The sequence below is a fragment of the Haliaeetus leucocephalus genome, unplaced genomic scaffold (assembly GCF_000737465.1).
Source record: "Haliaeetus leucocephalus isolate CR32 unplaced genomic scaffold, Haliaeetus_leucocephalus-4.0 Scaffold858, whole genome shotgun sequence".
Taxonomy (NCBI): Eukaryota; Metazoa; Chordata; class Aves; order Accipitriformes; family Accipitridae; genus Haliaeetus; species Haliaeetus leucocephalus.
In genome coordinates, this window is record NW_010973294.1 from 4,679,488 (window position 1) to 4,751,576 (window position 72,089).

A 72,089-nucleotide genomic window follows, 5' to 3' on the forward strand; every position below is an offset into this window, starting at 1 on the left:
TACAAGTGTTAGTTCTCAATAGCTCACAAAGGAAGAAACAGGCTTAATAGAAGGTCATAAGAAGGCTAATGGCAGAGCTAAGATTAAATTCAGTAGTTCCTGAAATTCAGCCATACACTACCACAGAAAATCAGGATGATGTATACTTTACTTACGGAGGGGATTGGAGGTAATTGAAAGAAAAATTCATTTAAATCTGCCCTGCATTAATCACAATATTGTACTATTATACATTAAAAGAAATACATAACTAACAGTCCTACTAAGATCTGGAATCATGGAATGATTTCTGTGCAATGCTTTGGAATCAGCTGTACTCATTAAAACTTGACAGAATATGTTTTGTATTCACAGACAGCTCTTCTCATCATCCTATGGGGGGTCTTCGTATCATTTTTCTCCCCCTTTTCCTACCTGTGTTTTTACTCATTCTAGTTATTCCTGGATTAGTGTAAAATTATTTTCCTTAGTTCTTAAAAATTATTTTTCCAAATCTCTGTGATCTTTTTATTAGGAACCTGTTAAAACCAGTAAAAGTTACTTAGTTAGATTTATACAGCTAAGCAAGTCATTTTTTAGACTTACCATTCCTCTCTGAAATGTCACTGGTATACCAGATTTATGCAGAAGTCTTAGACCAGAATCTCCTCTTTTTCCATAGATACACAGATAAACTTCAGAATCTGTATCAGCTTGCTCCAAGTCACCAGTGTAGACATAAACATGGTATAAAACAACTTCCAAAAATAACCAAAAGAAGAAAATACATATATAATCACAAATCATTCTACTCACCACTCTAGCTTAATGGAAACAATGCTAGAACATTTGATTTGCAATTAATTTGCTGGAATATATTCTCCAGAAATCAGTCTAACTATCTGTTTTTAAGATTGCTAAGACCACATGTATGAATATACAGCAGACGTAATAAAATGCAGATGACATTAATACTGAAAACCAGGTAACTGATATACATGTAACTGTGCAACTGAAGTACACACATACTTGGATAGATAGGCTTTCCAGCTTCCACTGCTGGAAGTTCACAGAGAAAATCTCTATCATCATGAGTCTTTGACAACCATGTGTTTGCTGGAAAATTCAGTGTTTTCTTGCTCTTTAGATGTTGCAGTGTCACCTAGAGAAGAAGCAATTCCAACTATGACTCAGTTCACTCTTTCCAGTGCTTTGCTTCTCAAAAGCAAAACCTATTTTTCTGCATCTTCTATCTCAGAAAACAATAACATGATGAGTAAATATGACATATAAAACTGCAGTATGAAAACATTTTTATTTTGGCCACTACTTTGCAACTTGACTCCTCGCTAGAAAGGATCTTTATTCACACCTGTGGTATTGCAGCTGAAACTGCCAGCCTCTATTCTTTGAATATGCCTTGGACTTTAAAATTATCTTATTCCTGGAACAAAAAAAGTCTGTAGTTGAAATTTCCTTTTTTTGCCGTAAGAAATGTCACCAATTCTGATTTCTGTTAGTGAACCACCTCTATGTAACATTATTTGGAGTACTGAAGACTGAAAACTTTCTGGTAAGTGAGGTTAGGTGAGACTGAGCTTTTGGAAGATGTGGAAAGATTGACACATTTTTATATTAAAATGAAAACAGGATGAAACTCATCATCTATATCCTTCTGAACTTTGGCAAGGAGAGGATGTGTTGAAATCTTAAATCAATTTGTATTATATTTGGCTTTTCTGCAGAACAAAAGACAGCCTGGATACCAGTGGCCTCTATTTATTCCTCTGAAGACAGAATTCAAATTCTCAAGCTATTTGCCACTGTACCTTATGATATCTGTCTTACTTGTGTCCTATAACTAAAGCAGTTTTTCCTCTCTTTTATGGGAGCTGTTTTTTTCTTGGTCTTTGTCCTGGTTTCAGCTGGGATAGAGTTAACTGTCTTCCTAGTAGCTGGTACAGTGCTATGTTTTGGGTTCAGTATGACAAGAATGTTGATAACACACTGATGTTTTCAGTTGTTGCTCAGTAGTGTTTAGACTAATTTCAAGGGTTTTTCAGCTTCTCATGCCCAGCCAGCGAGAAAGCTGGAGGGGCACCAGAAGTTGGCACGGGACAGAGCCAGGGCACCTGACCCAAACTGGCCAACAGTGTATTCCATACCATGGGACGTCACATCTAGTGTATATAAACTGGTGGGAGTGGGGCTGGAGAGAATCCCCATTTGGGAACTAACTGGGCATTGGTCAGCGAGTGGTGAGCAATCGCACTGTGCATCACTTGTATGTTCCAATCCTTTTATTATTATTGTTGTTGTTGTCATTTTAATATTGTTATTATTATCATTATTAGTTTCTTCCTTTCTGTTCTATTCAACTGTTCTTATCTCAACCCATGAGCTTTACCTTTTTCCCTCTGACTCTCTCCCCCATCACCCTGGGTGGGGGGGAGTGAGTGAGCGGCTGCCTGGTGCTTAGTTGCTGGCTGGGGTTAAACCACGACAGTCTTGAATTACAGCAATGCTTACAACAGCTTTTCCATAGGCCTTCACTAGCAAAAGGAAATCAGTGCCAAAAAATTGTCTTTCTGCAGTTGTGTTTCGAATGGGCGTATAGTATGCACAAGCCTTGCAAACAAAATTATGAAAACAAGTATTCACATTCAAATTCTAACACTTAGGAAATTAGGACAATATATGCTTTTATCTCACTTTTCCAATAAAATATTATTTTAAGTAAAACAAACACTTCTTTTAACACCAAAGTATGTATTTATTCTAACATTAAATTAACTTCTGCAGCAGTCATTCCTAATCTCTCATGTTTATTGGCAGAGCTCCCCCTGCTGATTCATAACAATCGCAAATATTAACTGCTTTGTCAGAAAAACACAGCTTTCAACCTCATTTATTTCTTTCTGTGAAAAGAAACATTTGAAATCCCAGGGTTAACCTATGAAATTTGGACCAAAATGTTAAAAAAATATTTTGTAACCACCAGAATGGAAAATAAGATTCTTGCAACCATTTGAGCAACTGAAATATTTATACTTCCATTCGGTTTTGGTACAGTCACAGTTAAGGGCTTTGGGTTAATGTCAAAATCTGTTATTACTGTGTAATTCTGGTTGTCTAAACCAGGTTTTTTAAGATGAATTAAAAGCTGAAGGATAACCTTGTGTCTTTTACAGATTCAAAATAATAAGAAACAGAAGACAAATACTTATGTGCAATTTTGAAATAAATCTTACATGGGGATCAGTGTTAGCAAGAATTTAGTATGAGTTTAATCTGGTGAACATCCCTAAATATCATGACAAAAATAGAGTCAAAACAGAAGCAGAAAAGAAAAATTCATTCACCAAAATGAAAAAAAAAAAAACAACAGTTTCTTCTCCCCTGAAAATGGTCTCAATTGTGAGCTATATTTGGGCCAATTAGGACTAGCCTACTCTTAAGCAAAATTTGTTCATTCTTCACATGTACTTGCTATGGGATAATTGTTTCTCCATCATTTTCAATTTCTCATAGCTGGAATTTATAGCTAGAATCTTCCTAACACACACTGAAGAGTACAGGCAAGCTTTCAGAAAGCAAAACTTGGTAGAACCCATCCATATACTAAAATTGTATCTATGAAATACATGAATTAGGAATAATTGCAAAATAATGCCACATATTTCCAGCTCTCAGGAGATTAACTGTATGAGTGCTTTTGTCATCTCTAAAGCAACCTAAGAAGACAAAATAATAAGAATCTATCACAATCAGCATTTTTTATTTATGAAGCTGTAGCTTCATGAAAAGATGGGCTTTTAGTTCATATAAAAATTATTAAAGCAGAAAAAAACACCATAAAAAATCTCACCCTTTGTAAGTTCCACTCTGATTGTTCATTCAGTAACTCATCGAGTTCAATTCTTATCTTGTAGATATTCCCAATGTTTTTTATTTTAACCTGAATAAAGCCAGAACAATAAAACATATAACTACAGACAAAAAATATATATAATGTATACTTTAAACTTGTGCGATAGAGGCTGCATGCTGATTAAGTAAGCCCATGCCTTGCAAACTAAAACTGTATCCAATTCATGATTAAAAGATATTTCAGTCTCAGGCTCCCATTCATATGGTAGAAGCAGTATCCTAATTGCAAGCACAGGGCTATGAATTTTATGCTTAAAACTGTTAGAGCCTTCAGGACATCTTGGGAAAAAAAAAAAATCAACCTAAACATTTCCCTTCCCATATTTTTAATCATCACATGTGAAATAACTCAAAATTCCAGTTCTCATTTATGCACATTTTGCCATTCATTCAATTTGGGCTGCATTTCTGGAAAAAATATAGCTACATCACATGGTGGCATGGGGTGGGGAGTGCATGGAGGTAAATAAAACTGCATCTTTATTTTTGCAATTGGCTCCAGACTTCTCTGAACCACTGTAGCATCTGAGTAATGGCACACAACATTTGATTGGCAGATTTTGGATTATAGGATCAGGATTTGACCAGATTATAGCCTAGTAAAACCACAATGCTTGCCGGGGAAATGATTTGGCACATACTTGAACTCTTCAAAGTTTGAAAAGTAAAAAACGTTGGTGAGGGCTATTCATGAGAGAAATGTGGAATACAAAATTAAATCCACTAAACAGGTCACAAATCTTTCATAATGCAGCACAGCAACATGACCATAAACCCTAGTATGTCAAAGTGAAGAACATAAAACTTTTGGATACCTTAAAGAATAAGCTCTCAAAAGCTGGCAGAACATCTGCAAAACTTTGAAAATGACTGATACTATCTTCATTTTCTGACTAAGATTTGCATTCATTTGCACTTTCAAGCATTATATGTGCTCTTACTTATGAAATCTACTCTATGCAACCTTATCCTATCCCACTTATCTGGGGTTTATTTGAAGTTTAACCATTATTTAAAGTGGGCATAAATCATTTTAGATAATTTGTAATGTACTGCTAAGAAAGGAAAATCATATTATTTCTCAAATAATAATTCTATTAATAAAATGTTGGTAACAGCCTATTCCACTCCATCATTTACATCCAAAAAAGCTATTTACACTGTACAAAAATTATTTTCTTTTCATTCTTGTAGAAACACGTACTAGTATACTATCCACTCGTTCTTTACTTTTTTTAATAAAAAGCCTTCTTCTCTTTTCAGAGGCCAGAATTGCCTCGGTTCCTACATAAGCTTTTACCTGTCTCTTTGTGCTTTTGTTTAACAAACTTCTATTACAGTCACAGTGTTACCATGCTTTAGTCAAAGTTTTCTAGAAGCAAACAACTTTTACCCTTGATTTTCCTAACATTGAAATGCACTCAGTAAATCACAATGGTTGTTTGAGAAAGAATCTGGGGAATTCACACCTGTATTTATATTGGTATAGTTGCTACATTGACCTGAATTTCATTAACAAAATAAATGTTAACTCCAGGCTTGCAACACTGGTGTGACAATATGGTTCCTGTCTTTTCCATCAACTTAAGAAAATAGCTTTGTTCTGTGGAGTCAAATTCTGATATCCTTGCTTATGCTGCATAATATTTCTCTCTATAAGTAGTCTTGTTAGAGTTAACTTGGAGACTTCGGGATTAAAGCAGTAGTAAAGTAAGGGCATGTATAGAGCTCGACTGAAAAAACAACTATTGTCATTTCCCACATTTCACAAGCAAACCAACCCATTTCTCGAGTAATATGAGATACTGTCTTCTCATTGACAGAGCTCGTGTTCACTGAATATACACTGCTGTTATGTTGTCTGTTCTAATGAATTCCTCTTTAGACTTTTGGTTAAAAAAAAAAAAGTTGTATGATCATTTCATGTACCAATACAAAACATAAATGTACTGAACTTTGTCAGAATGCAAAGAGTGACTTCTGCCTAAAACAAGCGGAGGTCTCCTAGAAGCCACCCTCTGGTATCCTTCTTGATTTTTCTCATTCACAGTCTTAGAAAGGATCAAACAGACAATGACTACTCACATGGGTGAGGTAAGAGAGGGAAAGCCACATATGAATGGTTTTCATTTCTCAAGATAATTCTACTCAAACTATAGTTTTTCATAGTTGTGCATACTGCTGATAAAGTGAAAGGTTAAAGAAAACTGACTCCAAATTGCCTGATTATTATAGGCTTTCAGAAGCTGTTTTCTTCCTAGAACTTCCAGCCCAACCTATGATTGATTACTTTTAAAAATAAAATTTATTATTTTCTGCTTTACAAAATATCAGTGAAACCATATTAAGCTCAAAGATGTAAATGATAAAAAGACGTAATTTTTTTTTTAAGTAAGTCTTGCATTCTTATCCTCATTTCAAGACTTATCCTGCTAAACAAGTACTGGATAAAGTTTAAAGGTAAAAGAAAAAGAGCGAGCTCTTACTCATAGGCTTTTTCTTTGTGTATTTATGTACCATAGACTAAAGAGTGAAAAGCACTTTGGTGACATTTGCTGTTTCATGCCTGAAAGCAATAGTGTCAATGTGATGTAAAGAATCATAGTAGTAGCCCCAGGTGCTGAAAGATTCTGCTCTTTCACAAGATCAATATCCACAGCGCACAGCCATAATGGACAATATCTATTTTAGAGAAGAAAAATTGGTCCATCTCTTAAGAATGTATGGATTAGCATTGCAAACATACCATTACCCAACGTTGCTTATAAATTATTCACTAATTAGGAAAACAGGATTCCCCATGGATCATAATATAATGAACGTTACGGTTGGTTATCTTCCTGCTTATGCCCTATTCATAGAGAGTATAATTATTAATATTATTGACAGTAACAATCTTGGTTTGTGCCGAGATTGTATTGGAAGACTTGATGAGTGCAGAAAAAAAATTTGCACAAAATGTGAAAAATATAACTTCTTTAGTTAGTTGAAAAGCAATGTGTTACATGCATCTCAGACAGAAAGATTTAAGTAAAACAGAAGTTTTAGCCCCTTTGGGAATTTCTTCTCAGCCTACCTAGACGTAATTTCCTTATTACAATAGAGGTGGGGTTATTCTTAAATAATAGCAGAACTCTGTGTTTTCATGACATAATAACATGTAGATTTTATTGGGCTTTTAGTCATTCCATAGGTAAAGATTCTGGCATTTCAGCAATTTATAATATGGCAGCTGAAAAAGGTTTTTCTTCTTTAACTGAACCAGTTCCACAGTATACATTTTATAGTATGCTTTGAAAACTGTATGCATGAAGATTTCATTACTAAAGATCCCTAAATGATATACAAGTCTTATATCAGACATGGTTTGTTTAGCAGTGGATAGTTTCTAAAGCTAGTTTCTAATCAATTACCTTAAAGAAATCAATTTACTCCTGCAGTTGTCCCATTTAGGCTACTATATGAGGGAGAGGGGGTTAAAAGAAAGAGCATTTCCTCTGTTGCTAACTATATGCACCAAGCTGATTTAATGCAGAATTCGTAGAGATTAAATAGAGATTTATTCTATGCAGGAAACATAGGAGAAAAACATTTTTTCTTTTTGCATGACAGAATAATCTTTGGAAAGGTACACATTAAAATAATGTTCTTAGCCTTCATTAGCTACCTGAAATTCATCCTCCTGCCTAGGAAGAAACAGCTGCTTTCTGTTGCCCTTGCCAAGACTTATTGGTCCAGATACTCCTCTGTCTCCATATATCCAGAGAATGACATTTGCTTCAGTTCCTGGATTTCCTGTCAGGATTGACACTTTCCATTCATCATCTGAAGGAAGGGGACACTCACCACCTTGGGGATTTCTCATTTCCTCTGTGAAATACAGAACATTAGTGGGAGATGAAAATCGACATGAAACTGCCAGTCGCTGTTGTAACTTCAGCACATAAGGAGACCATAACAGAGAGGGGATTGTATTTTTTCATGGCAAGTGAGATAGTCTGAAAAGATTGATTTATGTTTCTTGTCTAGACTAAAATGTACTGATTAGTTGAGCTACAAGAATCAACTGGAAAAGAATGAGTATCTCTCACATGCACTATCATCATATTATTCTTCATACATATTCTGGTGTAGAGTAAGGATGCCATGATGCAGAACTACGGCCATTAAATCGACATTTCTTGTTCCTTAGCCTGACATTTAGAAATGAGTAGAATTACTTGTAAATACTCCTCTAATGCCTGGTGTTGGGACATTATTAGCAGAATCACACAATTTTCATTTCAAATGAAAGAAAATATTAAGGAATTTAACTTTCTTCAAGTTAAATATTAATTACATACTGTAAAATACTCAAAAAAGAGCACAATATATCTTTGCCCAAGAATAGAGTGCCAGCATTTGGGCTAAGGCAGGTTCTGCATGAATGAGACAATAGCAGCACCGTACCACTTTATGAATAAATTTCACAGCTTTAACAGCTGAGCAAATATAATTTTGGAAAACATGTCTTTCACTTTAGAATAACACCTAGTGATCTTTCACCTACCCTTAAGAGAAAAATATATATATGTATGCAAAGATGTCAAATGGCACCTCTGCACGAGACATGAAAAAACAGACTCTCTTGGGATGAAGGAATTTAGTTCTGAGTATTCTAATCAAAGTGGAGTTTACAGACATCAGATGTCTGGAACACTACTTTTCAATAATGAGACCATTGACCATGAAGTCCTCTTCAAAAGAGGGAGTCCGTGCCCCCAAGAATTTATAATCTGCTCTGACACAAGAGGCAGATATAAACCCAAAATTTGAAAAGATGAACCAACACATTGTCAATATGCTGTTTCCTGCAGGGATTCCTGAACTGCTCTTCATGAGGCCTTCTCATACAACTGCAAAGAGACTTTTTAATATGCTAACAGTAATGAATACAATCTGTGCAGCAGATTTTCTTTTGTATCCCCCAGCTCATTCTTCATCCATTAAGTAGCTTTCTATGAACCAAGCTTTTGGAGTCCAGAGGCTCCAAACACGTAATGGAATTCACTTACAATTTTGCAGATTTCATAAATAGCTACTGATACGGATTTGTTGAAGAACTCCCAATGCATCACTATATACGTTCCTGCTGTACTACATACCTTGCTGTCAGAACCCTTTGCTTTTTTATTTGCTTGATAAAAATACCTTACTGGGTTTCTCTGGGAGGGAGTTTTTCTCTTCATTTATTAAACTGCCTTTACTTTAAAGGAAAAAAAAAAGAAAAGCAAAAAAAACCCCCCAACCTAAAAAAAAACCCCAAACCAACAGAAAAACAAGTGATGCAAAAGCAGTCACTCACCACCAACAGAATGATGCCCAGGTAGCCCCCGAGGAATGACTACTTTGGAAAAACTCCTCTCCAGTTTTATTGCTGAGCATGACAATATATGGTATGGAGTATCTCTTTGGTCCATTGGGGTCAGCTTTCCTGGCTGTGTCCCCTCCCAGCCTTTTGCCATTGTCCCCCCCACCTGCTCGCTGGGAGTGCAGAGTGAGAAACAGAGATGGACTCAGTGCTGTGCAAGCACTGCTCAGCAACAGCTAAAACATCGCTGTGTTATCAACGCTGCTTTGGTCACCGGGCTAAACCACAGCAACAGGCAGTGTGCTGTGAAGAAAATTAAGTCCATCCCAGTCAAGACCAGTACAAATAATAAACAAAATAAAGGAATATCTATGACAGAAATTTGCAAAATTTATCTGACTGCGCTTTGTTGCTAGCACTGAAATATAAGTTTGAAGGCGAAGTGGAAAACACTTTTGAATCCTTGAGTCTTGCTTCTTAATAAACTTTTACGAGCAACAAATTCCACATCCTGCTGAAACATCGCTGAAGCAAATTGGGTAAGTGAAGAACGATTGATTCAATACTGAGATATGGTCCTGATCTTCCCTTTAAATTTTCTCAAATGTCACTTTTATGATATTAAATAAATGCTTTTTTTTTCTTAAAAGTTGTACTCAAAAGGATATAGTTGCTTGGATCATCAGGTTGCCCTATAGGTTAAATCAACTTGGTAACTAAAGCACGGAACCTGAATTATGATCCACTAGCATTCAGCTCTGAACTGATGTGAAATAATTGCCTGAGGAATTGCAAAGCAATTAGGATCCAGTACAAAGTTCTTTAATAAATAAAGACTAACTTCTGGAATCAGAGGAAATTTCAGCCCTGGTAAAGAGTCTAAAGTTTGGTTAATTTATTTTTAGGAAATTCAAAACTGTAGTAGCATAACTTTTACAGCAGTGCTTCTAACAGGAGTAGTATGACTTTGAAATGGTTATAGTAATTTAGAAATAGTCAATAGTGTCATAATAATGACTGTTTTTATTGTATCCTTCATCACAACTGAAAGCAAGATATTCTGAAAGAAAAAAGGAAATCCACACACCAAAAATAAAGCAAAAGGCAAATATCTTATCTTTACCCAAATAAAAACTTAATTACACTTGTCTTTCAGTGACTGAAATAAGAGAACTATAGCAAAGTAGTTGCTTTTGTATAATAAATATTTTTGAGAACTTGACTATATAACTTTCTGTAACTGTAGTTACCTAGCTCCTCACTTGTAACTGAAAGCTACAGTTCTTTCCAACTATCTAAACCCACATCTTTCTTACACCAAAGAGAGGAAAATTTTCACAAAATGCACAGGTATTCAACAAACATAAGGAATCCCAGGCTGCTCCATATGCTTAGCACAAGAATTCCATACTCAGACTATTGCTACCCGAAGCAGCTACTGCAATCTCAAACTACTATCTCTTGAAAACAATTATAATGCCCAAACAATTCACAGGCTTGGAATGCTTTTTGCCTCATAATTTACTGGCTCTCCTTACAAATGGAAATCAGTGGCATTGATTTGCTACGGGCCAAAAATATTCCAGTCTGTAAAGAGGATTTGATGGTTCCCTGCATTAGTCATGGGAGTTTACACACTTCATGACACCATGCTGTAAATCTATTGCAACAAAAATTCATTCTGATAGGCCTGCATGAGAATGAGGAAGCCACAATCCTGCACACAGTTTCATAAAAATAACTTTATTTTTTTATTTTCTTATCCTAAATCTAAAGCAAAATGAAAATTATCTTGTCCCAGAAGAACATGATTGAGTGACACTTTTGAAATGAACCATCAGAAAAATTAATCTCTAGAGCAGAAGCTTGGACAATAAAGTTGATGCAATTTTATTACATCTTTTTGTATCATCATTTCCAATGTAAACCAAATGGAAATGAGATCAGATTTTACTTGTATCTTATTTTCTCTTGTAAGTAAAATATATTAAAAATTAATAGTAACTAGTATAGAAATCATTTATCAGCAATACAATTTGTTAATACCAAACCACAAAGATGTTCTCGACGTCACAGACTGCATTTGTGTCATGGAAGCCAATGACATCTCTCCCTTTGCTTTCACTGGCACACACAGACATGTTTTCACCATTGAAATTTAAACATGATTTGAGAAACACAAGGAACAAGCAAAGAGGAAATCCCCAGTACCATGTCATTTGGAAAATCCCATAAGATTTGTGCATGCTTGCTAGTTGATACATAATATGACACATCTATATTTTCAGCAGGGCTGTTGGTTTTGGCTTGCTTTTGCAACTGGTAACAGAAGAGTAAAAAGGAGTTTAAAAAAACCCCACGATTTTTGGTTTGAGTTTTTTAGTGTTTTCTGCTTCGTTTACTTTATCCCTAGACTTTGTGGTCCTCTAACCATATATATGTTATTTCCCTTCTGTTTTGGGCAGCACATTTGATTGGTCTTGAGTCTATAATGTAGTGTTTTGCATGTATTTTAGCTGACTTGTCTGTGACACTCACTATAGTATCTCCATCCTGTGAGGTCTTAGGTAGAAGCTGGGACCTGCCATCATCCTTGTACAGTAAAAGAAGTTTCTTGAGGAAGAGAACTCACTGCAACAGGAGAACCCCAACTGCCGTAACACAGTTTTCAGTTTAATTAATCCTAAATCAGTTATCATTTGTGAAAACAACAAAAACACAACTACTGGTTAGCAGACACAGACATAAAAAAGATGGCCTGGTCAGCCTAAGGGTTAATCTGCTCTGAGTTTGGATGCTAGGCGTACTGCTGGATTGTACACTCAATACAAACATCACCCTTTTTCGAATGTTAACTGGGAGTGAAAAAAGCAAATTAGTATTTAATGAATATCAGTTTAAAAATAAAGGCTCACCTCTGCATATCAAAAGTCAGTTACCTTTCAAGTATTCCATGTGAAAATATCTTACTAAAGAACATTTTCTTTGAAGGGCAGAGTAACTTTGATATTTCTATTCATTTTGCATAAGCAGAGTCTACATTTATAAATGTGAGAAATACTTCCTACTAAGTGCTATAGACTCTTTGTAACCAATTTCACGGCAGATATTGCTTCTATAAAAGGATCCTTTGTATCCAACCCTAAAAACATCCAGCTTCTTTGAAAACAGGTTTGATGGCTTGTGTATTGTTGCCATGGGTTTCAAGTACAGCATACCTCACCAGTTGCTGACAACCCACGACACTTTGGGAAGGCTTTGTGACATTTTGATACAACATGAAGTCTGATAGATTAGAAAGGGAAAGCAGGTGTTTTGAGCTAAGAATGGAATCAACATTGACAGAAACAATTAATGGTAATTAATAATAACCCACACCTATGCTTTGAATTTAACCAGCATACTTTGGTTCAACTGAATTTATTTAAAATCCTTCCCGATACTTCACATTATACCCTATGAACAAGTATGCCATATTTGATGTCTTGTTCCCATTGCCAGACTTTTCATGTACACTTTGAAATTGCAGTCTGAGGACCAAGCTCAAAACCAAAGCAGCAACCATCTGACTTATTTGCTACATGAATGCCTTTGGGACTACCTCTAGCCGATTAAGCATGTCTCCCATAGTGGAAGCACTAATATAATCTTGTCTTTAAAGCTCACTCAAGGTAAGAGATATTTTTCCACCGCTTGCATGTGCCTCAGTGTGCTGTGTGGAGCCCAGTAGTTCCCATTTATCCCATCTGCTTTTCATGGCGATGTGACACAATTCAGGCTGTGCGGACAGGGTCCTTGAGTACATTGAAGTAAAAGAGAGGCAGGAAGCAAACATGATCATCTCCACTCCTTAAGACATGTATCATTCCCTGTTTTGTTCAGTTCCTTAGTCACACCTGCTTTGATTACTAAGATGCTGAACATTCCTGTAAAATTTCTGAGTTGGGGAAATAATTGCCTTAGACCATTTATGCAATTTCTGTAGCTAAAGAAGAAAGTGGTTGATTATTCTAGTAAAACACATCTGGTAGACTATCACTCCAGAAGCATGACCAGAACATTGTTTATCTATTCCTACCTGCCTAAATAGAGGTATAAAGCTGGCATGCAATGCACCAAAACCTTACTCTTTCCCCCGGTGAATAAAAAAGCAGAAAACATAAGTGTGAGAGAGAGCGTAAATGAGAAATATTCCATTACTTTCAGTGAGCTTTGGATTGGGCTCTGTATCACATCGATCTCTTCATTTCCACAGAAATAGTTCTTATGATAGATGGCTAGTTACTTAAAAAAAAAAAAAAAAGTAATGTGAAATTATTCAACAGTTTCATGCTGATTGTTGCCTTATGAAGAAAACACATTCCAATGCCCTTTTAAAAAACAATAACTGGTAATGTGTTTTATGTTGCATGTATGCATGCATAAGTCAATAGTCTAGAAAAGCTATTCATTGTCCTTCCTGAGGTAAGTCACTGCAAACGTGCATGGAGGGCAGACACAACATAAGGCTATATCACAACTAGTTTGTAAACTGTTGCTTACTTGAGGGTGGAAAAGTTGAAAGGCTTTGAGATACTGGCTTCTGGGCTTTTGCTGGTTGGAGCTGAGGTTCTCTGAAGTCTTTCTTCTCTTGATTGGGTGCTGCAGAAGTTCCCATAGGCTCTTGCCGGCCAACTAAAACAATGAAATGTAAATTCTGTCACCAGCTACAAATAATTTGCTTTTTCTTGCTTAGAAGCTTCCCGTATGTTCAGTGACAAACAGATCTCACAACTGTTCAACAGAGTGGACACCAAAATCTTTTCTCTATGTATTGCACAGCCACTAGCTATTATTAGCTTTTATTGTTGGCAGCATGCCACAAAAAGTGGAAGAAAATCTGGCATACCAATAAAAGCCCCTTTACTGCTTTGAAAATCTAAGTAACCATTTAACATTGATGTATGAATAATATGACTTGTTAAAATGTAGTTTTCCCCAAGGTAAGTTTCTCTCCTTCCCCCCCCCCCCCCCGCCATGTTTCCTTTCTTAAGAGTGGGGATGCTGAAATGAAAACAGCTATAGACCATTTCTGATAATATGAAGTGGCAAACAGACAATCTTGGTTGCTCTCATTCATACAGAATACCAGCTCCTTTTATCTTCCTTTTACTGAGTAACAAGGATTCAGGAGAACTCAAGCTTGTAATGAAGTAACATTTATCTTTATTTTAATGGCATCAGTAAGCCCTGCTTTGTTCAGAATTTCCACTGAAAATCCTGCCCTTCCAAAAAGTAACAAAGGAAAATACTTTCCTCATTTCTACAAGGACACAGTGACTGAAATATTCTTGTCACCTTGTAGCCAGTAGGGACTTAATGGTAGGGATGCCACTACAGTGACTTTTATAATGCTTCTGTATATCTCGGTCACAATATACATAGAACAGTTAATAATGAGACTGGTTGTATGTTTTGATACTTTTCCTTTGCTGGTCAGAGCATTCAAAATGACTCTGTTCTGCCTGTGTGTGGCAAAAATCTGACCAAATTCTCAATTTTAAACTGATGGCTAGTTTAGCATTTTCATTAGATGTTTCATTTCTTGGTCTCTGTGACTACGTCCACCAGATAAGAATACAAGTACTATAATTCCACTGTTTTCTTCAGTTATAGTCCAAGTCAGCTGGCTATGTTTGGTAACCAATTGTTCACCAAATTAAAAACTTCATTCTCCTGAAGGAGAAGAGACAAGCAGACAATCCAGTGACGGTGATCCAGAGTGTGCCGAGAGCTAATTTCTGAGTCCTGGCTAGTTGACTAGAACAGGTTAGCTCCCTAGTGAGGGAGCTTTCTGACTGCAATAGCTCTCAAAGCTGACTATGGGACAGAACAATCACATAATCAGTACACTAGTGGGGGAAGTACAATGTATTTCACACCATTAAAAAAGAAACTGAACACTGCCAAGCAGGCCCTCTCTTAAGTCTACTACTTTTGCTGTAAAATTGGGAAAGACTGTGGTATAGCTGACAGCAAGACAACATCTCCCAGGCTTCCATAATCTGTGGCCAGAATGGGGAATAGACCCAGGAAGTCAGCTCCATCTCTAACTTGTCACCTGTTTCGATTCTTGTGTTCAAAAGTTTATTTGTTCAGTAAAGAAATAGATTTCTTCTGCATCATTTATTGTTATAAAAAGAAAGAAATTAAGAAAAATTAACTAACTACATAGGAGAAATTAAGTGTGGGCACGATAAACTTTTCACCTTTAAAATTACTGAAACACAACAAAGGAAATAGTGTCAATCTAGCTTTTACTCTTTTGCTTTGAATTTGTCATTCAGAAACACTAATCACTAAAGCAAACCATAGAATATTAAGAAATTACATACATTTGATGACCTGTGGGTAGAAAAAAATGTTTGTCTCTCCAGTGTTAATGACTGGCTTAGTCTGGCCATCTGGCAGGAGACCAACATATATCCCTTTATTCTGCACTGATTCTAGACTTACAGATCCAGTTTCCAAATTCTTCTCAATTTTAAAGTGACAGTATTCATCACCTGTGCCCTAGGAAATTGAAAACAGAAATGTGAATTCAACAATTGAATTGATGTAGCTAGGCAAGTTGGATGTTTCTTAAGACTTAAATATTACTAACTTCTATTAACATTTCAGATTAAGTTTAGGTTCTTCACAATGTCCTACATTATTACACACCCACATCCCCCCACACACACACATACATATCTTGGCCTTGCTTATTCCTTTGCGAACAGAAACACTGATCACATAATTTGAGTAAGTGCGAGATTGCATATGAAAGCATTCTGATTTCTGTTAAGATTTAGACAAAGTCTAGGATATATTCAAAGGAGTTTCCCACTTAACCAACTTACATCTTAATTATTCATTACTGGGTTTTATCACCAGTTTACTTAGACTCGTTACCACTTTAAACCCCTGAACATGTTTGTGCTCTGCCACATTCAAAACAATTATATCAGTTCATATCAGCAAACAGACATAGGATTAGTAAACACTGAGTCTAATGAGTAAATACTAATGTCTCATTCTCTTTCTTGCTCTCAGATGTAAATCTGCAATAGCTAAATGCCTAGCAGGCAGAGAATATTATAGGTACAAAAATCAGAATATTTCAATCATCCCCCAAGCCTAATTTTATTACTAAATATACAGGCTACTGGTGAGGTATTTCAAGAATAAACTCTATGTGGTTGCCTGATGAAAAAAAAAAAAAAATCAGGTTCTTCATTTCAGACAAAACAGAATCATTTGTAAAAGCTAGGATGTCAACATCACTTCAACATCTTCCAAACTCACACCAGTATAACTGAGGTTGTTTAATATAAATTAAATTAGCACAGCAGAAACTTGACAGAGAGTCATCAGCTATCTAGCAACCAATAAATTTTAACTACATCCACATTCTCAATAGTTTAAAAATATAATCAGATCTTTACAATCAAGTGCCAAATAGACATGGCAGCTTCTCTTGCTATATTTTTCTATCTTTCCTTGGGCAAGTGGAGGAGAAGATCTGAAAAATTTTAACTGTCAACAATGTTTTATCCCATTTTTATCCAAACAAGCAAAAGAAAAAAAATCTCTGTTATCACTGACAATTTACTCAAACTATCTGCGGAAAGAAATACAAACAAGAACTGCTTACTGTTCCATTACACTGATCATCTTTGATCTTCAGATACATTCTTGGGTTTCTCACACTTTCAAACATGCAGACTCCAGAGCCAATTTTATGCACCTTCCAGCAGGATTCCTGCTGCTGCTGACCTGCTCCGCTGCAGGTCCCATCAGGTCTAAGAGACAGAGCCTGGCAGAGACTTGTGTTGAGCAGAATGATGGCACCATGGTGAAACACACCCTTCAGATCAGAGATAAGAAATCCTTTGTGAATAGCCCAGCTTTTCTCCATATTAAACTTTGCCATTTGTGTTGTTCATACCAATTTATTTTAAGCACTCATTAATGCATTTCCATGTATAAAATGTAAATTAGTAAGTCCCAAGTAATTCAAGTATACCTCCAGCCTTTGAATATTTGCTGCTTTCTGTGCAGAAAACTAACCTGGACAGTGGAATCCTTCCATAGTCCACAGCTTCCCCACTTTTTATCGTTCAGCAGCACGCGGCACAACATCCAGAGCACAAGGAGTGTGGCAAGATAAGGGGCTTGTTCTCTTTTCACATTAAGTAATTTCCCAGGCAGATCTCCTGTACGTACCCACCTTCCTACTTTTGGAAGGTTTACTAAAAAGTTTAGAGGCGCATTGTTTCTGGGTAACAGCCCACCCTATTTGCATGTACCGGGGGCAGCATCAGCATCGCTCGCCCCAGGAGAGTGGCAAAGGAGAACAAGTCTCCAGTGCCACCCACCTGTTAAACTGTGTTTTCGCTCCACCTCGTGGGAGAGGATCCCTCTTCAGCTCACAATCCTTTGACATTCGATGAGCTACAATCGGCTTTGTAACAGTAAATTTTAGAAGAGTCTTCTAAAGTTCCCTCTGCTCACCTTACCTTGACATGCACAACAAATTCTTTGGAAAGTCCAGCATATCCTGTTGTCTCATCAGCTACTTGTCCTTGAAGATTGAACATAACAGTGTGACCTGGGTTCCTGGCCGACTCGAGAATGGCACAACCATTTGGCTGAAGGTGAACACAGAGCTCACAGCACGTCTTGTCTTTGCTCTAGCATAGTCAAAGTGGGAATAAGAAATTATATGAACTATATCGCGAAATCCAAAATAGAGAATATCACAATATAGTTTCCATATTGTTCACGTTCCCACAGTGCTACCAGTCTAGTATGAAAACATTTTTATATTTTTCAGATTTGCAGTCCTAACACTTAAGTCCTAAAATTGTGGATTCCATGGAATTTCAAAGCACAGAAACAGTTCATCTCAAGATGACACAGATCTGAGGATAACATGAAAGGTACCTGGGTGCCTCAACTGGAGAGAGAGTTAGAGTCACAGCCTACAAACATGGCAAAGAAGTACAAACCTGACATAGTCAGGAAATGAACTACAGTAATTCTCCACCACCAGCCCTCCTTCTTTTGCCTCTGTGTTTGTCATTGATTTACACTGTTCTCGCAGGAAACACTTAAGGATTCAGAAGTTTTACATGAAAGGGTAAAGCAACATGCTATCCACGCTTGCCTGTTCAGTTTTGCAGACTCCATGATCCCGTTGTATAGAAGACACAATATACAAAATACATATTCAAATACTTTATCAAGTCCACTATCATTCTCATATTTAAATAAAACTAGGATTCTAATAAATGTAAAATGTTAATAATCAGCCCAATAATTTAAAAGACTTCTGGCTTACATCATTTAACATGTTTTTGGCATTTTTTAAGACTTCAGAGAATCAATATTTCTAGAGAAAATTTTCTTTTCCAAGGCATTAACCTCTGAAGAAAAAGCTTCATACTCAAAAAAATTGTCTATCAGTTTCAATATATCTTCAAAAGTAAAAGAAAAGTTGTATGGATTTTAGAAGTGGTTGTGAAACAAGTGAGCCAGCATGTCCTCAAAGTATAATTAAGTGTGTATCATAAGGTCAATTGCAATTTTTGTATTGCCTTTTTGGTTTACATTTACCTATCTTCATTCCAAGGACCTCAGAAAGTTTTAAATGATAACATTTTTCACATTCCCTGGGAAAAGGAACATCTTGTGTAACTAAAAATAAGAAAATCAAGAACCAGGTTTTCCATAGGTTGCTCAAAATCATAAAGCATGTCAGTAGCAAAGCAGAAAAGAGAAAGTTCAAATTTAAGTACCCAGATAATAACCTCTCTGTAGTAAGATATACTGCAGTGTGACAGAATGCAAGGGGTACTTTGTATCGGAATTACACTAATGAGCATGAACACTAGAAAGTCCTGCAAGAAGGTCTGACAGTTTGCCTGGCAGCCTGACGCTATCACCACTGAGAAACCTAACTCTACTGAGAATACACTATTTCCCACTAAGGTAAATGCACATCATGTAAAAAAGGAATGGCACCAGCTTTGACTATGAAATTATCCACTGGATAAATAAGGGGAAGAAGTCGAAAAAGTGAAAGGGAAACAGCTTCTTCCCTCATCAGTAGAAGAGTTTCATCAGAAAGAACTAACCTCTACAACTCCATTTGCCTACTTCTATACTGCAAGTGCTGAGAAAGAAAGGCAATAGTAAGACTTTGAAGATGGGATGAAACAAATCAAAATTAATCAAAACAAATCTGGAATGTATCAGTTGGCTTATGACAGGCATGTTACTTAGAAAAAGACACAAAGGAAAAATGGGCATTTAAAATCAATCCTTAGAATTTATACTTATCCAAAAAAGAGGTGATATTAGGGCATTCCATGTACCTTGTCAGCATGTGGCAAGCTGATATAAATTACAGCTTGGAATGGCCTAGAATTCCTGCATCAAATCATTTAGTCTATTAAAAAAATCCTACCAAAGAGTGAAAGTAAACTATGAAAAAACAAAGCCCTACGTCTAAATTTGCCTATTCATTAGCAATTTCCTGGCTTCAGTTTTGCAATTCTTGACTCCTTATCTGACTGGAAGCACAATTATCTATTAGACAGATTAAAAACAGCTTTATTTTTAATCAAACAATGACATGTAATTATGAAGCAGAATTCAGTAACAGCATTTCCTACCTTTCCAATTACATGGCCATTGACAAGAGCAAGAGCAAGATGTGGCATCTGATGACTGCTGAATATACATATATTTCTCCTCTTGACATTTACATCAAAAAGACCTAAGAGTTAAATGAAAAAAATGTTAGAAGTATGAAAGTATATTAACTCATATTTGCATTTAATTACAATCGATGATTTATCATTTTCAAAGGAAAAGAATTCATTGTTTAACTTAACAGTTTGACCTTTCTGATCAATGAATCCTCACATTCCTTCAGGAAAGGGCATCCTGAGACTACTGTCTATTCACTGCCTTGAGGAGAAAAACTCTGAGAGCTAATGATAAGGAACAAATTTCTTTTTATCAGCATATATATTTTTAAAAAATCCATAATAAGGAGCTGAGGACTCCAGCTTAATGAACTGGGCTATAGCACTGAATTTACATGATAAATAACAGATTATGTAGGGAACATAAAGCTCTAGGGTAGGAAAAGAGAATCCATTTTCTCTGTATCCATATTAGAATTTGTAAAGCAAATCTTGCAGCATAGTTCATGGCTTCTAAAATTTTAAATCTGGCCAATTTTCTGAACAATTACCTCTTATAGCTACAAAATACTGATAAAAGCTAAAGTGGTGCCATTTCTATTTTTCCCAGCAGCAACAGCTGATTTTTTAAACAACTGTTCTACCAGTACATTACATTGCCTATTTGTAAGATGCAGCTGTCTCTGGAGGACTCCTGTGGTGTCCATAACATAAGATTTTCAGGGTGTCATTGGGACCAAGAGAATTATACAGCCCAGGATCATTGTGCCCATCAGGATGATGCCAGAAATCATAAAATACAAGTGGGGCTTCCAGTCCTTGGGGCAAGATAGGGAAGACACATAACTGTCGCAATGGGCCTCTGCTTTCAGAGATAAAGCGTCCTAAGAAATTAAAAAACCCTAAACCAAATCATCATAGGATATAATATGCCATCAGCACTTTGAAGGCATTTGAATTATATTGCTTTAGATCTGCTGAAGACAAATAAACAGTTCTACCAGTATCTGAAATGCAGAGTTTTCTATTAGGAAAGATAGGTGGATAATTTATGTCAGAGGATTTTATTCCAAAGTACACACAAGGAAGCAGGGCCCCCAAATGAAAATTTAAACAACATTCCCAAGTCAGCACTTGTGACTTCTGTTGCACATGACTATTTTAGACGCTTTGTAAATTACTGCACATATAAGTAAAACAAACAAATCTGAAAGAAGATAAGGGAGAAAGATGTTGTTCTAAAGGCAGAAGAGTTGCATGATAGGTGTCTGTGTTCATTTTGTACTCAGAACGATAAAAAGAGAATACATGGTTATTTCTGTCTCACTAACTCTGTTCCTCTGATATCAGGGCAACTTTATCATATTGTTCAGAAAAATCAAGCTCTTTTTGATTACCAGTTTAATTCCTAAGTATTACTAAATCCTTGGGGGGTTGCAGATCACACTACTTATTTTTTCCAACTTTGAATCTAAATTAATTAACAGTGAGTTTATACCAATTTTGTTTTGATCTTTCTTTCTAATATACTTAGTTATATTTATCATCTTTACTGATATTTTGTAGTTGTGCATCAGATTTGGTACTTGCACAATTATACACATTATTCATTTAAAATTGTGGAGATAACACTCATGAATTTTACATCTAGCAGGTAAAAATGTACCAAAAAGGTACAGAATGCAATAAAAATGTCACATTTATGTCTGAAAAATACCATTAGAAATGCATTAATTTATAGAAAGGAAAGTGCATCTAGATGAAAGTCGGGAAACAGTCTGCAGTGTGAACTTGAATTCTGCATGTTAGAAGATTATGAACTCTGATGTCTAAATGATCTGATTTGTCTACATCAAATCAGGCACAAACCACCGATTGAAGACACAGCATTAAAGAGCAGCAAAGACGTGCTTACTGCGTCAGCACAGATTAGAGACCAAATTCCTACTAGCAGGTAGTTTGGTCTGTCACCAAGTAATTCAGTTTGTGATCCTAAATGGATCTCCTTGGAGGAAGGACAATACCATGTTGTGCAACTGCTTTCAGGCATTTAAGACACTTGCAAATCCTAAGGCCATAGATAAGAGATTTGAGTTATTCAGTGTTTGAATCACCAAATACTTTGAACACAAGCACCAAAACTGCTAACTAATAAGAGCTTCAGTACAACATAGTTAACACCCACTTTCAATGTTTGTAATATTACTGATCTCCTGTATTATACATTTGAGTTTTCTGGTGCAGTTTTTCTGAGGTGCTTTTATAGGCCATGCTAAGGAGTATTGATTGCACTGCTCTCCATGCACTCTTCGGCGAGTCCTGAAAGATTCTGTTCTATCACTTCCAAAAAGATGTGCGTAAGGTCCCTGGGAAGATGTCAGAAAGGCTGAGTAGCTCCATCACTGCAAACGTAATGAAAATATGTGTGCCTAATAGGATATCTATTATAGTTAAGTCTTAGTAACAGGGTAGGATGGAAGCTGATATAGAGGAGGAACTGGAAGGGTGCCATTAAAATCAATGACAAGGATAGAACAAAATGAATTTTTAAAAATATACACACACACACACATATCTATATAATCCCTATTAATGACCTTTACCTGGAAATTTGAACTCTTTAGCTTAGATGGATCTAGTTACAAAAGGCTGTAGCTGTCCTTCCCATGGCAGTTCCATGATAGCACTAAACTGCAGATGACAAGTTTCTATTTGGTAAGGGAAACCCAGTGACAAGATACCGTATGAGCCTTTTTTCTTGTGCTTAATATATAAACCAAGCATATAATTTCTGAGTTCTTATAGCCATTAGTATCTGTAAATATTTTAAGGAAAATGTTTATTATAATTATTTACTCCTATTCATTACAGGAATCACTGTATGAAATCACAGTGAACTATAAAGTCCTCCTTCTTTCTTGTATCTTTTATGCAAACATCCACATGAAAAATACTTTACCATATTTGTTTTTCTTGTCACCAAGAGCATCAACTCTGGTATCTGGACTGAGGCAAATGAAGCCACGGGTGAGCCTGTTGTAAAACTGAAGTGTATTGCCTTTCTGAAATTTCCACTTTTCGGTAGCCCACTGGTTTTGTAAACAACAAGCAGAAAAGACTTATGAGAAGATGATACACAGGAATTTGACATACATGAGAACAACTGACCTGATTTCACTCAAAGCATAATTTCAATGGTTTAAATAAAAATTCAAAGGTACATTCTTACAGTTTCTTCTCTCCTGAGTTCTAGCTCTTGTCCTGTACAGATAAAAAACAAGTAATTAATTTACAGAGCATTCTCATTCCATTTGACGCCTTTGCAGTGAGGCTGGGCTCTCCTCCCCACCAATTTTCACTCACGTCCTGGAAATGTGCTGGCATCTGTCACAGTCAGTTCTCTAGCAATATTGCCGTCATCCTGCCCCTGGTCCAGCCACCTAAAAACCAGAACCCATTTCAATAATATAACCTTGACTCACAACTCCCACAATACTGTATACATGGCACTTGCATACTGATACTTCCTGTTCTATTTAATAAAGTCTCAAGGCTGACAAACAGCAATACAAAAATCCAGCTTTAGTGAAAAGAGATTGACTTTGGCAAAAATGGGTTGGTTTGTTCGTTCTTGATGAAACTTATAAATAAATGCTTTTCTGGACTGAGGTACAAGGGCCTAAGCCAATTATTACAAATCAGAGAACTCATATTGATCCCAGAACAATAACAAAAGGTGCAATGGTCGTGCTGTTTGCTCTTACTGTCTGCAAGAAGGCTACAGCAGGATGCAAATTGTTCCATGCCCTGAAAATCCCCATACAGGGAGGCAAATCCAACACTGGCAACACTTCTACCATGTCTGAACTATACTTTTACAATGCCATCGGACCTGCTTCACATCTACTTACATAAGTTAAGTCTAACTCCATTTGAGTCAAAAGGATTCACACATTGTGGGAGCAAGATCAGCAAGTATGGTGTAGGACTCTAACAGTAACTAGCACATACCCTGTATTTTTCTGCCTGAAATGGGTATGAACTCTCCCTAAATTATGTATGAAGCTAGCTAGCATTATAGATCTCTTCATAGCAGTTCATCTCATCTAGAATACAGAATCAAAATTAGGTCAGGCAAAGATGAGGTGCTGTATCTGATAGGCAGAAAGCCCTTACTCACACATAAATCAGTTTCACTGTGCACATTGCTCACTCTGAGCTGTCTCAGGCAGTTATTTATTCACTCACAGAAGTGAGAGGAGAAAATAGAATTGAGGTGCCACTGGCAAGCTGCAGCTAGATTCATACGTGACTGGACTTTACCATTCCTAATATCTGCACTGATCTTTATCAATTATAATTTTTCTGTAAGGTGTTGAGAATTAATCAGGCATAGATAAAATTAGAAACGAGCTATAGAAGAGAAGATTCAGAGCAGCAACATCTGCAAGGGAAAAGGCAGGGAAGTTAGGATTGCTTCAAATTATGTTGCAGCTCAGTGACAGGCTGCAAGGCAAATGAGAAAAAGAGTTGTGGTCAGGTAGCTCCGTTTGTGATAGCCTTTTCACAGGATCTTATAGTCTGAACCTGAGCTCACTGAACCCCGAGTTTATCTCCATATTAACTTCAGTAAAGTAGAATCAGTCTGCTAGAGAGACAGCAACCCACTCTTCTGAAAAGCCTTGCATCACATGACATGGGAGAATGGATGGACCTGCTGGTGTCAGATCCAAGGTGTTGGATATGGGAAATGTGTCAAAAAAGCACATCTTGAATAGTTCGCAAGGCGCAAGAATGGAAAGTTCCTAGGCAGAGCTTTTTATTGCTTTTTCATTAGCTCAAATGCACCAGAGATTTGGGACAGGGACAATTCAGAGAGCTGTAAAAAGAGTCAGACTATTTCACCTCACTTTTTAGGAAACATATTTTCCTTGATATTTCAGAAGAAAAACTATGAGGAATCACAAATCTATTAAAAATCTAAGCCAAATGAAAGACCACCAACCTGTGACAAAGAAAAGTATAATCCAAATCTGTTACAGGATCCTTGATTACAACTTTGTCCAGAAACCAGCCGTTTCCTTAGAATAAATAAATTTTTTAAAAAGTTACTTCGTGAGAGGCAGATTTAATGAAGTCTGACTTCCTATGGCTTTCTCTCTTCTGCTGGAACTGCAAAATTTGCAGCTCCACTGGCAGGTTGCTAGAGTCCCAGCTGCCCTGATGGCTGGAGAGAAGACAGTACCTGCTCCAGGTACTGTAGAGCTTGTTTATGGGCCTGCAAACCACTAGGTCCCTCCCTGGCTGTCATAGCCCTGAGTGCTGCACATCCCTCCTTCATTTAACTATGAAACTTATTTGTTTTGCCAATCAAAATATCAAAAAGATTAGATAGCAGCTTATCATGGCTCAAAATAAATTGCTGTTTTACAATATTTAGGCTCAAGTTTGAAAAACAGGTCTTGTGACTGCAAGCAATTTGCGTTTCACCATTGATTGGGTGTCTAATGACAAGACAGTGAAGCCAAAATTTCCAACTGCATCTTTACAGTGTAACTGATAATGCTAATCAACCTAAAATTATAATAGCCCATTTTACCTATAACGCAGACTGCACAAGACATATTCAAAGTCTTGTCATGCAGACGCTCCTCTTCTTAGCAGTTTTTCCATAGGGATTAGTAAAAAATGACAGAACAGTAGCCGATGGTGTCCTTAACACAATGGTTGAGAGTATAGTGAAAGTGAACACAAAATATTTGAAATTTGTGATTATAAATAAGATAACTGTCACTTGAACAGTTTTCTTGGAAGCCTTTGTCTTTCACTTCTTAAATGTTTTCATATATTCAGTTTTAGAAATATCTATTGTATTTCAAAGAAAAGGTTAATAACTTTGCAGACAGTATTCAGTGACTATAGAGAGAGATTTCTGACCTGATCCAAGACCATTGTGACCTATAACAATCTTGTACAAATGTCCAAGGTGCACAGCTTCAACAGCAAAGATGTCAGTCTGTAATCAATCAACAAAATTTCAGTAAAATCTAAAAAGCAGAGAATTCTTCAGCCCTGGAATCCCAAAGACCCATAAACCCACAGAACTCTTCTGTCAAGATCATCCTTTGAAATACCAGATAATGATAAGGAGACAACAAACCAAGAAGGACAGGTTTCCTGAAATAGAAGAAATAAGTAAGCCTGATCACTTTGCTAATGGGAGTAGTTCCATTCAAATGAATAGGCTCAGAGTCAGAAAAGAGAAACCTGCCAAAAGCTTAATTGGCTAAACAATTACAAATTACAGCCGATTTCAACATTAAAAATGCTGACATAAAATGTGAAGTTTCATTTTCTCTTCACTTATTAAATCAAATTTTTAGAATAATAAAAAAAAAGTACACAGCTTACCTATTTTATAAATGAAAATTCAGTCTTCCAAAAGCACTGGTATACCTTTAGAAAGTATTTTTGGCTTCATTATGGAATTTTGGGGAAACATTGGAAAGCAGTAATTATCTCTTTTCTAACCGCACCTTGCCTGGGATAACCACCCACCTGAGAGAGAAGAGCCAGCCAAACATATCAGAAAATGCCCCATCTCACTTACTTGTCCTTTTAAAAATTTCTTGGGTTTCTGTGATCTGAGCAGCTGTCTTGATCCTGTATCACCTCTTTCTCCATAGACAGAAATATAGACATCAGCCTCAGTTCCAGCATTCCACAATTCTCCTGTTGTCACATGCACTTCATAGACAGTCACTGACAATAAAAGATGACAATCTTTCATATCACAAAGACTATTATAGTTACAATAACATCTAGCTGTGAATGTGCTTGTAGAGTCCAAATACAGCTGTGTCAAGGACAGTTAGAGTATAGAACCTTAAAAATCCTATTCACTATTAAGTAAAATAATGCACAAACTTGCTTTGGTGTTACACTCATGTTTTTCATCCCAGACTGTCACTATGGGGAATGCAAACAGAATTGAACTTTAAATACACAATAGTATGTCATTGTCCTACAGCATCACCTGAAATCAGCATAAAGCTTGTCCTGGTTTCAGCTGGGATAGAGTTAACTGTCTTCCTAGTAGCTGGTACAGTGCTATGTTTTGAGTTCAGTATGAGAAGAATGTTGATAACACACTGATGTTTTCAGTTGTTGCTCGGTGGTGTTTAGACTACAGTCAAGGATTTTTCAGCTTCTCATGCCCAGCCAGGGCACCTGACCCAAACTGGCCAACGGTGTATTCCATACCATGGGACGTCCCATCTAATATAGGAACTGGGAAGTGGGGGGCAGGGAATCGCCGCTCGGGGACTGGCTGGGTGTCGGGCAGCGGGTGGTGAGCAATTGCCCTGCGCATCATTTGTACATTTCAATCCTTTTATTACTACTGTTGTCATTTTATTAGTGTTATCATTATCATTATTAGTCTCTTCTTTTCTGTTCTATTAAACCGTTCTTATCTCAACCCAGGAGTTTTACTTCTTTTCCTGATTTTCTCCCCCATTCCACTGGATGTGGGGGGGGAGTGAGTGAGCAGCTGCGTGGTGCTTAGTTGCTGGCTGGGGTTAAACCATGACAAGCGGAAAGGTAGATAACATAAATCCAAGATTAGCCTTACTGTAAGTGGTGAGATCAAAACTATAACAAGCAACAGGAGCCATTAATATTTTGAATGCACTGGTTAACCAAACAAGCAAAAATCTAGCACCATTGTTTTAGTTTTCTAGGACCTCAGAACCCAGAAAGTTGCATTGTTTTATTATTTTACGGATTCATGCAATAGGATAGTATAGACTTCCTCTATTACATTACATATGGAAATTCTTTAAAGGCTGTGAATTTTGGAGGAAAAACCTAGGACTCAAATTCAATAAACTGATTATTTAACAGAAATGGATAATGCAACTAAAATTAAATTTGAGTGAAAATTCAATGAAACTGGGGTAAAGACTATGATACATAAAAACATGTATCGATAGAAAATGGTGGTCATTAAAATGCAGATGTAGGAACCCCATAAAATCAGAATTAAGATAAAAGCATTCAATTATAATCTTCATTAGAAACATGGGAATGACAAAGTTTATGCCAACATACAGTAACAATATTTTGTTAGACCAAGTGAGGTACGGAGAGAATGAAAGGGGGAGAGAAAACCTCATTTTCTGGCATACAAGCTCTTCTTCCAAATATAGGTTTCCTTGTGCTTCTCTGTCTTGCAAGTAGAAAAGAGTTTCTGTACCATTGGGTCCAGAACAACATCAACATTATCACCATTCAATTTTCAGTTTCCACTTGAAACATGTTATGAAGATTGACTGTAATCCTCTGAAGGAGGTCGCTCCCACATCTCACTCTTCTGATGGACAAACACCTTCTTTTAATAACCAGTGAAAACTTATTCATGATCAGTACATATCTGCAATTGCACTAAGTGGCCATTCAGTGTTTACAACTTTTCCCTTGATGCTTTTTTTTTTATGATTATCTCACATTTATTTACATGGCATTTGTGTGCAGGTTACTATACAAGCTGTCTTTAAAGAATTCAGTTTGGGTAATGATAACAATCTAGCTAAAACAGTAAGCACTCTGCACAGGTTATTTTAATATGCCCACACAGAAAGCTAGTGCTAGTTTGCTTCTAGCATCAGAGCTAACTCATTTTGAGATGATGACTGGGTAAGTCTAAACTCCACTGAAGTATTGTACTGTAGATATATGCTATTAATAAAACCAGCATAGAGGCTTAAAATAGCCAACTTAAAAATTCAAGCAATTTTCACAATTTTTTACACTTCTCTCTACCTCTCATAAGCCTAGGGATCATCCCAGCTTTATAATAAGTATTTATGAGTATTTACAATGCTTACAGCTTTTATCCTAGGAAACAGTGACTCTCTTAATGGAATGAAGCTGCATCAGAGGAAGTTCAGACTGGACATTAGGAACAGGTTCTGCACTGAGAGGGTGGTCGGTTACTGGAACAGGCTCCCCAGGGAAGTGGTCATGGCACCAAGCCTGTCAGAGTTCACAAGTGTCTGGACGATGCCCGTAGTCACATGGTTTAGTTTTAGGTAGTCCTGCAAGGAGCAGGGGGTTGAACTTCATGATCTTTATGGGTCCCTTCCAACTTCAGCTATTCTATGATTCTTTCCTTCAGTTATTCCATGGAAAAGTGTGCAGAACAGAGATTAAAAGAAGGAACTGTATTCTTTACATCTATTTTTGTCTACAAGTGTAGAACATTACATCTGTAAACACATCATTCTGAAATTAGAAAGTGTAAGGGTTAAGATTATTTACAAAATTTAATTCTTTCCCTTATGCTTATGAATAAGAGAGATAGAACAAGCAGGTAAAACACCTATCTTTTTTCAGATCAGCTATTATTATTTGGACAAAAGCCAGCCACATTTAAGGCACAGAAGTTTCTGACAATCTTTAGTTAGCAGCATCGTCATGTACTATTTTTTTCTCAGAGTACACCTGTCTCAATACTCAAAATAGTTTTCATTTAGGAACTGTTAATTAATACTGTATTTTACCCACATCATTTACCATATCACCACCTGATCTTTTTACTTCGCCAAATTTTTTCTTTACAGCACCCAAATGAACAGGTACCTCATGAACAGACCATGGCAGAGGAAGAGAATTCATTTCTCCAGACCAACAATCCCATGTCTAAGACCACAACAATCCTCTCTGTTCCTATCATTCCCTCCTTCATTATCTACTTTCCAGTTTCTGCAAGTGATACCGAAAAGCCAGTCGAAAGAAAAGCAAAGGTCCACCAGCCACCAAACACTGTGTAACTCTGATTTATCTCCAGCAAGTAGTTCACCATTACATAATTAAAGATTACGTCATAAAACATGAGCAGAAAGGGATTAAATTAGGGTGGTTGAGGATAAAAAGTCAAACAAATGGTGTTCAGTCCCTGAGCATTAGAGTCACAAAGTCTTTATGTAATACTTCTTAACAGTTTAATTCGGGCGTTTTTGCTTTGAATAAGAAAGGCTGTTAAATCAGAAAGTGTTTCAGCCTCTTTTTATTCAGAAATTGTTTTTAAAGTGCCTCTCATCATCTCTGTTTCAGATTGAATGCAGACCTCTTCACTGTTCTGTTATCAAACTATCTGCACTGAAGTTAAAAGCTGTGTTCTCTTTTCACTGTCTCATGCAGAAATATAATATTGGCAAAAAGACATACAGCCTGTCTTTCAATTACTAAGTTAGAGATGAAACTGCCTTCTCCAAAGCCTTCAGCATGACCCCTCTTATACTGAGGCTGGCAGAAATGCACTAAAGTTCTTTTCTTCCTCTCTTGTGTGAGGGAGAAATTGTTAACTACAAAATGCAGATTGAGACGATAGTTTAAGTATGCCGTTGTACTTTACAATGCACCAAGATTACCTAATAATAAAAATCTTGCATTGTATCTTTATCTCAGAAACAAGGAAACAAGCTACTCAGAAAGAAAAGCCTGGAAATTAGAAGATGGGTAAGGTCAGCGTCCCAGAATATTACACAAGAGAACATCTGGGGAAGAACAAATACAGCAAGTAGGGGATTGGAGCATATTCAATCTAACATGTTTAATGATCATTAATTAACGTTTATTTAAAGGGAGGGGGGTTGTTTGGGTTTTATACCAGTGTGCTTGTATGTCCCCCTACTCTAGTAATATTAAAGTCTTCTGACCAAGAGACTAAGCCTATGAGGAAGCAGGCTGACTGCGTCTGAGGCTTTTCATGTCCTCAAGGGTATGAAGATTATAACCACTCAAGATCAACAATCATTGCGGTTAGGGCTGGCCAGCCTCTCTCTACAGCATTTTATGAGCCATTTACAGCTGCTAACTACATCACTGGAGGAAATCTCTCCTGCTATTCTTTTTCTCTTGAAGACATATTAATGAGGCACAAACCTGTTTTTCTGCTCTTCTTTTCAGGCGCTTAATCTCAGTGCTTAGTCATCATAGATAGGCATAAATATAGCTCCAGGCCACCCAGCTCTTTATTGCAAGGAGAGTGACTGTCCCATGGTACATTTCCCCACATCCATGGGCCATGTTCTGGACTTCTGCCCCTCAATTTTGTTTATATCTTCTTCCTCTAGCCTGCACCCTCAACAGCTGTTACCAATTAAATGCCTGTTACCATTTCTATTTTGCAAGATTAACACAAAGTCCCATAAGCATAACACCAAGCATTGCCATAGTATTAAACATTCTGAAAAAGGGGTTCTGTAGTTTTTAGAAAACTTTGAATTGAAGTTTCTCTCATCTCATTAATCTTGTCCTCTGCAGTTGATATAATTTTGGGGGGAGAGGAGGGGAGCGGAGGGGAAGGGAAGCATGGAATCTGTCTCAGGTGGATCTTACTCTAGTGAAAGCTCAGCATAAGTAATACTGGTGGTTGTATGACTTTTCCCCCTCTGTCATCACAGCCTGCAGGATGGGAATCTGCCCCAGCATTCTTGCTCCCTCACCCACACCTCTCCTAGGATCTTGGTATGCCCTCGTACTTTCCTTAGGCCAGAAAAGAACAATGCCATTTGGAGAGAAGGGAAGTGCAAGCACAGACCTTCCACCCCTTTCCCATTGCTGAAGCAGAGAGACTATATAACAACAACAACAACCAGCATGGGTGACAGGAATTGGTGCGGTAGAGCAGGACATTAAAACAGTATAACATCAGCAACACCCAATAATTTTTGTATTGTTTGGCATCATTCACCTTTAAAATTACAATACAATCTTTATGTGTGTAAAGGAGCTTTAAGATTTATAGCCTTCTGAAATATTGTTAAAGTTTTGTTCCACACCCAGAAATTGAAAGTATTCTGGAAGCCTGTCTCAGCCACTTACAAGAAAGAAACTAAAACAGCAGCTACAACAATCATACTGGAGCTATAATCCTCAGTTATCGAAAATGGAGTTTGTCGTCCGACTTATGTATGATAGCTTCATGGCAGTTATGCATATGTATTTTAAAGCAAATACAAATGCTGAAAATATTACCAAAGAAGGAGTCTTTCTGAAGGACCTGTGAAATTCAAAGCATTAAAGATTCTCCCATCTCCTTTCCAGAAATTCTTAACCTTTTAGCTGAGCATGCCCAGTAACCACAGGAAAACAACACAGAAAAAGTGTTGTAGCAGCCAAAAAGTAATAGAGAGCCTGATGAAAAACAATGAACTCGCCTCTCTCAGCATCAGTCTGTGGCCTGACTTAGCTGATCTGGTATTGTGCTTACCTGGAAGAATAGGCTGACCCTGCTGTAAAACAGGAAGCTCCATAGATATTTCCCCATCAGCCCGGTCCCAGGCCAGCCATCGATGTGCAGGGAAAGAAAACTGCTCCCCTGAGAACAGGTTCAGCAACTGCACCTAAACAGCACCAAGAATTGCAATTTAAGTTGCTGATCTCAGTCCAGATCAAACAGAACATGAAGCGTGTGGGATGCTGTTGAAATCTGTGCAGGTGGAGCTCTGTGGCACGATCACAAAACCATGGGTTTGGGGCATGTCTTCTTCCCAGACACAACTGTCCTCAATCCAACTTTTCACTCGGATTCGAAAGTGCAGGGCAGAGTAACTCAAGTGCAGCCAAGAGACAGGGTTTAGCAGCTCAGGTGCAAGCCCACAAAATATAGCCATGTTGTTCCAGCTGGTATATCCACGTGGGCTGGCACTAGGTGGCATGGCTTACCAAACACAGAAGTTCTCACTAGGAAGTTTGGCAATGCTTGCAGCTATATTCCTTTACCTTATTTTCTTATCAGAACAGGAATTAAAGGAAAGAACAGGGTTTGATTCTTCAGCACTGCTTGTGACATAAATAAACCATGAAAGCGCTAGCCCCAACACCAGTCTGCCCCACATGATTTTCTTCCATGCCCAGCTTCTAGCATATAGCAGAAAAAGGACCATATGCACACCAGCTGAAGAAGGGAAGGAGCTCTAGTTATTTTGTACTTCAAAGTATTCTTTAGTAAGCACCTCAGAGGCTGCTGTATATTAGAATAGTCCCTAATTATGCTAATTTATACTACTAGCCACACTAGATTTTGGACCAACAGAGAGAAGCAAAGACACTTTTACCTGTAATTTCACTCCTGCTCTGTGCTTTGCAGAATCTAATCTCCTTAATTAGAATATTGAACAAATTCAGAAATACTGGAAACACTTTTATCACGTTTACTGCTTGAATACTAAACTTTAAAGAAAAAGCTTTATCTTGTCTGAAAAATCTGGCACTTCTTGGCCTGTCAACATCTACTGAGGGATCTTGAAAAGGGAAATTTGAGTTAGCTAAGCAGCACTTTGTGGTCATTTGCAGGCCCAATACCATCTCAGTACAGACACAGCCGCAGAAATCATGGGATATTGATGGAGGACTAGCATGCCTAACTACCAGAAAAGCTCTGCAGTTGTAAAGCACCCTCTCTTCATTTCAGATCTTCCAGAAAAATGTAGGTTCCCCAAGGAGCAATGATAATAAGTGTCAGACCAACTCTCTGTAGGTTGTTTCTCTTCTATGAAGTCTAGAAATCAGTGGCTATACTCCTTTGGCTCCCTGCAACACAAAATGCTAGGTTGCTTATAGAGTGTGTTTGGTTGAATGTATTTCTTTTCTTTGACTTTGTGCCCAAAGTTGCAAAGAGCAAATGACCTAACCCTGGCTGATGAATCACTGCCTAAAAACTGTGCCTGATCGACTCAGAATTGGTAAGGAGAAAAAACAAAATTTGTAAGCCAAGAATCAACGGAACACACTGAAGTGTTGAATCCTTCTTTTAAAATTTTACTGTTGATTTCATTAAATATATCCTACCTGGGAAGTGAGAAGGGGAATAATAACATCTCACTTTTTCTTTCCCTTTTTTGTCAGACTTCTTTAAGCTCTCAATTTAAACGGGTGTGTATTATACAAAGCAGGCAAAGCAGCCTCTATTCACAGAGGGTGCTGTACAAAAAACTCACAAAGGTGCTTTTGTCGAGTCAGATTTTATCACAACCAAAACTTCTAATACCAAGATTAAGCATACAAATGAACCTTTTCTATAAGAGAAAACCCACTGTTTTCTTCTAGTTTCTTAACTCAGATACACTTTAGAAATTGCTCGTAACCTGTCCCTCTGTCTCACAGGACAAAGCTATGAGGTATTTTCCACCCTTTCACTGCTTCCACACACACATTCATGAAAAGAAAAATAGCAAGAAGAAATAAGGATCTTAAATGGTATTCTGACTCCAGCATTCCCCAAAACACAGCACAGCTGGAAAACAAATACCTAGGCTTTATAATCAGGCAATCCTCACCTGAATTGAAATAGATATAATCCCATAATTCTAGCTTGAAACCTCTTAGATGGAGTGATACTATCAGTGACACAATATTTCAATGTAGACATGCATTGGCTAGAGGTATGAACTCATAGGATCTTGCCTAAATTTCAGTTAACACTGCCCAGACCTTACTTAGTCTTCTTTCTGAGTCTCAGTCCCAGATGAAAACAACTAGTTAAAGCATCAAATAGCCACAGAGTTTGAACATTGATCAGTGAATATTTAACTTCAGTGGACACTTTGCATTAGATAGATCTAGATTTACCCTGAAGTACGATTCTAACAATGTGTTTACCAGTAGCTTCTAATGCCCTTCATAAACTGCTGTCTCTTAACTGAAGGATAAGAAACTCTGGCACAGAGGGAAGTGTTTCAGGGATGCATTGCATATCATTGGCACACATAGCACATCACCGATGTTAAGCATAAAAGCCAGATCCTTTCATTCCCAGTCCAGAAACCTATATACTTTGCAAACCTATATATTATGCTTCATGACTGAGGCTTGAACTAGCTGATTCTCTTTGCTTTATCATCTTTGCTTTACCTGCATCAAGACCTTTTTTAAATAAAGAGGGAAAAGAACATGTTATTGTCTTTTTCTCCTCAGAGACACAGAACTAGAAACATTTGCAATGTAGCTCTGGTGCTGTGCAAAAGGACTCAGTGTCAGCCGTAGATTTGAGGAGGACTTGGCTAGAGTGAGCTCAATGACTTTCTGGGTTTTGGCAAACTCTAGACACTGTACGATACAAAGACTGTAGAAGACTCAGACTACAGCAGCCAGCTTAAGCAGTCTTTCTTGCTGCCCAGCCATGCATTTTTAAAGAAACAATGTACAGCTCTCACTAAACTGCAAACAAACAGCCAAGACATACCATCATAAGCTGCCTTTAATTCCACACAAAAACACTTCTTCATAAATAATCTCCTAAATGAAGCTGCAAGCATTTGATGAGGCTAATATACTTATGCCAGAGATTTTTTCTGACTCTATTGTCAGACATATTTTGACTCTGTTGTCATAGTGATAGCTGATACCCTTTAGGAAAGATAAAATTCTTTCTCACTGCTTTTACCTCTTCACAGTGCCAGGCAGGGGAGTTTCCTGCATTCGTATGTCCTATACGTATTTTGTAGAGATGTCCTATGTTTCCAGTATTAACCTGTAAAAGAAACACAACTGATGAAACACAGAACATTTCTTAAAAGGAAAAGACATGCAACAGAAATTCGTTTAGTAACTGCCAGGTGACATTTTTGTTTAGGGGAATTAAATATTCTGATACTTAAACAAGTGATTCCAAAATATTTTGCTCCAGATAATCATTAGAAGCTTGGCTCTTTTAAAGGACAACCCTCAAAAAAACCTGTTGGCCTGCCAACCCCATTTAAATGGCTTCAGGATGCTGCTGTAGCTATTTTGCTCCCCACTGAATATTGGCCTCAGTGGGAGATGAATACAGACTGTATGCATGACTAAAACCCAAAAGTGTCTTGACCCTAAAACCTGGCTCAGTTTAGCATCTCACCTTTCATCCCTGCTACAAAATTATTTCTGTCTCCCAATCACCTCCCACATACCTGGAGTACCTCCAGGAGGGTATGCCTTGCAATTTTGGAAATAATTGTATTCAGCTTTGATGCTTCTTTTTTACAAGTCATTTCAATTAAATCAAATTTAAAAGCTGTATTTGAAAGATTAGCTCTTGGGCAGGCTGGATGAGTGTGTCCAGTACAGATAACAAGGTGCTGAGGGAATAACTTTGTGTGAAGGTTACTCAAACAACTAGTTGTGAACTTAAGTGTAGAAATAGAAAGCTTATCTTCAAGGAACTGGAAACACACCATGAGTGTCTTCCCTCCTTGCTGTATCATTTTTTTTTTTCTTATTATGTAGGCTGGATTAGCTGCCCTTCTGTTTTTTCCTGTAGAATTTGATTTTCATGTTTTCAGTTACAGTGTAGAGGTGGGTGTGAACCGAGTTCCCTGTACCATGAACTTCCCCAAACTCAGTGTTGTAAACAATAAAGAGACAGAGCAGCAAGGACAGACCAGAGTTAACTGAGATCTAGCATACAGCACAAGCAGAGAGGCTTTTCTCTTTCTATACATTTCAGAGTAGGCACTCCTTAATTGCATTCAGTGCTATGGATACTCACCTAAAAGGAGAATCCTAGGTCCCAATCCAGGGACTGCTTCCATATTTTGCATTTAAAAGTCATTGGAGGTGAAATTAATTGCAATAATGAAAGCAGGAAACAAAGCCAACAACATCTATTGTGAAGAAGGTATTTTCATCTGTCAGGTACCCAGTCACTTATTTTACCTACTCCTTTCAATCTTATAGCCGGGTTTTTTTGATATCACAGATGGAAAATGGCATACTACTATCAGAGGTGCTGGATTCTCCTGAGAAACTCCATCAGGTTGAAGAGGGCTAAGGATTGCATTTCCTACATCCCAAGCAGCTACAAGGCTGTTGTGAAAAAGGTGAGCTCTTTATCAATGTTGCCATTAAATATCTTTTCTCAGAAAGCGACTTGCTATGCTGGCTACTAACAATGGAAGCACCTGTTTGTTATATGGCCCTATAGCTGGCACCTGCTACAGACAGTCACTGACAATCCCAGATACATACTCAAGCTATGCAGCTTTTGATGAAAGACCTATTCTGGCTCATTTAAATCACCATGCCACAAGACTGATTGGGAAGAAATTTGTTTGTGTAACTGGAAGCAGAAGCAGCTTCAGCTAGACAGACTTTATTACAGGTATAAAAATTACCATTATTTAAATAAAGCAGCAGGTATTTAACAAAGTTAAAAATTTACTCCATATCTTAATTCTTCACTTCCTCATTTCATTTTTAATATTGTAGCCCCATTTCAAATTTAAGAACTAAACAGTATCTCTTGTCCTAAATTTCTCGGTATTTTCTTGGGCACTGTGTAAATTAACGAGTAGTTCTTCTTAAACAGACAAGAAATATGTTGGATCAAATCAGCTTTGGATAGGTGAGTGGGAAAGGATACTATTTAGTTCTATATTGAAGTTCTGTTTCTTGTTTCCAGATATGTGTACCATACAAAAAACCTGTCTTTCCATCACATGGATTTTGAAATGTCATGCAATCTGCCAGGATACAAGAGGGCAACACAATGAATATATATTACTTACTGTGAAGATGTCTTCATTGCCTCTCTGAAATAATTTCCCCTCCTCTCCATCAAGAAAAATAGGCCCTGAACTGCTGTGATCCCCATACAACGTAATATAAACCTTTGAGCTTGTTCCTGCAGATGGCATATCACTGGTGAGGACTGACACCTTCCATTTCCTAGCTATCAAAAGATAAAAAGACTCACTGAATTACTTAGACTCAAGATTCTTAAGCAAAATGCATTCCAGTAATCAAAATTCTAAATAATACCATGCCAATGAATATAGAAATACTTATTTCACAAAATTACCTCAGGTAAATATTGAGTTTGCTATGTTGGGCATGCAAAAATCAAGAAATGTCAGGTTGCATTCAGATCTTTTGCTCTGCATATGCCATATGACAAAAGCAAATTTGCATGAACCTAGATCACTTTTCAAACACAGTTTTGAAATATTGTATTAAATTGTATTAAATATGGCTTTCTGTTTACTTAGGATATATTAGCTCTGCCCAGTGCAGTGCTGCGTAATGACAGCCATGCAGGCTCTCAGCAAGCCAGCTCTGAAATTACAAACTCATCACTTCAGGCATTAGGGTCTCTCAAAGCAAATTAGCTCTGCTGAAAGAGACATCTTTAAGAAAGGATCTGTATCTCTGCAAAGGTGTGATGGGTTATGCAGATGTAACAGCTTGTTTGGAATCCACTGAAAGATTATCAACATATGCTTGCATTGCAGTGTTGGCATTATACCCTGAGATACCAATACTCTTTTCATGGTTAAATTTCATAATTATCAAGACCAAGTATATGGATTTAGGCTTTGGTTTAGTGGAACCTGAGTATCAATGGCATGGAATTAAGGGAAATGGTATCACTGGGGTCTGGCTGATAGCAGGAAGGAATATTAAGAAGACCCCCTCACTCCCAATGTTCCAAATTAGCTGATACCCATTTCAAATAGTATACATTTAAGCATCTCCCAAGCTTGCTAAGATCATTTTGCACCACTGACTAATATCACTGTTTCTTAAAAGAGAACTTCCTTTAAAGTACAGCAGCAGTAATAAAGGGCCTTACAGACTACAGAAGCCCCCTATCATCTAATGACTCATCTATACTACACATTTTACCTGTATTACTGACTTTTCCCTCCATCACAGTATCTTTGATCCTGTCTGCTCTGGCTAAAACACTAAGAAATAACATAGCAATGCTGAGTGAGCTCATAATGATATGATGAATTCTGTGTTTATTGACTATTTGAGATCCTTATTTTGATACTATTTGAGATCCGTGTGCCTTAAACCCCAGGCAATAAGCTATCCTGCAGTTCTGTTGTAAGGTTCAGCAAAACCACTTTTGTTTTGAGTGTCACTCAGTATTTTCAGTGCTAGCTATGGGCGTTTTCTTATAGGAGTCAGTGGACATTGATCCTGATACATACACAGAATTATGGTGCAACAGAATGTTATTTGAGGACTAGTGAAACCAATGATTTGAGGAATTCGCATTTAGTTTTCTGTGGCATTCTGGAAAAAATAAGGTAGGGTTAATATTTTTACTTGCTCGTGTTTAGCCATGTCCAAAAAGAGAAGGTATTTAAGAAATTCATAATTAGGCTGACCTAGGCACAGGACATGTCCCTATCTTTGTATCTAGGAAATAAATGAGTTGAGAATATGTCCTCCATACCACTTAGCAGTTATATTTGAATAATTAATACTGCTTTTAATAAAAGGCAGAAAACAAGGCACAGTAAAGGCACATTATGAAATCTAACATATTAATGAGATCTGATGGTAGAATCTATAAGTCTTGTTTGTATCTTGCTATAACCACTGTGCTATACCTATTGGGGAAATTTTTACTTCTGTATGGCCATTGTGCTTTGTGTGTAAAATACACATTCCTTGGGAAATCCAGTATTGTAGAATCAGTAACTATTAAAATAGATGTTCTCTCCCATACTTGAGGGGAGAGACAGGGAGACATTAACATAATGCTTGATTCATCTTTGAGGACAAACCTCAAGACATTGAAATTCCACAGTAGTGTTCTGAAATTTACTTATTTGTTTGAAAAATGCTTGTAGGTCCATAACCCGAGTAGAAAGTGTGAAATTTTAAAAGACAGAGACAGAATCTGAGACAAGTTATATTGTTTAAGAGCAGGCATCTAAAATACTTTATTATCATGAGAAATTTGGACTATACACCACTACTCAATTTTAAAGAGATACTCTTAAAGCAGCACTTTTCTGAAACTACTGTGAATGTGCAGCTATAGTACCAAGCTTCCTAAGCAATTATATTGTCATTATTAAATAATAAATTGCCAAACAACTACGCTTACCAACAGGTTAAACTTCATCATTACAAGAATTGTTATAGACTGAACAAATTAAATTGAAAGAATAGGGAAAAAATAACAACTGTGAGACCTGAGGAGGAGAAACAACTGGCAGAATCACATTTTCTGACAACAGAGCAGTGTGGTCCTTCTCAAAAGTTGTAGTAATCTGCTTTTTCCACAGCTGAAGTTAGCTTGCTGTTTCTGTTACAAAGGGGGTTCTGTACATTATCCAAAGCAGTGTCTGCTCCAACTTTCTGTGAGCCTTGACGGATGACGGGTGACCATATAATCCTCCATGTTAATCTAATTTATAACTGAGAAACTAGCATATGTATAAAACATCTAAGTCACTCTATGTAGGTGTACCTAACCTCTTGTCTTAATTTAGTTTATTAAGGTAAGAAAACTGCATTAAATACTCCTAATTCTTACAGTGGATTAACATGGTAATTAGACTAATGATATTGATAACATCAGTGCTATAAAAGTCAAGTAACTTGTTTAATAGTGATAAATTAAATAAATGGTCTTGCTTTCTTCTGACACCCTTAAAAGATAAATATGCCTTATGCATTTCAGAAATGAAAACCAATAAACGATACCAAAGCATTGCTTCTATACATTCAAATTGAGGATCCTAACACTTCTGAGAAATCAGTCATTTCTCATTAGTTTTTATGTTATATACACTTTTAGGTATGCAAAACCATGTCATCCAGCTTTCTATACATCACACTAGAAATAGTAGTGATTACTATAGATTACTGAGTGCAATGGCTTCTCCTCCAATACACTGTTTTCAGTCTCCTGGAGCCTTTCCAGTTAATAGTTTTCAGTCTTTACCTTTAGTCATATGTGAATATTCACTACAAAGTCAGTAGAAGATCTGTTTGACCATTTTTTTCAGGTCAAGGATAGTAAAGATTACCAATAAATTCTCTACTATGTAACTGGTTTGTATATAAGCCTGTCATGCGCTGGCAGTGACATCTGTTTGAAAATTTAATTGTGAGATATTGCTGAAAGAAAAAAAAAAAAAAACAAAAACAGAAAATAGTGTATTTAGATGAAATGCTAATCTTGACTCTTATTGAATAAGATTTTTGTATGATTAATATTTTTAAAATTCCTCAATATTTATATCGGTTCACAGTAAAATTAGTCCAGAATGTCTTCAATTTAAAACGAGCAAATTTTCAAAACTAAAGGAAGATGTTAATGAAGTCAATAGAACTGAAAAGCAAGGTATAGCAAAGGAAAATTAACGAAAAAGGTTATTTAACCATACACATTAAAAGAGAATAAGAAAAGATGACTATGTACACTATGTGCTGAATTTGAGAACGCTAAGTATGCCTTTACAATAAAGTGAAAACTGCCTTTTTTTTTTTTTTATTAGATAAGAACAGTGACATACAGTGATTGGGGAGTGTCAGCATTGTTGACAAGAATGGGCTATGGAATGGGAAACTTAAAATGGCAGATCAGAATGGGATGATGAGTGTGCTGAGAGACTAAAACCCATGTATCTCACACCAAAGCAATACCAGGTATTGGTTTTGAACAAATTTTAAATTAATAGACAGTTATCTCCAGATATATACAGCTAAGCAGAAAAAAAGATTACCAGCATCAGTTTAACGCAGATACATGGCACAAGGTATCCAGACTTGCATTGTTCAAGTACCTGATCTCCTCCATGATGATGAGAATTCATCTATGTAGACAAGGAAACTACAGTAGCTCTAATCTATCCCAGCATTATATCAGAAATTAGTAGCTAAAATGGAGAAGTGGATTAGTGCAAGACTGTAGAGTAAGAAAATAACTAGCTAAAGGGGAAATTATAAGTTTGTGCAGAAATTAGAAGTATTCATTTATAGGGATACCAGTAAGTTTCTCAGGAATCAGTGTTGGAATTCATCTGGATTTCATATTTTCTTCAATATACTGTATAAAGTAGGTAATTTCTGTAACAATCTCTAAGAATTGTCAAAGTATAAGAGGATCAGAAAATCCAGAGTAGTAGAAAAGGGATAATATGTAAAAGCATAAAGTTCAAGGAAATGCATTTTAAAAATACTACCAAAACTTAATGCTATGAACAGGTAATTTATCACTTAAAAAAAATAGAGTGAGTCATCAATGTGACTGTAAGTTGCACCAGGAGAGAGATCTCTATGTAGAGACATTTTACTGCCAGTGTCCCAGAGTTCAGAGAGACAACCTTCCAAGTACTGCATAAAGTTCTGGTAACCATATTCAAAAAAAGATTTATTGAAACTAGAAAAGGTCCTGAGAAAGACAACCATGACAATTAGAGGAAATGGAGAAAATGTTTATGTAGGAGAAAAAATTGAGATAATGTCTGATTTTATTGATAGATACCAAGGAGGAAAAAGACATATCTAAGTCAATGACAATGATGGCTTTGGGACACATGTATATAAAATAACCATGACTAGGCTTAGGATAGAAATTAGAAAACAGTTAAGACAGACATCAGAAGAAGGACTCAAGCTCTAGAACATCCCTCCAGTGGAAGCTGTAATGACTATAGATAACCAGTTTTAAAATGATATTTAGTAATTAAATGGAATTACTTAATTGTGTGGTTTCTTTCTAGCAGGGACCTAAACTAGATAAACTGAAACTTCCTGGGACTGTGATCTATATGTTTTATTGACTGTTTCTTTTTTGATAAAGGCAAGACAAAAACTGAATTCCTTCTAGAAGAATGGCATAATCTATGTAAAGCCCTTGAAAGCCTGCTGAATTGTTTTCTGTCCTGTTCTTTACACATTATTTAATATGCTTGACACTTCCAAGTGTATTTTATCCTGACTAATTCAGAAGGACTCTACATCTTTTGCAGTTAATTTGCAGAATTAAGCTACCTATATAAAGTAGCTCATACTACTCATGGTGGTTTTCCCTCTATCAATCAGTATGTTGCTCTAGTCACCAGCATTGTGAGGTTCTCTCTTCAGCCTTCTCCAAACTTACCTAATGGAAGCAATTTTATTTTATCTGCCTATCTCAGCCACTTAATATTCTATATCTTTCCTGAACCATTAATGAATATATAAACCCTATGACAGTATGGTACCTCTCACTGTCAAGCTTTTCTCCTGCTCTGAGGTGACCATTTCATTCCTTCTCTTTCAGTTAACATACTAAAATCAGAAGCAAGTCTTTCAGTTAATATAACAATAATTTCAGCACTTGCTGTGGTCTCTGCTAATTGTAACCTCAGGCACTACCTCACATCTCACCTTTTTAGTGCTTAGTTTGCTCAGTAACCCTATAATAAACATCTGATTAAAGGTTCTTGAACCTTGATCTGAAAAAGTTAAGGTGCTGTGAATGCAGCAGAAAGACTGCAAATGACGGAGACATATATATAGCTGTTAATTTGCCTATTTAACATTTAGACATTTGTCCTGGTTTCAGCTGGGATGTAGTTAGCTGTCTTCCTAGTAGCTGGTACAGTGCTATGTTTTGAGTTCAGTATGTGAAGAATGTTGATAACACTGATGTTTTCAGTTGTTGCTCAGTAGTGTTTAGACTAAAGTCAAGGATTTTTCAGCTTCTCATGCCCAGCCAGGGCACCTGACCCATACTGGCCAACAGTGTATTCCATACCATGGGACGTCCCATCTAGTTTAGATACTGGGAAGGGGCGGGGGGCAGGGATTCGCCACTTGGGGACTGGCTGGGTGTCGGTCGGCGAGTGGTGAGCAATTGCCCTGCGCATCATTTGTACATTTCAATCCTTTTATTACTACTGTTGTCATTTTATTAGTGTTATCATTATCATTATTAGTCTCTTCTTTTCTGTTCTATTAAATCGTTCTTATCTCAACCCAGGAGTTTTACTTCTTTTCCTGATTTTCTCCCCCATCCCACTGGGTGGGGGGGAGTGAGTGAGCGGGTGCGTGGTGCTTAGTTGCTGGCTGGGGTTAAACCACGACAACATTATTTGCAGCATAGAACCTTGGTACGCAGAACATGGCATTTAGTTGGATTCTAGTAATTTCAAGCTTCATTTTCCAAACATAGGTTTTATTTCTGTATTGACATGTAAAATGATGAAAAAATACCACTGAGACTCTTCACTTGGAGCAGTTCTAAAACATGCAAAGGAGGACACCAAAAAATGTGGAGATGGAGGGAAGAACATCAGAAACAAGGCCAGCATAGGAAATAACACACAGCTATTTGGTGTGAAATATATTAGATTATATATGTTGCTTTAGGGCGGTAATGTTAATTTATTACATAGAATACACTGCTTCAAACAACACAAAAGTATCACTTATTTATGGGGAAACATATCTGCCACCAGAATCCTAAAAAGAATTGAAGAGCACTTCTAGGTTTCCTACCTGTACTGCAAACCCCTTTTGCTCCAGATCCAACTTCTACTTCCCCTCCATGTGCCTTCTGTCTCACAGGGAGACAATCAAAGCCTCTGGGCCAAAAGGGATTTGTGTCAGCCTTTAATTTGGTCCCAGTGATAACCAAAAGATCATGATCCCGGGCTTATCACAGCATGTACATTCCAGTTAGTCCAGACACAGTCTCCAAGAGTACAGAATGGCCAAATTCTCATTCTCTAGAGTTTAAAATCTAGCCAAAAAACTGAAATACTCTGCCTAATCACAATATACATTAAATATTTTCCAATTTTATATTTAAAATCATTTGCTGAAAATTGTAAACCATGTAAATGCTTACTATGCACACATAATATTAAAAAATGCTGTAAACAGGTATCGAAAATAATTCTAATAAGAGATTGAAAAATCCTGAAACATATTACATATGCCTTGGTTTCTCATAATACAACATATTTACAAAAAATACCAAACAAAAAGAACATGGATCACTTTTAAAGTACAGACATTACAGAAGAACACACAACTAAAACTTGTGGTGTGTATAGAACAATTTTAAGAGTGAGCGGTGCTGCCTCAGAAAGGACTATGGCAAGGGCAGTCAGGAAGTCCATTGACACACAGTTTCCCTTCTCAGTTCCTGTGGAACCCCAGTAGCAATAAATAAGCTTCTTTTCTAGTATCCTCTGGGTAAAAGAGGCAAACTTCGTTTGGGATCCCATATACAGGCTGAAAGATCTCTTTACTCACGTAAATATTCTGAAGTTGGCCTTTAAAAACCAGAAGAGCAATTTGATAATGTTAATCTACATAAAATTAACTTGACTTCGGTTTCCAACTTTTCATTCCATTACAGCATTTGAACAGTACTTCCTACTTTTCATTTCAAATGAAACATATCAGTTGATTTTGTTCTGGAAAAAGCATTTCTACTGAAAGATAATTCTCAAACCCCTTCCTCAAATATCACGAAATATAAGAATCTTATATTGGAACTCAGGCGGGTGTTTCAAATTTCAGTTCTCTGTTCTAATAAGCACTAGTTGATTCTCTACAAATAAGATGGTCAATATACAATGGAATATCTCTGAGCAGACAACATTTCAGGAAAAAAATGGTTTTTAACCAAGAAATCACTGTCTTAGAAGAACAGCTTTTCTTCCTGTGTTGGTCCCCATAAAAATCTAAGTAATTATCTGTACTTCAGCAATGATATACAATTGTGATTTATATTTATCTAGGTCTGGGCTGTATTCACATTGGGAGTTTCACTGGGTGTGGCATTCAGCAATTTATTTTGTGATTTTTTTTTTTTCTGAAGACGTTTTCACTAGTCTAATGTTACAGAAATTCCAAGATGTCTATTACAAGTCTTTCTCATCTTTACTGCTTCCATTGTCCATTGTACAAAAGCAAACTACTTCTTCTCCTCCTCCTCCTCTTCCTCCTTCTTCTTCTTCTTGTTTGTCTTCTTCTGTAGGAAAGGCATTTTCAATTTTCAGATTTTCAGAGGCATTGTGTTCAATGTTATTTAAAGAAGTGTCACACTTCAGAAATGTTTCAGAATGACAGGTTTCTGCTGGATCTGCCAACATGGGAGAAAATTTTTCTCCAACAATATGAATTAGGCTTATTCTTAGGGTTTGGCATATTTTTGGCTTTCTGTTGGGTAGCTCACTGTTTGTGCCTATCACAAGATCACTGGGTATGTGTTTGGATACATTATTTTGACAATTGCTGACTTCCACAGGTTTTACATTCATATCCTCTATAACATGTAACTTCCCTAAACTGCTTGTGTCTTTCAGTGCTGAAGATGCAAGTATTCCAAAGTTACTAAAAAAATCTAAGGTGTTATTAACATAAAACCTATTAAAAATATTATTGGCAATCTTATTGATACAGTTATTCTTCAGAGTCACATGATGATTTTTGTCTTTTACTATATCTTCACCTGGCCATTGTAAATGTTCACTCTTTTTGGCCAACAAACATGAACCCAGCTGGTTCTCAATATCAGATGCCTTTTGGTAGGCACATCCTCTCTGTTCCTCATTAATTGGTGTGACTGTCACTGTCAGTATTGGACAATGTTGGCCACATATAGCGTGGAGTTTATCCAGAGAATCTTCTTCCCGAAGAGCACTTCTGTTAGCATTAGTAACATCTGTTGGCTGAAACTGTATGGGTTCGTCATTTAAAGGCTGTTCCAATGGATGCACCTTGTTATCAGGCAATCTGAATTCCACAGATGTGAAGGCTGCAAAATTGGTATCAGCCTGTGTGGAAAGATGTGTGGAAGTAGAACCTACCATGACTGATGGTTTGATCTTTTCTTTGTTTGCTGCAGGAAGGGGAGTGATCTTACCATTGGGGCTAGGTTTGCTTTTTGTTCTTAAGTCATCCTGAAAGGGGTCTGAATCACTATTGTGAGGTATATTGAAGTAGTTGCAAAAATTTTCAGAGGGTTTAGCCATGTCTTCAAGTTCTGAAGAAGAGATTTCATTGAGGTCTGGGTACTGATTCAGATTGCCAAAGTGTGAGTACGGAACATCATCACTGTTAGTATCAAGGACTGTGTCTGTTGATGTTGTATCCAGATTACCATACATTCCAGTCCGTTCAGGTGGTGATCTTCTTATCAAATGATTTTCTTTCAGAAGCCATTTGCCTTTATCTATCAATATTCCTTCATCCTCATTAGCTCGTACACTAGGTTGACAATGCTGCATTGGAGATTCCTCTGAACGGTCATCAGTATAACTTGTCTCTTCTCTGGTAAGAGTAGGTTGTGGTGTTGGTAAAGAAGTGTTTTCTCTTCTCACTATCGTGTCATTTTTGTTTATATTTACTGGAAATTCTTGTAAGGGTAGTGAAGAGTGTGACAATTTCTCTACAGAGCAGGACCTAGGTTCTTGAGAAAAAGAAATGTTTTTTTCCACCACTGCAGAGTGGAATTCTTCAGTATCTTTTTGAAATACTTTTGACATATATGGAAATCCTCTGTGAAAGTCAGGCTTAAATGAAGCTTCTGTCTTGCCATAAAGTCGTTCAATAGTTCTTTTTACATAGCCAGTGTTATAATGTTTTTCAAGCACTGCTTCCTCCCCGCTTTCATTGGTCAAATCACTGGATGCTCTAAAGTTATAATCACTCTCTTCAGTATCTGGTCTGTAATCTGACCAGTCTGAAGTAGCAGGACTTTGTAAGCATTTTTTTAATTGAGAGGTGTCTGAACACATTTTATTCTCCGGTTCTTCTATTTGCAATTTCTGTTCTCCTTCGCTCATATCACATTCTGTAATTTGCTTTGATTCATAACAAAAAGATAATGGAGAGACTGTAGATAACCTCTCAGAGGTTTCCTCACAAGCTTCTACATCTTCCTTGTCTTCCTGTACAGAATAACCCTCATTATTATATTCTACAGAGGTTTCAGCAGCTAGTTTAAGTTGGTTATTTGATTTTTTGTCATTATCTACTGACTTTGGATCAACATTCTTATCTTCACTTTTATCAGTAGTAACATGTATAATATCTTTTTCACCTTCTAACTCAGAAGTATCCTGATCTAAAATACGATATTTATCATTAGAAGTTACACTATGAACTGTCGAGTTAGGTTCCACTGAAGTTTCTGACTCTTCATTATTGAATGATGTATCAGTGTTTTCATCTTGAGATTTTTTATATAGGCTATCAGGCATTTCTTCATTTCTTTCAGGTAGCTCTATAACTGATGCAAGGCTACAGGTATTTGAATTAATATCAGCATATTGACCATCTACCTGTGTTTTGGGAGCACTCAAGTCTAAAGTCTCTGTTTCTCTACAAAGATCTTTCTGTATATCAAAACAGCTTTCTAATTCACCAGTCAATTTTAGAGCTTCTTCAGAATTTACACTGTCCCTTGGAATACAAGGCTCAACAGATTTTTCATTTTCATGCAAATGTATACCATTATGAATTTCAGATATGGGCATATTCTCATGGCAATGTGCGGAGTCCTGCTTTTTGAGTTCCCCCCCAAAGTGTAATAAGTTGTTTTCTGTTGATTGGTGAAAATGTGAGAAGGCAGCCTTCAATTCATCAACTTTCTCCATGACTGTGGTTTGTTTCAGAAATTGTAACTGTGTAAATATTTCAGAACAGCTACATGCAGTTTTTTGCATATCATCTTTGTTTGTCCCAATCAAACTCTCTCTCAGATTCAGTACAAGTAGACAAGCTAGGAGGACATTGGAAGAAGAACCAAAAGCTGAAGGAGAAAGATCTGAAAGGCTGCAAGCTTTTCCTATACATCCACTATGTTCTTTCTGGAGACCAAGCAAAGTTGATTGTAGTTCATGTAGCAACATGCTAGACATGCAATTATTCTGAATATCAATTCCCATTTTCTCATTGACAATTGTGCAATCAACTTGAACAGCAACTTCAGATTTTTTTCTTTTACATAGGTTGGTATCTTGAATATCAACTGCTGGCATTTTTTTATCATTGTCATGTGTTTCATGAAACAAGTGTAGTTTACCGTCATGATGAAATTCTGACTTTAGGGAACACTTGGACTCTTCTACTATAGTTGTATTAGCATGAATGAAAGAGTCAGTTTGTATTTCACCTGAATCCTTGGCTGATTCTTCTAAAGTTCCCAACTCACAAATAGGCTTTAATGTTTTTTTTGTCAGATTATGTTCAACCAGATGGTTTTTTCCAGTCACATGTACTTTATTTGTGATAAATCTGGTTTCTTTATCTATAGAAGCATCAGTATTTTCTTCAGGAAAATAACAGACATTGCTATTCTCTGCATTTCCTTCTTTTTTATTTATAGGGGGTAAGACAGAATTTGGTAACAAATTTTTCAGCCAAGTTTGGACATAGTTTTCAAGTGAATGCTTAACACCTTCCTCTTGAAATTCCTCCTGTTTTAGAGCCTCTAGTGTAATGGGTCTCTCTGACATACTTAACTTATTTGCACCTTTACTTAGATTCTTCTTCATCCCCTTTTGCTTTTTCTCTTTCTTTGATGACAAATTTTCCAAAATATTCTTTTCCTTTTCTTTTTCAAAGTTAAGATTCTTTGGCACTTCTGACAATGAAATGACTGCTGAGTTGTTAGATGTCTGTTTGAAAGAATTGGTTGTGAGATGTGTGCCTTCTTTCTCAGTACTCAGTGTATTCTGACTGTGTTCTGATTCATTGTTTGAATCAATTGTCATTAAACCATCTTCACTCCTTGCAGATGAAACGATACTTTTTTTTTTGCCTGACTTCAATTTTACCTTGGCCAACTTGTTGTTATTACTTTTTGGGGTTGTATTAGATGATAATCCTTTCTTCTCCACTGAATCCTGGTGATAGAACTCATCTTCAGGACATATGCTTTTGCCTGAATTGACAGACCCATCATTTTTTTTTACAAAAAAATCCATTCCTTTTTTCTGAGGTATTTCAGAATAATTACCCATAGCCTCTGTTGTGGAATCCTGTGTGGTTTTGTCTGTGATATGCATTCCCTCATTTTTAATTATCCCTGAAATTTCTTTATCTTTTTGATTTTCATATATACCTTGCTCTAGAAAGTTAGATGATTTTCTTTTCTTCTTCTTTCTGGTGAGGGAAGATGCAGATTGACTGTCATCAATGACATGTGTTGCCGCCACAGATTCAGTCCTGACACTGATTTGATTCTCACTTTCAGTAACAGTAGGAAAGAATCCAGTTGTTGGGTTTATTTTCTCAGTAGGAGCTTTACTAGTTGGAGGTACCATCATCTTCATCTGGCTATGTCCGGGACAGGCTGAATGCGCTGGATCTTGAGAAATAGGTAATAGATCAGCAGCTTTGCGTTTTGTTTCTTCTTTTGACTGACATAATTCTGAATATGTAATGAAAGAACTCAGTGATCTTTTTATTTGTTTAATATCACATGACTCATGGATGTGGTCTGCTGAACCTGGTCTAGCTGCCTGGTAAATTTTTGATGATGGTGTGAAACCACTGATGTTAGCTTTGCAGGTTGATACTAAACTGTTATATGTACCTTGTTCCACGACTGATTTCTCCAATATATTCTGCACCAATTCATCTTCATCAGGCAGTTCTAATGTCTTCCTATTTGTGGTTTCTATTAAATCATTACTTTTGTGGCTTACTTTAAAGAGCATTTCTTCTTTTATATTCTCTGAAGAAAGCTTTAATATATCATTGCCACTCATCTCGCTAAACTTTGGATTACTGACACTTGATTTTTTTCTGCTTGAATGAGCTACCATGCAATACTCAGATTTATTTTCTCCGTTCTGTATTTCCTCACTGTAGGAAAACTGTCCTATTGTCTTCTCCTGAACCTCTTTCTCAGATACCAAGGTGACACTTTCAACTATGGCTTTTTTTTGTCTAACACGTCTTGGCCCAGGGGTGGGAGGCCTATAAAAGCGAGGCCTGATATTATCGTCAGGTACATTGCTTACATCTAGATCTGCAGTATTGTCCTTCTCACACATATGACAACCAGCAGTTTTTAAATCAGACTCTGATTCCTTGTCTGACACTTGGGCATTTAATTGCTGTAATGAGTCTCCCTCTTCTTTATTGTAGCTCTTCAAAAATGGAGCATCTTTTGGTTTTATGTGTTCTGATACATTTACATTGGTTAAGCAGTCTTCTGCACACATTGCAGAATTGCAAATGGTGGTATTTTTGTCATCAGAAAGGCCAGCACGACTTACAGTGGTTGTCCATTTAATGCTTTCTTCCTCTTTAATTTTGAATCGAACTTTCATTTCCACTGTGATACTGCCATCTTGATTAAGGTGAACAGATTTCTCAATGTCATCTTCGTACTGTGCCACAGATAACTTTTCACCAGTAACTGACTGATTTCCTCCTATACCATTATGGCTGTCAGGAACATAGGAAGAATGGGAGTTGTTATCATTTGAGTTGTTATCATTGCTGGACCCTTTATCAGAAGAAACTGAGAATATCTGAGATCTTGAGCTAGAGCTCATTTCAGCAATTACTACCAATAATTACATTGAAAGAACCCAAATTCATTCAGTAGGTGGAAAGTAGAGCGGACAAATATCATGCATGAGCATCCAGATGATGAGACAGCAGACCAGCAGCAAAGGAAGAGAAAAGAAGAAAGGAGAAAAATTAGTACAAAAGAAGATAATGAAGTGTGTTTATTTTACCAGAGTATTAGAAAGTAAAGAGAAAAACATGGCTAATCTTGCAGTTCATTTTAAGAAGCTGTTAGAGAGAGAAATACAACCAATTTTTAATACAAAATCAAGCATTTAACTACTTTTCCACTTAATTTTATTTTGCAATAGGTTCTTTCTAATGCCAGAGCTAGAGTCTTATTTGAAGCTCCAAAGCCTAAAAAAAATACTAAATACTCTCATTTTATACTTAGTTGGGAGCTGAGGTTGCCTTGAACTTTTCAAGGGATTCACAGGCCCTCGCCTGTTTGGGCTTCAAGCTACCAACTTTACATCTTCATGCCTGAGTGATCATTAATATATCATTTCCTAATGGTTCATACAGTTAGTGCTAAAATGTGTCAGTCAAGGTGAACATATATCTCCCTAGGCTTAATCCAACAATCTGCCGCACATGAGTAATTACTGTGAGTAGTGTCACTGATACATGAATAAAGGGTTCAGATCCAGTCCCCTGGACTGACCTTCTATAGAGAAGTAAACATTGAAGCACTTGAACTTCTTCTAAAATCTGAATTTAAATCATGACATTCTGAGATACACTTTATGCTACGGTACTGTAGACAATGGTGCAAAAATCAGTAAAGCCAATGAGAATACTTCCAGACTTCAATTAATTTTGAGTATGGCCCAATATGTTTGCACACACATTAAATATTCCCAAAATATGTTTTGATTACTCTGTAATAACTTGACTTTTAAAAAATCTTATCTCATCTCTCTAGCAGTTGTCACTGAAGAGGTGAGAGATGAAAGAACATGAGATAAAAATAAAGTTTTGCTGTCTTCCAAGAAGTTCTGCATGTGTGAGGGAAACAGTGCATGTACACCCACAGAAAGACATCCACAACTTCTACTGATACCTAAATATATAGGAGCCACCATTTAATAGAAAGGTTTCACTTGCAGAAAGGTATTTTAACACATGTAATATGTTAACTTATCCACATTGCTTGAATTTAAACATATTTTTTTTCTAAAGTGAGTCTCAAATGGTCTCAGATCAAGGCTTTCACAATTAACATATTACTATTACAGATACGTATCTATAATTTCAGGCAGATCGCCTTGCAAATTTCCCAGGTATGTGCTTTACCATGAACAGAATCAGAAATAAAAGTTTGTACTAACTCCTCTAACACAGACCAGACCTTATGCTTCCCAAAGTAAAAATCTCACCTTCTCTTTCTCAGGAAACGGAATTGGCACAAAGCACCTGAAATCTGATTTTTCAGGCTCTCACATCATCAGTGATGTCTCCTACACAGGATACTTATGAATTTCTCAGGTTAAAGACAAAAGAGGGTTGTTTTTTTCTCTCTCTTTCTGTAATTGCTGTTAACTAAGGATTAGAAGAGGGAGTTTATCAGATTCTCAGCTACTCACATTTTTTACCATTGCAAGGCCCAATCTCTGGCTCAAAGCAAAATTTTGGTAGGACATTTTGTTTTTGCAGAACTTTCATTCTCAAAATGTTCTTATTCATTCTCTCTTGACTCATTAATTATGCTCTGCAAACAGCTCTCAAGCTGAGCAAGTCAAAGAACATGAAGGTTGAGAAAAACTAAAATGAATAGTTTGGTGGGGACATAATAAACTGTAAGGGATGTGGACGAAACTCCTTCAAGTAAATGGAAGCCAAGTGTCTTATGTATCAAAGTGCTCCATGACACAGTCAAGATTACCATGGAAAGTCTCAGTACATGAACAATTACAGTGTTCCCTGGGCTCTCTAGTACAGCATACAGCTGTATGAAGAGTACAAGGATTTAACAAGTTTCCCCCTAGACAGTACCTTTGCCCTACGGGATGCTCTAATGCTGAGGATTCCCACATGACCTAAAGCTCTGGTATCACAGCATTTTGTTCCCCTCAACCTCAGGCTATTCAGCTAGCCTGGCTTCTCTCCAATAGCTCCTCATGTTCTTGATCATCCACTGGCCGCTTCACACTCCTACAGACCTTGTCAGTGGCACAACTCCATGACTAATCAAAGGGAAAGTACTTATTTGTGTATCTTTTCCCAAACTTATTCAAAAAATATGTATCACAGCCATGAGGATATAGGAAAGGATGCCACTGTTTAGACAAAAGCAGCTTCAAAAACACAATGAATTTGCGAGTGGATCAGTGCTATTTGGGTGTTTTTCCTGTTTATGTGAAGCATGGAACACAGGAAAAAGTGAAAGTCATGACAATGATAAGCCAAACCGCCACTTGCTAAGGTAAGTTCTGAAAACTGCACAAAAGTTTTGCTCAAGAAATTCAGTCAGTTAAGAGCCTGAAGTAGCCTGTGGCTTCTCTTTTACCACTACCGTTATTAACCGTGACACCAAAAAAATTAATAACAATGACAATCAAGTGCATTAAAATAAAATATACTTATAGATTTGCATCCATATTCTAAATAAGTCTGTTTGAAAGAAAATATGCAAACTAGCTGAGTACTTAGCAGAAACTTACATTTTAAAAAGAACATTAATACTTTGATCTTTCTTATGCTTATAGAGGAGTCAGAGCAGATATAAACAGTTTCAACTGGCCTTTTTGAATATCCTTGATCCTAGTAAGATTGTCATGGTTTATGTCTTATGCTGAGAGAGGTAAACCAATTAATAAAATACAAATTAATTCAAAGAACTTACTGTTTTCACTTTCTGACTTGGCATTTGCTTTTGGGTACACACGATTTGCAATTCCAAGCAATTTAGCAGGGCGTGAATACCCAAGAGAATCATAATTGCTTGGTTTAAAAGGCTCTCTCCCTGCTGCGACTACAGCTCCAGAGCACAATATCAGGGCCTGAAGATTAGGAACCTGGGAAAGAAAAGTAACATTAAATTGTCTGCCTTAGTAACCACAAAAAATAATGTAAGAGATTTATCCCTTTCATGCTTTAATATCTTCACTTCTTAGTCTCTACATTAGTTTGCAGCAGGCTATTAAATATGTATCACAGCACAGAATTAATTTTTCAATTCCTATAAGGCAATTCCTATCTCTGTAAGGGTATGTCTTGTTATATAAATATATTAGAAAAAGACTTCAAGAAGAAACTTGGATCCAGATCAAAATTTTCTTATAATTTAAGTGTTTGCATATGTAATTTTGTTTCATCATTGCACAGTGACTGTTCATAGCCATAAAACAAGAATATACATTTGGAGGTAGGTATAATTATGAACATGTATTTGGAGGAAGAAAGGGGAAATTGAGAATACACCAGAAGTACTTGACCTGTACTGCCACAGAGGAACAGGATGGCATCACAGAACAATATACATGGGAAAGGACCTCTGGAGGTCATGTAGTCTAACCCTCTGCTCAAAGCAGGTCTAACTGGATCAAGATGCTCAGAGCCTTGTCTAACAGTTTTGAATTTATGTTCCAAAATATACTGCAAGATAAGTCTTACAAACTGCACTTCACTTACTTATAGGCAATATGGACAGTTTCCCAACCTAATACAGAATTTCACCCAATGGAGGGTAAACGCAAGATTTCCCTTGAACTCTTGGAGCTCTGCATGGAATTGTCTTTCTAGACACCTGTTAGGTATAATCACAAGTGCTTTTCTGTGGTTAAACAACACACAGATAAAACACTTAAGTGAGATAAAATTCTATAAAAGAGTATGTGAGTTGAAAATCAGTATTATTGGTGCTGCATCTTCTGGGTTTAGAGGTACAGAACCTGGTCCATGGTTTGAAAACTATAATAGACAGTCAGGTGTCATAGTTGCAAGTAATTAATAGCAAACCACTCTGCATTTGTGTAATGATAAAATATGTGTGGCTATTAGGTGCTACTTACCATATTTTTAAAACATTAAAAATCACAGATAAACAGCATTAAGACCAAAGAAAGTTTCTGTATAAATGGGTAAAAATATAGGATTCAGAGCACACCTGAAAGAGGCCTGAGTAAGAAAAAGAAAAGTGTTTTTTCATGATGACGTAAAATAAAATGTTATCACTTGCTTCTTTCTGATTGCAAGATTCCAGTATATTTCCTCCAAGCTAGTAGCCTTTCTGAAGGGGAAAAGGCATAGAAAGGAAACAGCTGAAATTCAGCACATCAGATCTTACACCAGACCAGTGTCCCAAGCTTAGAATTGATAAAATCACCTTTTTAATTAAAAATAATCTAGAAGAAATCATAGAAAAATTGTCAGTACTCATCTTTATTCTCACCTTTCTGCCGTCAGTGGTATATAGTTTCACGACTGGATATTGCATTAACTCACTCATATAATCCAGAAAGGCCTCAAAAGTTTGTGTATTTTTCTTTCCCAGAACTATGGTGCGTCTGAGTCTTACATCCCCATTTTTGAAAACAAGCATTTTTTTGGGAGTCATTATTTTGCTTTCTCGATGGCCAAATCCATCTTCATTCTCCCTTGCTAATTGCACAGCGCGACGACGAGCGCTGACAGGCCTACTGATCTGCCAGGGCAGCGGCTTTTTGCTAGCCTGTTCCAGGTTGATGGGCTTCATTTTCCTCTGATGGGAGCAAATATAAGATTTTCCATCTTCAAGATCCTCCAAATTGGTAATGTTGTGTCTCCCTTTTGGTGTACTAATATTCCTTACTCCAAAAGGTAATGGGACCCGTTTGGATAAACTATCCAGCAGGGCATCAAATGTTTTGTAAGACCGGTTATTAATGACCATTTTGATCCCATTAAACTGAGGATCTCCACTTTTATAGAAACAGATCCGTTTTGCCACAACAGGTTCAGTAACATTGAAATGCCGCGTGGATAAACTCTGTTCACTCTCAGAGGAGTTTGGCTGATTCACTGAATAACTAGTTGAAGGTGTTTCACTCATTTTGACAGCAATCTGGAAGAAAGAGGAGATGGATGTAAAAGTTTTCTTATGACTAGTAATAATATGGTCTACATTTTGAAAGGTGCAGAAAGAGAATTTGTAAGAAATCAAGAGCAGCAAGTTGTGACAAAAATCACTGGATTTAAATGGATCCAAGCTGTTATCTCTAAATTCCACAAAGACTCCAGTACTGTTGGATTAAGTTAGCATAGCTCTGCTTGCAAATATTCCCAAAATTCTCCAATGTAATTTCAAATCTCTTATCATTCTGGTACAAGGGACGTTGCCTTAGAAGAAGGTACTTTGTCAGTTGTGCTGGTTTTGGCTGGGGTAGAGTTAATTTTCTTCACGGTAGCTAGTATGGGGCTATGTTTTGGATTTTTGCTGAAAACAGTGTTGATAACACAGGGATGTTTTCATCCCTGCTGAGCAGTGCTGACACAGCGTCAAGGCCTTTTCTGCTTCTCAGCCCACCCCACCAGCGAGGAGGCTGGGGGGGCACAAGGAGTTGGGAGGGGACACAGCTGGGACAGCTGACCCCAACTGACCCAAGGGGTATTGCAGACCATATAGCTCAGTGTATAAAGCTAGGGGAAGGGGAAGGAATGGGGGACATGGGGAGTGATGGCGTTTGTCTTCCCAAGTCACCATTAGGCGTGACGGAGCCCTGCTTTCCTGGAGATGGCTGAACACCTGCCTGCCCATGGGAAGTGGTGAATGAATTCCTTGCTTTGCTTTGCTTGCGCGCACAGCTTTTGCTTTCCCTATTAAACTGTCTTTATCTCAACCCATGAGTTTTCTCACTTTTACTCTTCCGATTCTCTCCCCCATCCCACTGTGAGGGGAGTGAGTGAGCGGCTGTGTGGGGCTTAGTTACCGGCTGGGGATAAACCATGACATCAGTCCAGAATGATAATTAGATGTTTTCTTTCTTGAGGATGAAGCTAATGACATTTCATAATTAAGATATAAGAAAAATCCTTATTAAGAGGGAGTAATTTGTGCCTAGGCATTAGCTATATTCAGTCCAAAATAACAAAACTGAAAGACAATACAATTCATTCTGATCTCATATACTAGTTTTATACCAGGGCAAATCCACTGGAGTCAGAGAAAAGGCTTCTGATTTACTACACTGTAAACTATACCAGAATAAGGCCCAAAATGTGTTTTAGAGTTAAGTTGCATCATAAATTGGCAGATCATTTGCTTTTCTATTATAAGTTTTGTATTTCATGATACATAAACCACTACAATATTTGCATTTATACTGAGGGAAAAACTACTGAACAAATAAGACTTTTTTAGTAAGAGAAAAGTCTTTAAATCCTTTATACAGACACAAAAATTACAGGTATTCTTCAGCAGAAGTAGCCTTTAAATTGAAACATTTGAATACCACTCTTTTAAACAACAGATTATTTCTGACAACTATATTGATAATCCTCATGCTTGAAATAGAGCACCCTTACTGCAACCTTTCATTCGAAGCCAAGCTATATACAGATACTGTAATGACAACCCTTTAAATGAATAAAATCACTTTATCTTAATGATTGGTTTGCTTTGACTGGAACACAGGGTAGAAATGGCTAGTCAACTAATCAGCCTCAGGGAAGCAGTTTTGGTAGAGTTTTACTGAATAGCTGTATAGCAGTCTCAGGGAATATGTTTTTCATCAAAATAATATAAATTAAATTCTTTGACAATGTCACCTTTATGTAGCTGCCATATTGACTAATGGAACAATGTCTTCCGGCTACTACATATTTTTCTTAATGAAGCTATGGGAAACAATATTTTGACTATTTTACTACTGCATACATCAGTTCTGAAACTGATAAGAAAATGTTGCTATTTTCCAAGACAGTCAAGGTTCAAATAAAGTCCGTTTTGACAAGATTTTATCTGACTTTGTTCTTACAGCTTTTCCAATAATGCATTGTTTTCAGCTTGGGTGTTTTGCCTTCACTAAGAGTTAATAAGTTTTTAAACGTTCATTATTTTCAACAATGATCAGAGCACAGGAAGCAATGTCTTTTAATGCATTATTTATGCTGTAAATTGTACTCATTCTAAGTGCTAAAACTGAAAAATAACTGAACAGGTCTGCACTAGAATGCTCACAAAGATTGATTTAGGTAATCACAATTCCATTTAAAATTAAAACGAAACAAAACAGCCAAAAATCTGTAAGTATTTATTTAAAGAATATGCAGGAAGAAATTTTCAAGCTTGGCTGCAGCAACTTATACAGCCCAGCCCATGATGGCTAGTGAAATGGCTTACTTTCTGTGGTAGGGAGGAGCTCCACTTCAACTGAGCTATAGTTGCTCATGGTTTTGGACACATCTATTCATTAGAAGCCTAAATTTGCATGACAATTCTAAACTGAGAGGTTGACAGGTGAGTTAAGACTAGGGACAGAATTTGAACCAGCCATTTTATGCTTCAGGCATCATTCTATTTATACTGATATTCTTAGAGGAAATCCATAAGGGCATTTTTATTGCTAGCTGCAACACAAACTTTCCTACTCTCTTTGCAGAGCAAATGTTCTACTCTAGTGAAGGCAGCAATGACAGTAGTAAAGTTCTTGAGCAAACTGAATGTTGTGTTACCCCATTTAACTGGCCAAGAAGAGTTGAGGTCACTAAAAGAGTCCAGTCCAGGATCTCTGAGGAAGGGGAGAAAACTGTTAAGTCATCGTCACTAATGGCCAGAGACAGAAATGAACAGACGTAGCTCCTCAGCTGCTCTGTACTACAACTTCTCACCCTTTATGAAAATAGAGTGGAATTTCATCTAACTAACTGTATGATTATTCAGTTTTACAAGAGATAAAACAGGTGGATTTTCTCATGAGACTACTGATAATAATTGCTTTTGAATTAGCCTCTTAGAAGTCGTTCTGGATATTTGTACTTCTGTAAAACATTCAGTTATGTAAGCATCAACATTTGGAAGAGAAATACAATACATTTTACATAAAGATAATTATTAGACTGAGTCTTGACACTGTGGAAGTAACGAAATCCAAAACAAACAGAGAGAGAATATACATGTAAAGAAAAAACCAATTTTCATTATAAATATGAAATAATTTGAATTCACAAAAGTAACTAAGAAAAACAAGTTTTCCTTGGGAAAACATAAAATGAATGATAAAACAGTTTTGGCAGCAGACTGATGGTTGCATAGCACACCATGTATGAATATTTTCTAGTATTAATTTTAATAATGGAAATTGCTTATGCAACTTGCAGATATCTTATAATTGCATCTTACAAATAGCAAACATTTCAACAAATAAATAATCTACATATTGTACAAGTTACTATTTCATACTACAGGTGATCACACTGTAATAAGTTTTCATTTCATCTTAAACATAGTATCAATTTTCATACTTAAATGATTTTATTTTAAAATTAAGAAATAGCTGATATTACATGATACAGACTGTCTGCTAAGATATTTTGGCAATTACAATGTTAAGAATTTTATTCTGCCAGAAAATCAAACAGAATTCAGAATTGAATCCCTTTACCTGCATTCTTATAAACAAAAGCACTCATTTAAAGTTTATGCACAAAGATTTTAAATTTTATAAAGACACTAAGTGGAAGACTTTGTTCTAAATATATAAGAATATGTTTAATGCCATATAGCTGGTAAGTACTGCATATAATTTCATCATACTCACCCACAGTCACATCCTATGTAAATAAAAGAGTAGTTAGCTTGTTTTCAGAGATTTATAAATTGTACATGTGATTGTCTATGCCATATGAAATGAACATCCTTAGTCTTATTCGAAGTGCGCTCAGCTAGAAAAAACATCATAATCCATTTGCTTAATCTCAGCTAATGTTAATCATCAGACCAGGTTCACCTCAGGTAGCCATTGCTCAGAGCAGAGTGTCCAACATCTCATTCAGCAAGTCCTTTTATATTATTTTTAAACTCTACTTACTTTTCAAATATTTCATTTATATATTTTTCTGTTTACTTAGATTGCTCAAGAGACTCACAGAACCACATAAAATAAAAAAGTGGGTGGGGAACCTAGGTCATCTAATCTATCTTCTTATCAGTGTAGGGTTATCCTCCAAAATAAATTCTTTAGTGGTAAAAATTTTAAATATGCTAAAATGGAGCTTTTACCACTCACCTTCTGAGACTATTTATTAACTATCTTCTGGCATTAATTCTTGCTTTTTTTCAATCATTTGGTCAAGATGATCCTCTTTGTGCTAAAGATTCTCCCATATTTTCTCTATTCAGATAACACAATGAAAATAGTTCCACAGTTTCTTTCACAACACTCAATAAACGTGACAGCCTGAAGGACTTTTGTCATCCATGAGGCATTCTTCATTTCAACATGTTAGCAAAAGGGCAATGCAACAATTATAAATGTGTGTGAATATAATTTATGAAGAGACAGGGAGATTATGTCTAACTGTAGCTGAATTATACCACAGAATGTGGTTTTTTTCTTTTTCCAGTAGAAATACTATATCCCTGGCTGGTAACTGTTCCATCTAATTGCTACCAGATGTATAATCTGATTTGGAGCTTCTTTGCTTAATCAGGATTACAGCAAGCTCTCAAAACTAGCTGTGTAGAATAGTAACAAAAACATTGCTCAGTAGACACTACCACTGCATGCCATAACGATTTTTTAACTATTTTCCTTAGCAGAGAATTCAATGTTTATAGAAGTTTTAAAATACCGCTTCAGTTCCACTTTCATAAGATGCATAGGCACAAACATTGAATGACAATCTTGCACAGATATTTTGCTATAAACATTACTTACTCAAATATCATATTAATATGATTATTTAGGTCCTTAATCTATCTTAGCTAATGTACTGCTTACAGTCCAGTCTGTACTCTGTTGTTTACACTTGTTCAGAAAATGAATAAGTGCAAATTCTGTGTGTTATTCTGATGTTTTCTAACTTAACCACTGATACAGGAATTTTTATAGAGTTGGTTTTCTTTTAAGTGCAGGATTTAAAATATCATTGCTACCCTCATTAGCTTTCCAGTGCATGAAAAGCCACTTTTGATAACCAGCTAATCCATCAGTAGCTTCCGTGTACCACTAGAATTTGAGACCCAAAAGGTAATACTTCTGGGACCTGGTGAAGATGATAAACAAGTGCCGCCATTTAATGGTGTGAATGCCCCTTAATTCTCTAAGAATTCAAAAGGCTTATAAAGCTTCTGTCCAGACATATGTAACTTAAAAGCTCCACTGCATTCCTTTTTGTACTACAAACACTCCATATATTCTGAAAAGATAGAAGAAATTGACAACTTTATAGTAAAAATAGCATCAATAAGAATTATGTTTAATTCAGACTTAAAGCTAACAAGCCACAAAAAATTATCACAGTCCTATAGCAATCAATATCAATACAAAAGCACTCTTCATCCATTCATGTGGGCAGCTTGACTGACATCCATGGAACTACTAAAATCATGTTGTAAGAATTTAGCTGTAATATTTGGAGAACAGCTGTTCTTTTTATGAAAAACATTTGCAAAGAAAAATTGGGGAATATAAAATTAGTCCAGAAAATTTAAGAAGGCAAAATCAGGCCACAGGAGAAAACATATCAGTAATTAAAACTGTAATTACAAGCAGGATTACAATTTTCTGGGTTGCTGTCATTATCACTTTTAAATTACATGCCTGTTTATCTCCAGAACTTCTTCAGTTCTCAGTTCTGATACTAAACATTACATTTAACCTGTACTCAATATCCCTCTTGGTCCTATTTTTCTGTAAGTGTTATGGACTGGTCAGTCCCTGAAATTATGACCATATCACTGTGAGGCAATCACTAACTTCAGTTCTTGTCTCTCACTGAAAAGAAGAGAAAAGAGAAAAACTCATGTTTGGCTCTGTGACCGCAGTGACAGATAAATCCAAAGGATCTACCCCAATGACCAAGGGCATCAGTGGCCATTTTCCTTTTGATTCCAAAGGGTGTCCTCTAGGAAGACAGCAGCATAGAGATGGCCAGTTGAAGGTCCAGTGCCTGCAGTTAGCCTGCAACACCATTCTCTACAGCAAAAAGCCTAGGTCAAGTACCCTAAGCAAACACTTGGCCTGCAGTCCCTGGGCTGAACCAAAGCTCAGGTAGAAGTTTTCAAAGTCAAGCAAAAGTTTCTAACTGACTCCAAATTTCTTTGTGTCAGTCCAGAAAATTACAGCATCAAAATAATTGTAAAAACTATTTTTATCGTTACTCTTTCTGATTTTGATCAAGTACTCCTCCTTTTCTATGGACTCTGCTTTAGCAACTGAACTGATTAAATGCTACAAGTACCTAAATATAACCTAACACTTTCCACCTCATTCTATGGGTCTTCAGTGTTTCTCAAGATCAGCATCATATCCAGGAAACTGATGCCCAAGAAAGAAAAAATATGTTAGCAATTATGTTATCATGTTTGCTGATATATTCTTTTTTCCTTAGCAGATAACCAACATCCCAGGTTGAGAAACATAAGCAGCCTTTTCTGCGGCATTATCCTGAGTCAGAGCAGGGTCAGAACTGTGTGCGATGTGGCCCTCCCTGCCTGGCAATCCTATGGCCCTTGAATGACACCCTTTGTTTAAGTCAGAGCCATATGGAACAGCAGTTAACACTTGGGTACTTTTATCATTCAAGCGTGAGTCACATCTTTAAAACGGGCAGTTGCTACACCAGTTAAACTATTACTGTTGACCTCATGCCCCAAGAAAATGCTGATAACATGCCTTATATTTCCAAGTCTCTTCAACCTCTTATACCTCTGCTTTTTTTTTTAATTGCACTGCTCAGTACGGTATGGAACTAGGAAACTGCTATCAAGCTAAAAAGGAAATTATCACATTAGAAGCAGGGGCCTGGGTCAAGTTCCCTTCAGTGTGCCCAGCCTGTTTACATCCTTTCCAGTAAAGCCTTCCAAAAAATGTGCCACTATTAATATGTTACTACTGATAAGATTTTGAGCCATTGCATTACAACAGCATTTTGGTGTTTGGTATACATGAACTTCTTATCAAGTTAATCCCCACAGACTTTTATTCATTAAATTCTCCAACATAGATTTGATAACCAACAGCTGGGGATGCAGAACAAGAAAAAAGAAAAAGTATGCCTCTGGGGAGGAAAACAAAACAAAACCAGAGCCCTGCTTTTAAAAGATCTCTGCCTGGATGGTTAGATGGACTGCAAAAGTCTTGTTTGAGCTGTTCTAGTTTTTGACCACCACGAAATTTAACTCAAATCTGAACACCTGTTTGCATTCAGAAGATAGCTTCCTCTTAGAAATTTCTCGCCTGGCAGAAGTACAAATCGACCCATTGTCTTTGAGTGGGTAAGAATTTCATTTTGGAGTGTAAGGCTTGTCTCAGAGTTAAATGCATAATCATTCTCAGCTTAGTTTTCCTTATTTTCTTGCCTCTGGTGTATTTAACCATCTACATGTACCCTCTGTTCTGTAAGATATACTAGCTGAAAGGAAGGGTTCGCCATATTTTAATTTTTTCTGAGTATGGGCATCTGAAAAAAGAGTCATCCTAGACTGCCTTTTGCTTTGTTTCTATTACATCTACATAATGCACTGCAGTGATATGTGAACGCTTACTGTGTCTCAAATTCTTTAAACTGGAAAAAGTGACTAGAATTTTTTCCCTATCCGTAGTTTTCTTCTCCTATATTTCAAACATTTCTTTTCTCCCTTGAGCATTTGCCTTCATGACCCTCCCAGCCCTTTCATCAAACTAATAATGCAGCCACCTGTACTGACCTTAACACACCATGATTTGTAAAAAACGGTTATGTTACAACTAACTGCAGATCTAATTGGTTCTGTCAGCTTACTAAAGATTGACTTCTTCCTGTATTGCTTAGAAAACTCTTGTGTGGACTTTAATGTTTTACTGAAAATTTCACTCATTAAGACAGCTAGGGTTGTCACACATTATTCTTTTATACTCTTTTAACTTCCTTATACTTCTTACCAATCTGTTAATTTATAACTATAATTCCTTGCATCTCCCAAAGAGCATGGTCAAAGGAAAGGATTAAGCAGGCAGCACATAAGTTCCCTGGCCAAGCTGTTATCAGCTTACCTTGAAATTTAACCCCAGGTTTCTCAGTTTGTCTATCTGAAATTCTGTGCAATGACCTTGCCAACTTTCCTATTTCATAGAGACATTGTGAAGCATAAGCTAAAGAAACCTTATGAAGCTCCAGCAGCATTAGTGACTATGAGGGACAGATCTTTTGGTTCCTCCTGGAGGACACCATAAAATCCTTTGCTGGGTTCTGGCGTTATTTCCTTGGTGGAGTTCAGAGGCTGGTTTTAGAGAGAGCAAGTTCATAAATTGAGGCCGAGAAGCGAAAAAGACAAGGCTTAGACATATTATACAGCTTTGCCTCCTACAAAGACTTTAAAGTCTTTGATCAAAATTTACATCTTCAAACACTTGCTCTGATCTGCTGTAGGTGCCCAGGCTCCTGAGGCTCCTAAACTGCTAACCGCACAGCTTTGCTGCTGGGCACGTGTACAACCACTCCAGCTCTGACAACACTAAGCTGCTTAATGTCTTAGCTTTGGTGCAATGCACAGCTTGCCACTGCTTTGCCCATCTTGCCTGAAGAAACCTGACCATCCCCTCTTATGGCCCCAGCAGCAAGCTGTTGCTGTCCTCCATTCCTCTGGCTAGTAGTTAAAGAGCTCTCTTACCACTCCAGAGACCAAGTTCACTGACTGAGTTAGAGCAAGGATTTAAGCCCATATAGCTAAGCTTTCAAGACAGTGTACTAGCTCAACGGTCCTCCTCCTATCTAGGTTTTGTGTAAGAAAAGACTGATCTGCATACAACATCTAATTCCACAACAGACTTCATAGCTACAAATGCCCACTGGTGAGACACAACTAACTTTAAGCCCAGGTTTAGATAGCCATTTCTTTGACAGACATGGAAGTAGTATCAAGTATGGACCCCAACCTAAAGGCCCTGCAATCTACCCAGGATTCAGGAGCCAAGATATCTAACTCAAACCTGACGATGCCCTGAGGAAACAAACTGACCACCTCCAGTGTTGTATCACTGTGCCTAAATCCCCAGTATGAGCCCAGCTTACTCAGTTGTGTTAACTGTAGGTGCAAGCAAGAAGACCTCTGAAAATACAGGTACTACTGAATTATAATTGACTGTCATACTTGCAGTACTAGATGTAAAAAAATGGAGCTGAATGTGTGTTGCTAAAATCAACCCAGGATTCCCTCGCTGAGTTTTAAACTTGAAGACAGGCACCACTTCTATTACTGTAGACCTCCGGGATACTTGGTTTTCCCCCTGCTGTATTTATTCTCTCTTACACTTATATACAAATGTTATAAGTAGATATTTCTGCATATGCATGTTTATATCTAAGTATATATAGATACACATAGGCACACACACACACGCACACACACAAACTCTACTCAGGTATCTTCAGTTACTTTTACATGCTTTGGATTATATTGTCATTTTCCAGTGCTTTGATTGCATATTCCCAGACCTGTTGTTTCCCTTTCATTTCATTTTGATTTGGAAGTACATTCCTCTAAACTCCCTCACATGCAAGGCAGGTATTTTACCAAAGGACTGACCTTATATTGAATTTTGAGCCAAATAGATACATTAATTTATTTTTTTCTATGAAGACATCCGGCCTGTATCTGTGCATTGTGTTTTTGGCTTAGTGCCAGTTTCTAATCTCAAATAGTACTAAAAAGTGACATTAGATGGATAAAGATTTTTGGACATAGGCTCAATAAAAAATAGAAATGCAATGTCCATCTCTTTCAACTTTTCAACTTGTCCATCTCTTTCAACTTTCCATCTCTTTGACACTGTCTCTCATGGCATACTCCTTGAGAAGCTGGCGTCTCATGGCCTGGATAAGTGCACCCTTCACTGAGTAAAAAACTGGCTGGATGGCCGAGGCCAGAGGGTTGTGGTGAATGGGGTGAAATCCAGTTAGCGGCAGGTCACAAGTGGTGTTCCCCAGGGCTCGGGGTTGGGCCCTGTTCTGTTTAATATCTTTATTGATGATTTGGATGAGGGGATTGAGTGCACCCTCAGCAAGTTTGCAGACAACACCAGGTTGGGAGGCAGGGTCGATCTGTTTGAGCGTAGGAAGGCTCTACAGAGAGATCTGGACAGGCTGGATCGATGGGCCGAGGCCAATTGTATGAAGTTCAACAAGGCCGAATGCTGGGTCCTGCACTTGGTTCACAGCAACCCCGTGCAGCGCTACAGGCTTGGGGAAGAGTGGCTGGAAAGCTGCCCAGCAGAAAAGGACCTGGGGGTGCTGGTTGACAGCCGGCTGAATATGAGCCAGCAGTGTGCCCAGGTGGCCAAGAAGGCCAACGGCATCCTGGCCTGCATCAGAAATAGTGTGGCCAGCAGGAGCAGGGAAGTGATCGTCCCCCTGTACTCAGCACCGGTGAGGCCTCACCTCGAATACCGTGTTCAGTTTTGGGCCCCTCACTGCAGGAAAGACATTGAGTTGCTGGAGCGTGTCCAGAGAAGGGCAACCAAGTTGGTGAGGGGCCTGGAGCACAAGGAGCGGCTGAGGGAGCTGGTGCTGTTTAGTCTAGAGAAGAGGAGGCTGAGGGGAGACCTTATCACTCTCTACAACTGCCTGAAGGGGGGTTGTAGCCAGGTTGGTGCTGGTCTTTTCTGTCAGGTGGCTGGAGATAGGACGAGAGGAAATGGCCTTAAGTTGCAGCAAGGAAGATTTAGGTTGGATATTAGGAAAAATTTTTTTACTGAGAGGGTTGTCAAACATTGGAATAGGCTGCCCAGGGAAGTGGGTGAGTCACCATCCCTGGAGGTATTCAAAAAGCGAGCGGACAGGGTACTTCAGGACATGGTTTAGTGGGCATGGATGATGGTTGGACTCAATGATCTTGAAGGTCTTTTCCAACCTAAATGATTCTATGATTCTATGATTCAAAAAGAATCAAACCATATTGGGGAGTTATCACCACCAAATTTCCATCTATCAATGTTTTCCATTATCTAAATGAAGCCTCAGATGTTGTCAACATAAATTTTTCTACACACAGTAATATTGATTAAAAAGTATACATAAACAAAATAGTATTACTTCATTTTAATTAAACTTTTGATAGTAAGATGATTTATTTGTTTTTATTTAATAGAAATACTTTTGTATCAATGTTATTAAATTTTAATCAAGTTATAATTAAATTACCAAAAGCAATAAAAATATTTGTAAGTAGGAGGTCTGTGAGTTAAATATATGACCACAGACAGAATGGTAAAAGGAATCGCTACTGTCTTCAAGAAGTTCTATCAGTAAAAAAATAAGAAGAGTACTTTAAAGTCTCATTATGCAAGGCACTGAAATGAGACTGAAGTATTAAAATTTTAATTTTTTTAAAAAGGGAAGCATATGCTGGCAAAGCCATAGAATAAGTGACCCACTAAAATTTTTTTCTGTCTCTTAAGTTCAGTTAGTCAAATCATTTACTTTGTGCTTGACAGATACAACCCAGTACATAAAATTTGTAATGGAAAGGATCTGTTCATTTCCTCTCTTGATCAGACTGATCCCCAGAGTGATCCCTGTGGTCATTCTCCAGTGAAATAACATCACAAAGACAAGAAAGAGCAGCTGAGGTAACTTAGAAGACAACATATCACCTACCATTAAAAACTAAGAAGTCAGTGATGGAAAGACCTGACTGTCAATACAGTTTTATAATGTTTCCGCTTCTGCTGCTCCATTACAGCAGAAAGTTGATGCATTATCAAGCGTCCTCCCTCTTACTACTATTATCCTTCAACTGAGACAAACAAAAAAGTCCTTTTCTGTCCCATCAACTGTTATTTTTTGACATTTTCCCTTTATAAATTTTGTCAGGGAGTCAAAATCTCAGAAAATCCATAAACCAAAAATTTTTTTAAAAATCTACAATTAATTTTGAACCAACTGAAAAGTTACTGTTTTCCGTAATGTTGAAGTGTTTAAATTTGCACTTATTTTGTATTTTGAAAATATATACTCTCTTTCTGCTTTTGCACATTCTATTCATCTCACTCCAGCTCTGCAGCCAACCACCCATGCTCCTCTTTTGTCTTGCCTAATACAGCATGAGCAAAGCCAGAAATTTTACCCAAATGTATTTCTACTCTTTCTGCTTTACTTCCCAGATGAGGAGGACTGCCATGCTGCATCAGCAACGCCTGTACAAAGCATCGAGCTCATATGAGCTGTAAAGTGCCTGGGGAATGTGACTGCATCTGGAAAGGAGGTACACTCAGATGCTCCACTCCCCTTCAGGATACAGCTGCATTATATTGTGCTATTCTGTGACATGCATTCATGCTCTTATCTTCAGTATACTGAATATTGAAAAATATCTATTTTCAACTGATTTTCCAATTTAAAAATGACAATTTTTAATGAGTTAATTTTTTATGTCATTGTCCCTTAACTTCTTCTTCACAATTTCAAACACTAATTAAGAAAAAATTCTCAGATTTTCAGACCTTAATGAAGGAAAGTAGTACTCTTATATAGATGTAGCATTGCTTAAAGAGATGCTAAATTGGAGAGATATATTCAGATTAATATCTTGGAACCTTCTGACAATGACATAGAGGTTTATATTGTACCAACAAAGAAGGTATGTTTTAGAATCAATATCGGCCATACTTCCACAAAACTCTAAAGGCACATATATATAGTTACACTTTTCTTCTGAAGAGCAGCAGTCAACTCCCTCTTTTTGCAGGCACAGCTATCTCCATCTTCAGAGATGCAGAAGACGGCACAAGGCTTTAGAGAATGAAAAAATAATGCAGAAATACAAAACCCCGCTCCGGAGCAACATCTACTTGGAATCATAATCCTCGTGGCTTTCACTTCAGAGGTGTTAAGAAAAAAGCAACTTGCAAAAAGTTATTTGAATCTTACTGAAATAAACCAGTATTTGCAAAATCACCTCTGATAAGGTCACCAGCCAAGGTCAATCCACAGCAATCTCTCAGGAGCTATGACAGAACAATAGACCCACCGCACGGAGCAACCGGGCGGGCACGCGGGCTCTGCTTCTCTATCTCGGCAGATAAGCAATCCTTGGGACTTCAAATAAATCACAGAGAACAGCTAGCGGAAAGAGTGATGTTGGATAGATCTCCTCTCATGTTTTTCTTAGCAGACCACCACAGGGAAATACTCAGATGCTAAAGGATGTCTGTTTACTTAGAAGAGACTGATCTAAAAAGAAGTGACATACTATAATCTGGTCACGCAAACTGTCTCTAAGCAATTAGACTGTCTTATTGGTTTAATGCTATTTTAGGTTTATTTTTGCTTTGGGGAATTAGGCTTGCTCCTTGAAAAACACAGTATGTGTTATGCCACATCGTACATCCACTTATATCAGAGGATATTGTAGTCATTGCATCATTTTTGTAAGATATATAACCTCAAACTGAACTGAGTTACTCTTCTGCCTTTTTGAACTACAGAGAAAAAGAAAATGTAATAGCCTTTGTTCAGAATGTTTTCTGGATACTAATTCTTAACTTTTATCTCCCTTCAGAAACACTGTAGGGAATGGGGGTGAAAAGTCATTTTTGTGTGGACCCATTCTGGGCCTAAAAAGCAATTTTAATTTAGATATTTCTTTCTTTTTATTGCCATTGATATTCCTTAAATTACAAGTTTTCATAGACTTTTCTCAAAATAAAAATTTAAATTGAGAGGAAATTTCTAACATGCCTGGATTTGTTTATACTGCAATAAATAACAACAAACTTGTTTGCAACTGAAAAAAAAGCTCCATATCAACATATAACTTAAAAGAGCTGCAGAGGCAAGAAGACAAGACGAGGGAGTACTAAGTAATAGCAACATGTTTGTACTCTGCAAAAGGAGCTGATTCAAAATAGGCTGGTTTTTATTTCTGAGAACCATTCCCACCTGCTTGGCAAACTAATGTGCTAAATGAGAACCATGCCCAAGCCCCCTCCACACTCGCGCGCATGCACGCGCACGCACACATCCTGGCACAAAAAAGTAAAATGGGAAGTATATTCCTGCAAATTAGAAGTGAAAAGTTATTCCTGAGACCAATGAACCTTTCAGTCACATCATGATTATTGCTTTACAGCAGAATCCAGATAATTTTGTTTAGACTCTTTTCAGTGAACCTCCGGCTGGATACCGTGCTTTCTCTGGGAGACCAAGCTGTTGTGAATGTAGTTCAGCTACAAAGTCCTCCTCATGGTCATCTGAAGTTTCTCTTTGTTGCCTTCTCAAAGATTACCTGTATACTGGTTTTAAAATAACTCACAGTCATTCTCCCACATTCTCACCATCTGCTGTATCATAAACCATTTAAATTTATTTTACTTTATAAATTTGAAATTTTTTTCATAAGTATGTACACATATGGAGAGAGAGAGAGAGACAGAAGTAGTATATCCATTGAAAGAAGGAAGTATATTCACCAAGAGATAGACGTATATTCATTTGTGCTGAATACCCCAGCAATAACTAAATTTAGATCATATTGCAACACCGCGAAACTTACATTAAGGAAATGAAGATGCCATTAAGTAAATTATCAATTTAGTAAATTAATTAAATACATACATAAGTCCTTCCTTATTCAGAAAGAATAACAATTACACATAGGTTTAGCATAAATACCTGCACAAATGTAGAACTGCATGCTACATGCAGTAGTCAGAAATACCTGTAGTGATGGTATATTTGTATGCTAGCCAGATCCCAGGGTTTGTTCCTTTTACTTAGTGTATGCTTTCTGAAAATTGAGTGTCTGCAAGGGCAGCCTATTTTTGGATCAATATTTGTAAACTTTGAAGATCAAGTGAGAAATTTTGGATATCTCTCTGGAAGAAAAAAAGGGAGATGATTACTTTTTTCCCAGCATTTTTCAAATAGAGTCATGGTTTAATTTTAAAACTTTCCTAATCTTCTCTTTTATCAGTGCCTTCTGGCCCTTAATTCCTATCATTCTGCTTGAAATTTTACCACTATTATTTACCCTTCCCCAGTGCAGTTGTGCATTTTCTTAATTTTAAATACATCAGAGCTTTGTTGAACTGATTAATTTTTATTTGTCTTTTATCTATCTTCAATAATTCAGTTTCATTCTGTATTGCATGTGCTCCCAATCACATTATGTATATTAGCAAATATGTAAGACATATCATGATATAAATGTTTTAGTGATTACTTTAAGAGAGAACAGAAGTGTAAATCTCAAAGTTGGAGAATGGGATCATGGAAGGGATAATGATGACTCATAAGTGATCTTCTGCTCTCAAAAAGCATGTTTAACAGTTAATAATATAAGCTATTCTTTTAAAGGGACCAAATTGTTTATCCATATATATATGTACAATGTATATATAAATAAATGTGTGTTATTAGATAATGGAAGGGCTTTTATATGCTGTCAAGTTCAAAGACTTGTTACTTCTGCAACAGTCTTAGACTACGCTATCTTTTATGGCATACAACAAAGGTATATTCCCTGATTTATTTTTAAAAGCACTGTTCTCAGGGTGGCAGACAGACAAGCTCATACATCAGGTGTAGGTGTCAAGGTTTTGGTAGCAGGGGGGGACACAGGTAGGAGTGGCAGGAGGCTGAGGCTGCCTCAT

The 72,089-nt window shown here is 37.0% G+C and overlaps 2 protein-coding genes across 2 annotated transcripts; both read right to left on the reverse strand.

The window, feature by feature from the left end:
- Positions 1-15,555: 15,555 nt before the first annotated feature.
- Positions 15,556-36,032, reverse strand: LOC104841361. The gene is made up of 13 exons (XM_010582966.1): positions 35,952-36,032; positions 35,447-35,533; positions 32,273-32,405; positions 26,606-26,757; positions 25,933-26,011; positions 25,001-25,076; positions 23,359-23,435; positions 23,225-23,256; positions 22,955-23,084; positions 19,960-20,063; positions 17,800-17,973; positions 16,935-17,147; positions 15,556-15,811 (listed from the first exon to the last, which is right to left on the reverse strand). Exons 1-13 carry the CDS (start codon positions 36,030-36,032, stop codon positions 15,626-15,628), a joined length of 1,524 nt encoding a protein of 507 aa, XP_010581268.1. The 3' UTR covers positions 15,556-15,625.
- A 9,618-nt stretch (positions 36,033-45,650) lies between these two features.
- RP1 (retinitis pigmentosa 1 (autosomal dominant)) lies at positions 45,651-56,350 on the reverse strand. Its single transcript, XM_010582967.1, has 6 exons — positions 55,942-56,350; positions 55,712-55,905; positions 54,164-54,335; positions 49,754-51,313; positions 49,572-49,678; positions 45,651-49,310 (listed from the first exon to the last, which is right to left on the reverse strand). The coding sequence occupies exons 1-6, from the start codon at positions 56,348-56,350 to the stop codon at positions 45,651-45,653; spliced, it is 6,102 nt and encodes a 2,033-aa protein (XP_010581269.1).
- Between the last annotated feature and the right edge of the window lie 15,739 nt (positions 56,351-72,089).

Excerpts from the sequence above, each read along its gene's own strand:
- LOC104841361 (XM_010582966.1), bottom strand. The coding sequence starts at position 36,032 with ATGACTTGTAAAAAAGAAGCATCAAAGCTGAATACAATTATTTCCAAA. Across the intron at positions 35,534-35,951 it reads CCCTCCTGGAGGTACTCCAG|GTTAATACTGGAAACATAGG; the intron begins GTATGTGGGAGG and ends TTTCTTTTACAG. Across the intron at positions 17,974-19,959 it reads ATGGCCATGTAATTGGAAAG|AGCAAAGACAAGACGTGCTG; the intron begins GTAGGAAATGCT and ends TGACTATGCTAG.
- RP1 (XM_010582967.1), bottom strand. The coding sequence starts at position 56,350 with ATGAGTGAAACACCTTCAACTAGTTATTCAGTGAATCAGCCAAACTCC. Across the intron at positions 55,906-55,941 it reads CAGTAGGCCTGTCAGCGCTC|ATGGATTTGGCCATCGAGAA; the intron begins GTCGTCGCGCTG and ends GGGAGAATGAAG. Across the intron at positions 54,336-55,711 it reads ATACCACTGACGGCAGAAAG|GTTCCTAATCTTCAGGCCCT; the intron begins GTGAGAATAAAG and ends TTTCTTTCCCAG.